We start from the raw sequence: 72,089 nt of genomic DNA on the forward strand, positions 1-72,089 counted from the left end.
AAAGTTTGATTCTGGATGAAACTGTTTATTTCTGATCATTGACACTTATTTTGGAAAATGTGTTTCTAATTGTTTTCTTACCATAATGATTGTTGATAAAGAGCAATGGCAAAAACCTATGTCTTTCTTATTCAGAATATCACACAGAATTTTCCTTACAAACTATTTGACATAAAAAATCCAATGTTATTTTTCAGTGTTCTCTCATAAGGCAAAAGAGGTGTGTCTGGAGAAAAATGAAAATATCCTTGAGTAAACACACTATAATAATACTATTCAAAATATTTTCGTATCTTAGCCTATTAATTCAGGCAATTTTCTCACGACCTCTCATATAATCTATTTATACTGTGTCTGTCTGAACAATATGTGACTGAGAATGGTATTTGTTTTACTGCAACATCATACTGAGAAGCGTTCATTGCCCTCTTTTAAATAAGCATTTTGAATTTCCTGCTTCTTGTAGGAAAAAAAAAAAAGGTTTTTTTCAAATAATGTACAAACTGCATGGATTTGGATGAAAAAACCTCACTTATTGAATTACTTGCTTCAAATAGTGGCATTATTTGTCAAGTAAAGCAAATAAAGATGTGTTAAATAAAGGAAACAAATATTTGAGTAATAAATGTTATGAAAAAAACACACACAATGCATATCTAATAAGCAGATTTGCATTCTAATTTATGAATGCACATGAGCCTTGTGTTTCCTCTTAGGCCCATCCTAGATAAGTGACACAAGATTTGCAACATACTCTGAGTAATCCTGGAATTACATTAGAGCAGCCCAGCTGAAATATTCAGGTAAAGCCCTGTCTGGCAGTGGTCAGTGAGCAGATAGGTTGCTTTCAGTGGCCTTTCTGTGAAACAAAAGTTTGAAAGGAGTCTAGAACTTAACAGTATTATTCTAGCGATCAGTCCACTCTACCTGTCATTTAGAAATTTTGAAAAAGACAGTTTTTAAATTAAGAAACTTTGAATATAGGATTTGCCTTGTAAAAATACAGGTTCCTTTTACTACAAGCTACTGAAGAAATTTCTCAGCATGAGAGAAAGTAGAAAGAAGTATAACCCTGTGGGAGTGTTCAAGTGTACATATTTTTCAAGTCTTGTTGGTGAATAATGGGAAAAGATGTCAGAAAAATATATATGCTAGAGGAGGAAAATTTTAAGTGATTCAGTCTGGCAAGCTATAAGTGTAGCTTGAATTTTAATCTTTCTCCATCTAGCACTCTCTCTCTTTTTCTGTCTATTTTTTTTTTATTTGCCCTGTTAATATATTTAATACGTTTATTTAATCACATGCAATATTATATGAGTGATATATCTTTTTTTTTCACAAGAAGTACTCATTCCCAGGTACCTCTTCTGATTTACAGCATTACGTGCTAGAGCATAAACTTTTCAGATATTCAAGGGATACACATTTTTGGGTACTGGAATGCCTTAGATTTAGTAGCATTTAATACAAAATGTAACTATTTTCCCTTTTCCATATCCACCCTCCAAGAATGGCTTTCACAAGAAAATATTTGGATTTCAGACAGTCTTTTCAGTGCCAGAAAAAAGTCTGCTGTCTCTACATGACTCTGTAGTCCCATTGAACTGCAATTTTAAAGTCTCCTGGCTATTTTTTCATGCCTACAAATCACATCATTTTGTGTCCCAGTGTTCCTTCAGTGACTGGTTCATGTGAAATGGGTTGCTATAAAATTTGCATCCACATTTTTATTGTACCAGTGGAGAGGAAAACCAAGGTCAAATGGAATTCTAAATTGACCATAATTTCTTACCTCAGACTTATGAAAAGATAAAAATGTTTTAGCTTTTTTAAATAAAATTAAACAAACCCCAAGACTTCTCTGAAGCAATATGAAATACTTGCAAATGATCTCTGCATGGGTGAAAAACCCTAAACTAGTCCAATTTTAATGGCTGCTGTAAACCTGGTTATAGTAGTTTGAACATAGCCTTATTTTAAATTTCAATCTGCAATATTTACACCAGACAAACTGAAGAAATCCAACCCTGGAATCTCTGAAGGAAAATAGTAATTTCTGCACACAGATTATTTTTTCACAGTCTCAGGAAGATCTGCTATTACAGACATTTGAAGTAGATGTTTAGTTTAATTCATTTTCTGTGAAATGCAGAACAGTGTTCAGAATTAACATCCAGATTATAGGTATATTTTTATTGTTGATCTCTGCCTTCAAGACACAATGGAGTTTGGCTCCAGTCTGATTAGAACTACTTTTGCTGGGATCTACTCATTTTGATTCTTCCGCCCACCCAATGAGTGCACAAAATAGACAAAAGCAAATGAAACAAAATATTACTACCCCTAGTTTTCGGATAGTTTTACAGAGCTTTGGCATTGAAAAGCCAGGAATTCAAGATAATCACTTTTTACACTGTTTAAACCAGAAAATGTTTCAACCCTTCTCAATTCAGAATACTTAGTTCCCTTTCAGCGAAGCTATTATTTTTGATCTGTGAACTATTTAGTTGGATTCTGAAGTAGAAGAATTATCCAGTAGATGTAGATCTAATTTCATTTCCGATAATCAAGTAGTTAAAGACTGAGTGAAATCTAGGCATTCAAATAGTCCACCACACAATTCTCTAATAAATGATTATAATGCTGGCAAGACAGAGAAATCCTTGACAAGCTCAAGAATATTTTTCATAGAAAGGGAAGCCAAGCTATAAGATATAATAAAGTAATTGGAGATAATTTGTAATTTTCACATTGCTGATCTTTATAGTGCCTTTGTATTGAATACAAAGGTGGAAGTTTGCTCTTTTTCATATATTTGGGAGACAAGTAAGGGAACATAGAAGAGCAAAAATATTTCATAGAATCATAGAATCATGAAATGGTTGGAGTTGGAAGGGAACTTTAAGGATCATCTTGTCTAAACCCCTTGCTCAGGCAGGTCTGCCTAGGCCAGGTCACTCAGCTCAAAATCAGAGCCATTTTTTCAAAAAAGGAGCTATTCATACAAAACCAGGTTTTCCTTTGAGTTTGTTAGGGCTAACAATAAGATGACATTTAATTACTTAGACCAAGAGTCAATCCTTCTGAAAATTCTTACTGTCAATAAAGGAAAAGGAGGCAAGAGGCCTACATGGATGAAAAAAGAACTATTGGAACTACTCAAAGAGAAGAAAGAAATCTATGTGAGGTAGAAAACAGGCCTGATTGCTTGGGAAGAGTATAGGAACATCGCCAGAGTATGGAGGGACAAAACCAGGAAGGCCAGAGCCTTTTTGGAATTAAACCTGGCAAAGGAAGTAAAGGAAAAGAAGAAGGGCTTTTTGAAATATATGAGCAGCAAAAGGAAGTTTAGTGAGATTGTGAACTTGTTGAGGAACAAGGAGGGTGCCCTGGTGACAAAGGATGAAGAGAAGGCAGAACAACTGAATGCCTTCTTTGCCTCAGTCTTCACCACCAAGACTGGCCCTCAGGAAGTCCAGTCCTTGGAGGATAGTAAAATAGTCTGGAGAACAGAAGACTTTTCCTTGGTAGATGAGGATGAGGTTAAGGGGACCTGTTGGGCAAGCTTAATACCCATAAATCTATGGGATCTGATGGGATGCACCCACGAGTGCTGGAGGAGCTGGCTGTTGTTATTGCTAAGCCACTCTAGATCACTTTTAAACAATCATAGAGGACTGGAGAGGTGCCTGAGGACTGGAGGAAGGCCAATGTCACTCCAGTCTTCAAAAATAGCAAGAAGGAGGAGCCAGGAAACTACAGGCCGGTCAGTCTCACCTCCATCTCTGGAAAGGTGATGGAACAACTTATCCTGGATGCCATCTCAAAACACATGAAGGAAAAGATGGTTGTCAGGGGTACTCACCATGGGGAAATCCTGCTTGACCAGCCTGATAGCCTTCTAGGAATGTATAACTGACTTGTTAGGTGAAGGGAGAGCAGTTGATATCTTCTACCTTTACTTCAGGAAGGCTTTTGACATCATCTCCCATTACATCCTCATAGGAAAGATCAGGCAGCATGGATTGGATGAGTGGATGGTGAGATGGACAGAAAACTAGCTGAATGACAGAGCCCAAAGCATGGTGATCAACAGAGCCGAGTCAAGTTGAAGACCTGAGTCCAGTGGAGTTGGACAGGGATCAGTTCTGGGGCCAGTCCTGTTCAACATCTTCATCAACAATCTGGATGAAGGGACAGAGTGTACCCTCAGCAAATTCGCTGATGACACCAAACTAGAAGGACTGGCTGATTCCCCAGAAGGCTGTGCTGCCATTCAGCAGGAACTCAACCAACTTGAGAGTTGGGCAAAGAGGAACCTCATGAGTTTCAACAAGGACAAGTACAGAGTCCTTCATCTGGGAAGGAACAACCCCATGCGCCAGTACAGGCTGGGGGTTGACCTGCTGGAGAGTAGATCTGCAGAAAGAGACCTGGGAGTCTTAGTGGACAGTAAATTAAACTTGAGCCAGCACTGTGCCCTCATGGCCAAGGCCAATGGCATCCTAGGATGCATCAAGAAGAGTGTAGCCAGCAGGTCAAGGGAGGCTCTCCTCTCCCTCTACTCTGCCCTAGTGGGACCTCATCTGGAGTCCTGTGTCCAGTTCTGGGGTCCCCAGCTCAAGAGGGACAGGGAACTTCTGGAGCAAGTCCATTGCAGGGCCACGAAGATGATCAGGGGACTGGAGCTGCAGGAACTGGGGCTGTTCAGCCTGGAGAAGATGAGACTGAGGGAGGACCTCATTGATAACTAACAAGTATTTGAAAGGTATGGAGCAACACTTTTTTTCTGTCGTGTCCAGTGACGGGACTAGGGGTAATGGACAAAAGCTGGAACACAAAAAGTTCCACTTAAGCTGATGGAAAAAAATCTTTACTGTTCAGGTGAGGGAGCCCTGCCACAGGCTCCAGGGAAGGTGTGTAGTTTCCTTGTCTAGACATTTTCAAAACTGCCTTAGATGCATTCCTGTGTGACCTGGTCTAGGTGGACCTGCTAGAGTAGAGTGGCTGGACTAAATGATCTTTAGAGGTCCCTTCCAATCCCTACCATTCTATGATTCTGTGATAAATATGTCCACAGAGATAAAAACACAAGATTTTCTAGTGTAGTAGACAGGACATAAAGGATGATTGTTCGACTCTTCTATGTTCCGGTGTAGCTAATATAAAGTATTAGGTACTTCATTTTAAGATTAATTTAAGAAAATCTGTGGAAGAATAAATTAATCATTAGAAGACTGGGAAAAATGTGTAAAAAGAGAATTGATTAGATGATCAGCAGTTGTTTAGAGAAGTCTTAGAAAGGAAATTACGACACTTTTCAAGTATTCAAAAAGATGCTATGAGGAAGATTGTGATGACTTATTCCACAAGAAGTCTAATGGGTTTAATTTGCAGCAGAGACTGATGTTTGATACTGGGAAAGATTGAGCAACCATCAGTAGAACTGAATAATGGGACCTAGTGCCATGGAGTGGAGCCCTCCTAGATCTGCGTGGGCACAGGAAAGAATAACAGCCACAGGGGGAGAATTTTCATGCTGCACTTTGTCACAAGCTTTTAGTAGAATACCATTACTGAGACAATGTTCTGGAACTTTTGCTTCACAGACATAGCATGTAGTTTATACACTACAAAGTACGGCTGAGTTATCAGCTCAAAAGCATATCAGCATCAATAAAGCATTCATCACATTTGTGTCTACAGTTGTTACAGACCTGCAAAACATGAAACTTGTGTCAAATTGTGTTAGTTTGTCTTAGACAGCATATACTGTTTTTCCTGAAAACTAATGAACACTCTGTTATGCTTGGCAGCCCTGTAAACATTATGTCATATTCACTAAGTAATATATAACTGGTTAATTATTAATGTACATTTAAATAAAAGAGATATGGGATTCCAGCTTACAGTCATTCCTGTTGAAAAATCTTACTGAGTTAAATAAGAATGAAATAAATATGCTTTCATAGAAACATCTCAAAACCCAAGAGAACCAAATGAAGAATGAGATTCCTTCAACAGAATTTTTACATGGAACAGGATGTAGAACAGAACTCTATAGCAAGAATATAATTTTCCATTTATGTTCCATTTGATCGTGTTGGCTGTTTTAAGAACACTGTATAAACTCAATTTTGTTTCCTGTTAAATGCTATTGGACTTTTTAATATATACAATTCAGACAGATTCCTTACCTGGTGATTTTGAGTCTTTTTCTCATCAAAGAGCTGAATGACATTCGGCAGACAAGCAAGACTTACAGACAAGCAAAAGGATATCCTGATTAAGTAATTCTTTATGTTCTAAATAAAAATAAATTTTGATATAAAGCCATTGCTCACAGTGATACAGAATATCCTTGTTTCCAGCTACTGCCTATATTGGATACACTGTTCTCCAAAAACAAAGAGACTAGAAAGAATAAGAAACATGCATTTTTCTGAGCCTTATGTAATCAGGAGTTTATGGGTACTGGAATACCTCTTGCATGTCAGAATAGCTAACACAGAAATCCAAAATTTGGTAAGCAGTAGATCTAAACCAAACCCAAGTTTTCAGACTTAGGATTTAAGCATGGGAAGAGCGCACTGTAGTATAGCTGTTGCGTGTGTCACATCAGTCATGGGAATCATAGAATCATCACAATATAGTTTTACTTAGCATCCAGCACAAGGTTTATCTCTCCGCAGTATCATATCTCCTTTAGAATACAAAATGTCAGATCCCAAAGTGGGCATCACTTTTTAACTGGACAAGATGAAAATACCTACTTTTGTTGAAAAATAGGAATATTCCAAAAAAAGAATTCACTTTTCAGGACAGAACAAGCTGTTCTCAGTCTGGTATGGAAACTAATTCAAGCCACAATAAATATTATACAAGTTTTCATTAAAAAGCAGTAATTTGACTCTCTTTTTCCCTGATGAAAGAGATGTGGTAGTATTTTTAAAAACTTTAGAATTTAAATACATGTATGTGAACTTTCTACTGATCTTTTATTCTAAACAGAAGGTCATATTATGGTTTCAGTTATTAAAAATAAAAAAATCCTGAGATGTGATCTTATAAGAGATGTCAAATATAATGCTCTCAGACAGGTTGAACATTCTTGCAAGATTCAAAAAGCTATTTTTAAAACTTCAAAAACCAATTTACTGTGTCCAGCATGTTTGGCAGTTACATTTTGTACAGTGTATACCTTTTTAGTGTCACCAATTTTGTTCTCCTTTAATCTGAAACATAGTGGAATAAATTATTTGGAAAAGAAACTGTATGAAGAAGCTGCTTGCTTTGGAAAATAGCACTAAACTATCTCAATGAACACACATTCTGAGAGGCTGTGAGGAGATTTGGAGGAAAGGAGGAGGAATTTCAGTAGATGATGGGAGGTGTATAACTGTACTACATTCATATGAAATGGCAATGTAATCATTACAGAGAAGAGTCTGAGCACACTGAGAAATCAGGCTATGTAAAGCGCTGACTAGGTATGAAACAGATTTACCCCCAGAGTGACATGTTTTGTTGCCACTATAGTGGACAGAATGGAGGAATACAATGCAAAACCTTTAAGATGAGGAATGATTCTTCCAATCTGTCCAAATCTCAAGATCCAGTTTGCAGTGGTTTTGGTTTTGTAAAGGAAGAATGGTCTCTAAATAGATTTTTGCTTTCGAGATAGGTATGGTGGTGTCAGAGGCAAGTTTTCCATCTTATTGTAAAAAGCTAACACATTCATTTTGAAATATTCAGTTTACTTTTTACATGTAAGGCAAAAGAATCTGATCCTTAAATATCATTGGTAGATTCAAACTAGTGCAATATACTGAGATTTTCAAAAGTGATTAGTTGGTGCGGATGCCTTGCTGTTTTCTATATCCTCCAATGCGTTATGCTCCTTGAAAATTAGAACTATTACAGATATTTTTGAAAACTGTTAATCACTTTTCCAAACCTTTACTTAGATTTCTAAGTGTTTGGCTTCCTGGTATATTATGATAGACGATGATGAGTCAATAAATTCATTGGCTAAATTTTGAAATGGCATAAATCACAGGATGCTGCAATTTCAAGAAGATGGTTTGATTTATATCTTCTGGGGTGTGTGTTTTAGCACACTCATAAATTCATCTATTACATATGGAGATCTAAAAAAACCCAAAAACCTCCAACCGAAACCCCCAAATTAAGGATAATAAATGCAAACCAATAATATTCATAATCAAAGTATAGTTCAGCTTTTATTCAATTGACATACAATGGACACATATGTTGTCCTCTAAACTAAAACATCTTTTCTGAATTGAATATTGCTCCAGGAACATTGTATGGAACAAAGAAGTAAGTGAAAAACCTGTACAGAAGGAAATAAAGCAATGAATAACAGAGAAAAGGGATAGCCTTCATTTTTTTCTTGATTACCAATAGAGTAAACATTCCACAGTAAACCAACAACTGAAAGAATTGCCATCACATTAGAAGTTTCTTCATGTAAAATGAAACTGTTTTATTTAGAAAACCTCACTGTGTTGTCTATGGAAAATTACTGTTGAGGAACATCTGTGCATTTACTTGGTCAGAGCAATCCTTTGAAGAGCTTATTTGTCAGAATAAAAGTAGAACATGCTTTAATAGTTGCCAAAAGAAAGCCTATAGCTGGTTAATGACAAAATTAAAGACTCTTCAAATGCTTACTGAAATGAAATGGATATTTTGAAGACTGTTCCCTGAACAATACTTGGAAGCATTTAATTGTTGATGGCCCTAATTCCAAGTGTCTTGGAAGAGGAAGAAATCTGATTCTATATTGATTGAAAAAAATTTGAAAACACTTAAAAATCTAAATACTTCTTTTGTTTATTTGTAATATATTCTAAGCTATGTTGTTTGAAAATGAACTTAAAAGCTTTTTATTGTCTTTTAAATGAAATTCCATGTTACCCTTCTTGAAGAGTCTTGTATTCTACTTTTAAATATCTTCAGATCAGGTAAAATGTCAATGCAGCATATAGTGTTCTCATGGTCACTTGTCCATCCTGAATGCTAGATATCATCCATGCTGTTTGGACTCTGCTCCCACATCAATATTTTTGTTATTATATTTTTAAATTTATTTAAATGCAGTGAGTTACTTCAAAGGTTCAAGAGTTATGAAAAGCACATCCTTTTCATTTGAACCTCACAGGGATCACCCTGCTTAGACAGGATTGGTTCTCATGTAACTCATAATGATCCACTTTAAGATTTTCAACAAGTTCATCTCTATAGTAAGGTCACACGATCCAAACAAAGCTGCTAATTTTTGTGATGTCATTGCTTATATCTTCAAAATCACTGTTTTGTATGTCTAGCTGAAGTTAAAAATTGTTTATTTCCTCAGTAGACTGACAACATACAAAAATGAACATTTTAATCCAGACATAAATCCTACTGTAAAGGTCCTTTTTTTTTTTCCTATTCCATTTCTTATTCAGGACTTTCCTCAGTAACACAGTCATTAGCTCCCCCTGAAAAAGTTTACTCTCTGAAGACTAAACTGGAAATCAAAGATGACCTGGCTATTCACATGGCTTTCGTAATCTGGGAATAGTCTGTTGAGAGCTGCACAGGATGTGTCTCATTTTGAATGCTGGTTCATAACCCCTGACTAACAGAGAACAGGAGTATAGTTCCAACATTTTCATGAATTACTGTCATCCTTTTCTAGGACATTGTGTAATCCAGCTGGGATGATGTAGCTTGTTCAGAGAATGATCTGAGGGCCATCAAAATGAGAATTAAGGCTTGAATTTTTCATCTGATCCTTGAAAATGGTTGGATGTCAACCCAAGATACTGCAAAATATTAAAAAAGGCCAAAAACTGATGAAACATCTGCTCACTTGAAGTTTCATGTCCTTTTACCTAAACCAATCCTCTCTCTTTCTAGTTATCACTCTCTCTTGTGTGGTCCACACTCCTTCCCAGGAAAGTCTCTTCCGTGGGGAATTGTAGTCTCCTGGTACCTTTGATAAGGGGAATCTTCTAGCACATTCTTTTCTTCATGTAAGAGACAGCAGGAAACTTCTGACACTCACATAGAAGGCAGGTAGGAACAAAATGTAATACTGTCTGTCACTTAAACACAGCAAATGGGAGCACCTGGGTACTAATACAGAGCTATAAATGGGTACGATAGCAAATGCTTTCGCATAAGTTTTTTTCACCATTAATTAAAGATGAGGAGGTAAAATCAAAGTGCAGTTCTAGGGGCTTTGGTTCATGATCATTTTTACTTTCCTCTCATTCATTGTTCCTAGGATGGCTAGGAGCTGAGAGGATTCATGCAAAATCTAGTTTTACCTATTTGCTACATTTTTGAGGGAAAGAGTTAACAGACACCTCAAAATTTTCATCTGCACTGCAAAAGTGAGAGGAATGGTTAGTATGGGCTCCATCCTCAAGAGTGGAAGTTAAGTTCAGAGCATTTGAAGTCATAGTGAGTAGTGAGGGTACATTGAAATGTGGTTAGCTTCTGCAGCAAGTGGCTAGATCTGGAGACAGTGATCTGATTCAGGAGAGAGCAGAAATGCCAGTGGAAGGGAAAGTCAGTATTGAATACAGGATTGGCCTTTCCAAAGAAAAGAAACTAACATGATCACATGGTGGATACTTCAGCTGAGGACAATTTGAACGTGTTTCCTAAAGCAACCTATAGATCCCACAGATTCCCTTCAGAAGACAGCAGAGAGATAACTGTGAGGGGTTTACACAGTAAATACTCTTGAAGAGTGAGAAAGTGATCTACACTTACAGTGATGTAAGAGACTATTCCTCCAAAGAGAGGGCTCTCTCTTTGGAAGTTTTGTTACCTTTTTTTTCAAACAATTATAAAAAAATACTTTCACAGCCACAAATAAATAATGCTACTGGTAACACATGTCCAAAAAGATCTCTGAAAATGTTAAGAAGTTCATTACTATCGTTCCTGACATCACAGAGCACTGAAGGAAACTTTGACGCTCAGAGTATTCAGAAATTATGTTTCTGTCTCTTTAGTTAACTCCTCAGGCTCTGGCTGGGTCAATATTTACCTGGAGCAGTGTTTATTAAGCTTGGGTCAATATTTACTCACATTTTCAGTAGAAGAGCTCCATTACTACGGTAAAGACCAGTTTGAAAGAAACTGTGATTGGAAGAAATTATTACACATATGGTAGAAGGGAGAGACAAGCAGTAGCATATTAGAGAATCTGCAGGATGCCATGTTAGGGAGCTAGTAAAGCCCAGGCATGAGATCTGAAGAGGAGGTGGAGAGGACTCCCGAGAAGCAGCCAGAGGATTTGGTTGCATTCCTTCCTGATGGGGATTGGCACTTATCTAGCTGGTTCATGAAGACTTTGAAGCAGATTTGCCTGCCTCTCTTGTTTACCACAACAATGCTAAGCAATCTTTGATCATCAAAGCCCAGATCTACTAGAAGGCAATCCTAGTAAGGTGCCTTTTTCTGTAGTGGAAACTTGGAAAGAGGAAGAACAAGAATATCTGGGACACCATGTTCCTGCAGGACAGATCCTGTCCTCCTGCTTCAGTTTCATTATGGTAACATTCTGGATTGCAATAAATGCTTTTTTTTTTTTTTCTTTTTTTTTCTTTTTCTTTTTTTTCCCCAGGTTACCTTAAAAAAGCGCCTTTCTTTCAACCCCCAGGGCAGATTATGTCAGCTCCTCATTCTTCTGAGGAGTCTGTAACCTGTGCTGCCAACTCTAGGCATCTGCTGGATTTGCCTCTCTCCCAGCCCAGCCTTGAGCTTCAGAAGCTCTTCCTCCAGAGTGTTTTCTCCTTACAGGGCAGTTGCTCATCTCCTTTCTGTAGAGACTTCCACTGGGCCCAAGCAGGGCAGTCAATAGCAGGCAGGCATGCAGGTTTCCACTTTTTTCTTCTGCCACTGCCCTTTGAGAGTTCCACGAGAGAAGTTGTGAGCAAAGAAAGCAGATGCTATCCATCAAAGTTTAATAAAAAGATGATTACATAAATGAAATTAACATGTAACTGCCTGTAACTTTCTGGGAATCAGTATTTGGGGCAACATGTAACCCTCTAAATTTGTTAATCTGGAATAATATAATCTTATAGGACCCAAGATTGTTCTAATTACGATTTTTCTTTGTATTAACTAAGCTGTAGTCAAGTAGGTCAGACTGGGAAGGAGAGCTTAAAGATTCTAGGCCTTGTGTGTGGCCATGGGCCTAAAGATTACATAATGACTTAATATTGTTGTTGGATTTTTTATGTTTTTTTCCCACTGTTTATCTTTTGAGTGACATAGCAGGGGGCAAAGTGAGGTCAAAGGAATACTTGTATCAGAAAGCATCCCACATTCTCATAAAAGTACACAAATTACTCAAAAAATATAATAGGATACAGCAACAATACGCAATATCCTAAGTCCTCTCCCATTCCATTGCTCAGTCCTCCATACACTCCATTTTGCATTTCAGGAGGGCTTGAGTGCCTAACACATATCCCTTCTACTTCAGGATATTGACAGTCAGCATAAATGCTTTCATAATTCTTAAGGTGGTAACACCTATTCCCCTCAGGGCTTCTTGAGATGGACTTTATCACAGAAAAAGAAGGAATGTTTCTCTGTGGGGCAGCAGTTGCTCTGCAAACAGACTGGGAATCTCTGTCTACCCAGTCGCCATTCTGTGCTCCCCATTCCCACCTTAATCTCCATGGTTTTGTTTGGTTCTTCCTAATGCCTAAGACAAAAAGGAAGGAGAGGTGGCTCCTCCTGTGCCTCCAAAGAGGCTTATTAAATTTTAACACCTTTCAAACACATAACAGATATCAGAACAAATGTATTACAATTTTACTGGGAAAGAATCTGAATGAGTTTTTTGAAGCAAACTGACAATGAGTTTACCCTGACCTGTTCCTCATCAAAATCTTGCTTTGAAATGTTTTTAAACACCAGATGCAGCTGGTGACCAAGGTTCAAATAACTGACATTACTAAGATGCAGCCAAGATTCAGTGAGCCTCATGGTGACAGTTCTGGACAAAGATAAGGCTTTGTTTTAAGGATGAAAGCTTGGAACACCACTAATCATATGTGGAAAAATGTCACAACAAAAATCATTAGCAGTCTTGATTCCAGTTGAGAGGGAGGGGAAAGGACTCAGCTCAGGGACTAGGGGTGAATAAATGATCCTTAACTTTTAGAGCAAACTATATGAAGAAGCTGTAATGCAAGATGTCTGACTAAATCTTTGTTCTGTGCTGACCAAAACTAGCAGTCATTTGCTCTGCCATGTTTTCTTCCAGTAAAGGAGAACAATTATAAGAGCTGCTTTACTGTCTCTTCTCAAGATTAGGTGAAGAGAATAACTGTAATTTCGAGAGTTTCTTGTGTTCCTAAAATTCAAACTTCTTTTTAACATCATTCCAGATTTTACAGGCTTTAATTTCAGATTTGCACCTGGGCTTAGCCTAGGGGCAGAAATAAAAAGATACAAGTCAAAACACAGAGACACAAGACTCCAATATTTATATAGGACAGCTAACAGCACAGGGAAGCTACACATGTTCACAATGTGTTTGAATTACTAAATAAATAGTAATTATTGTGTTTTCTCTCTTTTTCATTTACTAGACCTTTAAAATTGTGCAGGGACAGAGGAACTGCATTTTAACTTCCACTGATATTTACATCAAACCAGAAACTACTAAAACGAAATATGAATCTGAACAGTGAGTAAGATTCATTTTTCCTTTCATGCTTTAAAAAAATTTCCACAGTGCTTTAAAAAAACACCACAAAAAACGCCTTCACCCCCCAAAACACAAAGCTAATTTTCCCTTTGCTTTGCTGTCCTTGTGAGAAAGCAGTAAAAAAAGGGCAAAGTTTATATAAAGCAGTTCTAACCACAAGTGTTTGAATCATTCTACTAATGAAAACATGATTTTCATATATATAAAAAACATGCTGTAGTTTGAAGAAATACGTAAAGCTTTATTATTAGACACAGTAATTGTAAATTACACTACATACCACTTGGTTTGACAACAACTATAGCATAAGCAAAGGCAGGTTGATATTTGTTTAAATAGTTTTACCTAAAGCTACCCCTTTTTTCTGATATTTATCTCCACTTTGACTAACTCCAAGATAAATTTTATATCATTTCCTTGAATTTCAAATACTGTAAACAAGAGGAACAGCCAAACATTTTTCTCAGTCATAAGTCAGGAAAAAAACCCCAGAGTTAAAATAAAGAAAAGTTTCCTAAATATATGTTGTAAGGATGTAAACAAAATAAGTAAGATGAATTACAGCTAAGCATCTGTCTTATACTGTGAAAGTAGTTTGGGATTCTAAACAGATGAAAAAGAAATAAAGCAAAAGAAAAAGAAAAAGGAGGAAAAGAAAGCAAAAGAGCTGATAAAGTTTCTGGCTACAATACAGGAGACATATCATTACCATATGATCTAAAGTGGGTGTCAGCCTGGATTGTGTTCATTGAGAGAAACCTTACTTTTTAACTGTGCTATGGAATAGAAGCAGGAGGGTTTTCTACCAAGTGACAGTCACTGAGCTGAACTTTCCCCCTCCTCCTTTCCACACCTGCAAAGCCTTTTGCCTGGGTTGAATACTTAGTTTAATTACATCTCAGCTTTGAGAGCTCCTGTTGCAAATCCCTGGATTAAAAGGTATGGTTTTCAGTAATTCTTCTGAACTATGCTGCAGTAATAAAACTTCAGGCAACTCTATGGCAAGAACTAGTTGAATTTTAAGAGAAGCAAGTTAAAAATCTTACTAAAACTTTAATGATGTTAAGTTTTATATCTAGTACTTCTATTTCTTGGGAACATGAGAATGCATTCTCAAGGACTGTGCAGATTTCCTACTGTTTGTTTGACTGTTCTGTCTCTTGTTTTGATTTGTATAAGCACTGCTATCGTCTTTTCTTTTCCCTTACTGTAAACTTTTGCAGCAGTATATTGTCTGTTTGAAATCCAGTTTTTAGAACTGGTGATGTAATGAGTGTAAAAAATGCATGAGTTCTTACGTTTTTGTTTTAAACTGCATCCTGTGATTTCTTTTTCATTCGTGTCTGTTCATATATATTACAAATATTAATGAATGTAGTTTCAAGTACAGAGAAAAAAATGTAGTATTTAGTTAAGCAGTCTTGGTGTATGCCTTTGTAATGTTAGAAAGTGCTGTGTTACAGTGTACAAACAAAGGACGCACTTTTAAAGAATGTTCCTATGAATGAAATAATAGAAAGTAAAATTGCTGGAGTTGAAACTCCTGTTAACAGAGTTTTAATCTCTTTAAAACTTCCACCTCCAATGTTTGCACATCTAAACTTTATTACACAATATGGGTAAAATGTATAATGTAAGGGATTTTTTTCTTGAAACTATACATATAATTTAACTTGTCTTTTGTGGGATTTTGAGAGATTTCTGATGGTAGGTGAACTAGTATTTAAAACTTAAGGTAAACTGACAAGAAGACCACCAATACAGTGGTGACGTGAACTGATGAAGCATATTTCCAGTGGTATTTTAAACTGAAATGTAGCCAAGTCTATGGTATAGTTTCCTCTGTTTGTGGAAAAGTCTTCCTCATTGTAAACACATGATTAAAGCAAATTTAAACAGTTATGTCCTGCAGACATAAATATTGTGTCACTGACCTTTAAGAATTCAGATTTTCTTTCCCACTCTATTTTTTTTGTAAGAGAAATGTAAATATTTCTTACTAGTACGGTTTTGTTTGGTTTTTTTTCCCTCTGCTTATATTCACTTACGCATGCAAACAATAGGAATGGATATATATGCCTGTGCTATGATTATGTACATGAATGAAGATATGCAGTCACATATCTATTCCTGTTTCCTTACTAATATATAGCTTGTGTTTGCTATTTTCTTTGCTATGTCCTCAGATTAGATCCTTGATATCCTTTGTTGTCCTACTTTTTTCCTTTTTACACAGCTCTTACTAATTTTATTGTAGTTTTGATAAAACAGGGATGAAAGGTAAAGGCCTACTACAGGGTTTAACTGAGATAAGTGAAGTAATCAATATTAATGTGAACAAGAAGTAAAGCGTTAAGACACTTCCAAGCTGCCTTTGCATTTTTTTGGTATTTTTTTTAGGAGTAGTGTTTTAACTCCAGCATAAGATCCTGATTGTGCATTCTTGGGATGGAAGGTGCTTTAGCAGTGACTCTGGGGGAGTGAGGGGAATAAAAATAGTTTTAAATACTTATTTTTTTTTTTTTAAATACACAAATGTATAAAAACAGAAGCTTTTTAGAAAGTACTGACTGTCAGTGCCATGCCATGGTTGGTGTGCAGCATTCCCAATGTTTACTGATGTTAATGTTTAATGATGTTAATTTTTTCTGAAAAAAGAAAAAATTGCTGAAGTAATGTTTTATTGATAATTTTTATAAGGCATTTTATTATGATGAATGGTAATGATTGAACAAGTTTTTCTTCCTGTTTTGGACTATTAATAAATTGCATTGTTATTTTGCAAAAAATCATGAATAACAATTATTGTTTCAAAAGCCTTGTTTTAGATTAAACTGTGGTAAGAACTCCTTATTTGTCTGTGTGCACTCTGCATGCATCATGAGGGTGTTGCTAGGAAAGGGGCACAACCTAATGTCAATGGGAAAGCAAGGCAGGAGGTAGCTCAGGAGGATGGCCCATACAGAGACACAGCCTGCCCCTGCTGAATGGCACCAGTTTGCACAGAACTGAGTTGGGCTAACAGGACATACTTAAAATCTCTGACTATCTAGTTGACATTGGGGTTTGCAAAACACCTTAGTGCATGCAGTAGGTACTTTCATGTGCAACTAAGAAACCAACTATATCTCTTAAAGAGGCAGCAGAAACAACTTGTGAAGCCATTTTGAAGTCTTTGGGACATCTGAAAATACAAGATACCTGTCTTTCTGTTAGGTAAATGACAGAAATATAAGCCATGATTTTGAAACACTAGCATATTTTAGAAAGTAGTCTTATCATCCTCTTAAGTCTGAGATCTAAAGGTTTCTTCAGGATTTTGATATTGGCATCTGCAGGTAGAAATTTATAAAGGAAATTAAACCCAGGTACAATATAGATTGTATCTAATTCCAGTCATGTGGGTTTTTTATTTATTTAGCCTTTTTTATAGTAACAACTTCTGTAGCAGTACCTGGATCTGGTATTCTAGAGAGACCTTAGTATACCACTCTTACCCAATATCAGCTTCCTATCTACTTGGTAAGTTCCTTACGTCAGTGGAGAGAGAGGGACAGTCCTCTTCCTCTATCTTGCTTCTATATTTTTTTTATCTTTCCAGGAGTCAATATGGAAATGAGAAATGCTGTACCACAGCTCTAATTGTTAAATAATTTCTGCTAGGAAAAAAATCAATCCCAACTAGCACTCAGACAAGACATTTCAGAAGGTATTGACCTGAAGAAGCAAGTGGGCATTTATGCTTTCATATATTGTTCAAGAGCAACATCTGTATTCAGGACTATGCCATCCATTTTATGAAAAAGGTCCTAAATAAATAGCAAGTTTGCCTTTCTGTCACTTGGCAACTTGAAGACACGTTTCTTCTTTGGTTTTTTGTGGGGTTTTTTTTTTGTGGTTGGATTGTTTTTTAGTCACAGAAAGGTTTGTAAAACCTTTTTTTCCTTATATCAAAAAAATAAAAAGACAATGTCAGAAAATTAGCTGATCTATATAGACTTGATTCAAAACCTACAAACATCTTTTTTCAATTTCTCCTTAGCACACAACAACACACACAGCACAATGTATGGTGTGCTGAAATGCATTTGGGCCTATATCCTGGGAACAGGTATTTAAACAGTTTTCCTCATTGATATCTGTGGTAATACACACTCATATAAAGTTGCTCCTGAGTATGAAAGTCTGCAGAACGAGGCCCTGAAGTCCCATTAGAAAGTATGCTGACGATACTACAAGCATCAATTCAATTGCTTTTGCAGTGCAAAGCAGAGGATTTTCAGGGTTCATTGTTTATGTCATAAAATCCACTAGCCAAAATTTTGGAAAGAAAGCCAAGAATATCCACTATAGCACAACATTGTATTCCATTTTATTGTGCTGTTTAAACTGGGAAAGAAGTATAGCTCACTTAAAGATCTTCCCATCTCTCTCTCTACCCTGTCACTAGATCCTACTCTTTCTCAGTCAGTTTTACTAGGCTATAATTTAAAACACACAGCACACTGGCATTTGAAAAAAAATATTTCTCAAGACATGAAATACCACATTACTGTGAGTTTGGGAACCTGTGGTTCATCCCCAGGGGACAAACTCATTGCTATGAAACAAATGCTAATGAAATCAAATAGACTGTTAAGTTGGCAGAAAACAGACACATGGAAAATGTAGCTTATTGTTTTGACTCTTTTGCATAACAAAGTTGACAGTGCTGCCTGTTCTTAATAAATATTACTTTAAATATGCAAACAGATGTGTTTACTGTTGCCTTTAAACTGCTCTGTAAAAAAAAAAAAAAATGTCTATTGACAAGCAGTTACCAGACTGCTATCACATAACTGTCCTATTTTCACAATTCAGTTTTCATTTATTGAAAGGAACAGTTATGCAATTGGTGGATATGCTGGACCTCCTTCAGCAGGAACTGTGAGGCTATGGGAAACCACTACTTCTGTTGAAAGTCTCCTGCTTTGATCCTTAGGTTTTGCCTGGAGTCGATGAACTAAGCCATGAGGCTGGCTCTTCTCTTTGTCCTCCTGCTGCCAGCATGCTTGGCCAAGCCGTTCCACCAGCAAGGCCTCTTTGATTTTATGCTGGAGGATGAAGGGTCGGCCGATATGCCTCCAACGGATGACCGCGGCATATCTGGGTTTGGACCAGTGTGCCCCTTCCGCTGCCAGTGCCATCTTCGTGTGGTGCAGTGCTCTGACTTAGGTAAGCTCAAGAGTATCTTCATAGGGTATATGCTTATGTTCTAGCCATGTGTTTGCAGCTGAGATGGTGAGGCTGCTGTGCATTGCCACTCCATAACTGGGCTTTTGTCAAAGAAATATGCTACAGCTACTGTTAACTATAATGTTAGTACAGCATGAAGTAGGCCATAAAGTCCTGAAAAGATGGACATTTGTTGTGGCTACAAATAATGTTTGATTTTTTTCATGTACATTTTGTTTGTGTACATACATTTAGTTTGTGTTTTGAAAGACCACAGATTTCTGTTGAGGAGAAAATAACTTTTCCTTCAAATGTATACAAAATAAATTCAGTGATGTCAGATGTGTGGATGGAAACATTTTAAAAGGTTCTAAATAGCATAGTCCAGGCTCCAACACCCTTAATCATACTGTCTAGTACCTTAACATAGAAATCATCTGATTTCCATTGGAATACGTGAGCATGGAATAACTAACCCTGAATCATATTTGCTGGAACCAGCACTTTGGAGGAAAGAGCTTGGAAATATTCCAAAACAATGAACATATTTCTGAGCTCCTTATTAAATATCTTTCTTAGACACTGTTCAAGCTGAAACTATGAGAACTTTTCTTCACAAATTCCCTATGCTCCCTCACATACAATGGCTTCTCTGCATATTCAGACCAACAGGATGTGAAGCTATGACTGCTATCACTATATTTGACTTTCCCATGCAGAAATCTCAAGTAATGAAGTTGACTTCTTTGAGACTGCTCTTGATTTAAGCTAGTGTTGTTCAGCCTAAGTCAGTGTGCAGTGCAGAAAATCAATTAAAGCTGATTTTACTCACGAGGAAATTAGGCAATTTATTCAGTGGACAGGCAAATAACTTCTCTTATGACATTACAGATTTTTTTGTTTTGTTTTAAGTCTTCTGTGAGCTCTTTAAATGTATAGCTGGATGTTTCTATTTTTCTGTGTTACAGCATCTGCTTTGATATTTACTGTAAATCATGGCACAAAATCCATCAGTTAGGACCTGGGCTTCACTGTAATGGGTGTTGCATAATTAATGTAAAAAGAGGGAAACGTTAGTTACATCCCTAGAAACGTCTGTGAATTTACTAAAGCATGCCACATAATTATGCAATAGACATGTTTGGCAAAGATCCAATGAACAATGCAAGCCAAGTTGCACAAATGAGCACAGACTAACCTAGCCATGCATTCATAAAGCTTTCATAGTACTTTTCCTTGTGAAAGGCATTTTCTTTTTTCACCGTTTAGGTACTGGGTAGCAGCAAACGTGGGGTGCATAGTAGGGAAAAGGTTACCCCACGTGTCATGAAGGTCTTCGGTTTTATTGTTGTTACACTGGCTAATACTGATGGAATTTGTTTTGGGAGCTTGTCCCCAGTCTGCTTCAATTCTGCGGAACATAAGCTTTCACTTGGTAAAAAAATATTCATACAGGGACCCTTTGTTGGTGTACTTGTTTGTATGTTGATTCAGTTCTCCACACATGCTTGGTTTCCAAAGGGTTGCACTAGTCCACTGCCTAAAGATGCTTCTTGTTCAGAAGAGTACCATACTGATAACCAGACTTAGAAATGCAACAATTAAAGCCTCAGGTCTGTGTTTCCCAGATAATTTTGAGAGGAGTGATAAGAAAGATGTATTTTGAGCTTGGTTTAAACTCACACGCTGTAGATACTGCTACTAAAAGATTGTGCTTTTCAAGTGCTTGGGCTGATTACATCCAGCCTCCGGGCACAAAGGAAGAGAAATCTCCCTGGGTTCAAAATATGCAGTTCTGAAAAATAAATAACTTTTCCCTGGCAGAGCTCAAGGAAGAAATATTAATTCAGAGTTCCCCAGTCTTGGTGTTATTTCATCCATCCTTGTCACATGCAGCTATTACAGCCTCCCACCGATGGGTAGTGGCCTAAATGGGAGGGTCACCAAGCTGCAGGTTTGGTGGCCACTCCTGCAAGCAGGGACAGGACAGTAGTGTGTGCTGCCAGCTTGCAAGTAAATCTACCCTTCACTCTTCTCCAGTCTTGAATCCATAAGTACATGTCTCAGATAAGGTCAGATTTAACATACTGACTTGAAGAAAGACAGGAGCTAGCCCCAAGAGCCCCAGATTTTGTTGCAAACTCTGGAGGTCCTGTCAGGACAACCTAGTGTGCTCCTGGGCTGTGGGATGAAGGGTACTTGGGGATAGTGTACACATGGGAGCTGTGAAACCAGTGGTGACAGTTCTACATCCCTGCTAACCACCACTCCTGGCCCGCCTCTCCATTCAGCTGCAGGCATTTCCGACTCAACCAAATTAGTTATCTCCTGCCCCCAAAATTATCAAATTTAGTCATCTAGTCCCATGGACACTAATTGAAGAAATACTGCAGGCAACACCAAGTCTCCTCCCAGGGATATATTAAGAGCTTACTAAATGAAGTCCCACAAAGGAAAGTTGAAATCTTTCATTCACTCTGTGGCATGGAAAGAGGGCTCTTTGTGGTCACGAGCTTCTGGGTACAGGTAGCATGTCAGGGCATGGAAGATCCTAATGTGGGCTACTTATGGAAGGGGCTCTTCTTCCTCAGTATTTTTGTTTTTGTACCCAAAGGGGCATTTGCTATTTCTAAATTCTTGCTTTATAAGGAACAAGCCAACCATCTGACACAGAGTTATGTGTGTAAACTACAGGAAAACTATCACATCCAGGGTCCACAGATCAGGTTTTCTTTTTCTTTTGTGAGTGCTGTATGGAAATAAGGAAAAAAAATCCAAATTCAATTAAAAAAAAAAAATTGCCCAGTGTTCCAATTACACTTTTGTCAGCTGAATTTTTGCATTCCTCTGCTTCTAAGCTTCAGTCATATCCTCCTAAGTACATACCTTTAAATTAATTTATTTTGCCTCCAAGCCAAAAGCTGAGTTAGCAGGAAGGAGAAAACTGTCTTCTCACACCCTGAAGAAGAATTCTTTCTGAGCTGTGGTTACTGACAGATCCAGAGCAGAGCCTTGTGTGCCTACCTTATATGGCATGCATTACCTTTGTACAACATACTCAAGGATTTCACCAGGAAGGCCACCTATCTTTAAAAAAGCACTACCTTTTCTGAATCTGCCTCCTGTTGCTGAAAGGTTCACTTTTAATCATGCCTCTGTGTAAAGCTTTGCTATGATATTGCCATATTTTCCACAGAAATCACAAGTATCTTACTTGTTAGCACACACTACAGTTGGGGAGTAGTTGATATAGCTGGTCAGAGGCAACTCTTCGTGTTTTAAAGTAATAAATCCAGAGATGTCCAGCCAGTAGGCCAGGCAAACTTGCCTCGTAAAATCTCTAGCAAGGATTAACTGTTCCATTTTAAAGTCTCATCCTCCCAAAGGGAGTTTCAAGAAAAGGTTCTTCCCAGAGTGCCCTGGTAGGCAGGAGGACACATGTGTGATTACTCAACCCTGCAGCGGATGCAAACTGCTCCCTAAGCACATTCAGAGGTGGTGGTCAGCGCTTTATTTCACCTTCAGATAAGTCAGGATGCAACGAGATTGCCTTCCTTGGAGACTTTGCAGGATGTAGGGAGATGTCTCCAGCCCTCTTGCTGTGAGCATCCATGGAGGTTTTGTGGTCTCCAAAAGGTGTACAAGTAATCAAAGTTCAAGCAGTATTAGAACTTAAATTGGAATTTTACTCACAGCTCAGAAATGCAGGAATTCTCCAGTTGTAAAGTAAAAATATTAAAGCTCAACATGGGTGTTGGAGCATATGTTTGAAAAGCACTTTGAGATCAGTGGATGAAAAGCTCACAGGTGTATAAAGCATTATTCCAGGGAATTGGTAACATGAGGCAGTTTATCTAAACACATACTATGTCTGAACTGTATTAGCTGATGGTTCTTGAGTACCTGAACCATGGTAAATCTGTCAACAGCTAATTTATTTATTGTCAAAAGATGATTTATCTCATTGTATAAAATCTCCTAGAAACATCTAAACACCCATTTTCTGATCATGACTAAATTTGGGAACCTAATCTCTCTGTAAAGGAAATTATATTTCAAACATACTTTGATTTGAGCTTCTGTTGTCAACATAAGATTGTTTTGAAGGGAAATAATATGTACCTCATTGATGATCAGTCACAGTCATTTTATGAGCTCAAAGAAATAGATAAGATTACTTCTATTGTGTACTTAAGTTTAGACTCCTTGAGATTATTTTAATATTTACCAACCTTTCAAAAATATAATTTTCAAAGCTAAATGTTTAGCTCAAAATCTTACAGATTTCCAAAGATATAATGAGAGAAAACATGGATCTTTAAATAACCAGACATTAACTTTGAAATAAAATATAACTTTTAAATTAAAAAGATTTCTTAATTTACATCGTTATTTCCTGAACCTTTAGGACAAGTTATTCCATATTTTATGCTTTTTTTTCTTTTGAACATTAAGGACTTATTCCTTTTATGTCTAATGGAAGATGAGTGTGGTGTTTTAGCCCTGTCTGGATGCCAAGTGCCCACTAAAGCTGCTTTGTTGCTCCCCATCCTAAGCTGGGCAGGGGAGAGAAAATATAACAAAAGACTCATAGGTCAAGATAAGGACAGGGAGACATCACTGAGCAATTACTATCATGGGCAAAAGAGACTCAGCTTGGGGAGAATTAGTTTAATTTATTACCAATCAAGATAGAGTAGGGTAATGAGAAATAAATACTAAATATTAAAACACTTTTCCTCTACCCGTCCTTTCTTCCTGAGTCTCTATCTCCTCCCTCCTGGGAGGAGGTGGCTGGGGACAAGGAATTGGGGGTTATGGTGAGTTCATCACAGATTGTCTCTGCTGCTACTTCCTGTCAGCAGGAGGATTACTCACACTTCCCCTGGTACAATGTGAGGTCCCTCTCATGGGAGAGAGTCCTCCACAAACTTCTCCAACGTGAGTCCTTCCCATGGGCTACAGTTCTTCAGGAATGGACTATTTCAGCATAAGTCACAGGGTCACAGATCCTGACAGAAAACCTGATCCTGTCTTGGCTCCTCTCTGTCCATGGGTTTACTGATCTTGCCAGGAACTTGCTCCAACATGGGCTTCCCATGGGGTCACAGCCTCATTCGGGCATCCACTCACTCCAGCATGGGGTCCTTCCTGGACTACAGATGGGGCCTTGTGGCCTCCATGGCTGCAAGGGCAGGGCCTTGCCATGGGCTGCATCATAGGCTGCAGGGGAATCTCTGCTCTGATGCCTGGAGTACCTTCTACCTCTCCTTCTTCACTGACCTTGGTGTCTGCAGGGTTATTGCTCTCACTCTCCACTTCTGTTGCAGTTTGCACCTGTGCAGCAACTTTCACTCCCTCTCAAATATGTTAACCACAGAGGCATTACCACTATTGCTGATGGGCTCATCCTTGGCCAGTGGTGAGTCTGTCTTGGAGCTGGCTGGTGTTGGCTCCCTCAGACATAGGGGAAGCTTCTAGCAGCTTCTCACAGAAGCCACCTCTGTAGCAATCCTACAAAAATCTTGTCATGCAAGCCCACAACTCTGAGAGTTTCCTGAAGTCTCCCAGCTTCATGGAACCTGATCATTTAACAAAAATATTATCAATAAAAATAGAACAATGAGATGTAGCAAAGTATATTGTCACTTAGAGTAGCCTTTGCATCACAACACCATGCTCGTTTTAAGACTGAACGCCTTTTTAAACAATGTTATTTAACCAAACATACCGTACGTTGCCATCAAACATGAGTCTTTGAGCTTTCCACATGCTAACTGGGTGAATTGCAATAGTCTAACATGTTGGAGATCAGACTGGAGGATTTATATGAAGTAGTACAGGTATTATCTGTAATATAGGAGTGATCTCACTCACAGATGTTAACTTTCAAAGTCCCCTGAGCTTCTTGCACAGCCATGGGGAGAGGCAGCCACCCCATGCAATAGTTCATCCTGTCTAAGGTAGATGACAATGACAGAAGGGGTAAATCACTCTTGGAGAAATAAACTGTCAACACAGGACTTCAATGACTGCTTGAGGTTATACAGCCTACTTTCAGATTAATGAAATTATGTATGATAAAATTAAAGCATCAAAAAATAAACTTTAGTTATCAGCATTTTTTTTTAATAAATTAACCATGGATTGTTAAAATGTTTGTATATATTTTATATATATTCTTCTTCACTACGATTTTTTGGAATGCCTTGGAAGTTGTAGAAAGCATGAATTAAAGCCCTGTATTCAATACATCCTGAAAAATTATTAAGTCAATAACTGAATAGTTAGAAAATACTCTTGAAAAGTTGTTAAGAAAAAAAATATTGCCCTGGATGTACACTGCTTTATGTTAACAAAAAGTCATTAGCTTTTGCCAGTGTAACAGTGAAAGACAGGCCTTGTTGCATTGCAACCTGAATTGCTGATGTTCCAGTTCCAGTTGATAAACATGATTCTAGGTGAAAACTATTCCACTAAATATATCCCTTCTTTATTACCTGTTTACTCCAAGGTAATAGTTACCAACTCTATGTGTTCTCTGTTTGTTTTTTCTTTTTTCTTAGATTTGTTTGCTTGGTTCAGGCTAGCAAATGTTGTTTCAGAAAGCCTAGTATCAGGGGTGGAAATCCTGACTGCCAAGTCCAAGTGATACAAAAAAATGACTGTTTTCTCATTTGCACTGTGACAAGAGTTCATTTCTAAAATTTCCCAACACACAAATAAATAGCTAATAGATAGCTAGTAAAATGTGAGTTGATAATTGTAAACCATAACAGGTGACAGTAAAAAGTACTAAATCACTTCTGACACCTACTAGTGTTATGGACATCTGTAGTATGTGTATTATGCTCTTAACATCTTTATAGGGTGTGTTACTTGGTAAGATATATAGCTATTAAAAAAATGTGTTTTCCCTCATAAAGACTGCAAAAGATTCCCAGTCAAATCTTAGGAAAAACTAAAAACCAAAAGCTTCTTCCTAATGTTCACTGAGAACTCACTGCCAACAGGGTGGAGACCTAGGAATCTGGGTTCTATGTGAAGCCACCAATGATAACAGCAAGGAGCTGCCAGTACTGGCCTCCAGCTACTCATGAAAACTCTGCTCACAGAGTACTAGATCTGTTATGAGATTAAAAGGAAATGGGCCAAAAGAAGATAACCAGGTTACAGAAAAAAAAAAAAAAACCTCAAAATACACATTTATCCTCACCTAAAGTTAAAATCTAAGAATATATACTTAAAAATGCATTTCAAGTTTCTTTAAACTTTATTCTCCTGCTTTACATATCTGTCATGATAAATAATATTGGTGGATGCTGGAATTCTAAATCTCTTTGGTTTTATTACATTTAAAGACTCATTCACACAGAGCATTATTGTCCTTTGCACTATGAAAGCAAAGTAGATAGAGTAAAAATTGCTCATTGGCTTCTCTACAAGGAAAGTGAGGATTGTGCCTGCAAAGTAATTTTTTTGAGTTGGAGAGACTGAGTTGTAGTTTTCAACTTATGGGACCTATGATGGGATTTGAACAGGTCTGTACATATGACCCTGTTGTTAGCAGGGTTACATTTGCTATATAGGCAACTCTACTTCAAAATTCTTAGGCAGACAATAGGGAATGAAGAAGATGAAAAGCAGTATTTAAGGAATTTGTGTGCTCTCTTCATGCATACTCTTAAGTAAGAGGGTACCCAGGATGACATCCCATACCAGCTTTTTATTTCTTTCCTGGGATCTATTTGGAGTTCTTTGGTTTGCTATAAAAATCTTATAAGGAGAAGGCACTTACAGTTTTCATTTCAATAAGAAAAGGAGTACAATAAATACATTTTTAAATAGTAGTGAAAATAAGAAACTTTTTCTGCCCTTCTATTTTCATGACAACTGTAAGGACTTCATGGCAAAATAACAAATGGGAGATTATTTATAGAAATGCTATGGCATTTATAACATATGCAAATGTAAATGGGGTTACTGTCTGGTTCTGTAATACATCATCAGCACAATAAAAATGTGTAATAGGTCATCCCTGAACCAGTTTCTGACTGCAGCTCCTGCACCACTTAAAATGTGAAAGCCTAGGATGACCTTGGTTTCTACTCTGTAATGCATGTTTTCCCTTCTACTGCTCCAATGTGGGCCTCAGAAACTAAACAGACTCTTAATGAATTCATTAGGATGGCATGAAAGAAGAGTGTTGGTAGTGATGCAGTAACCAAACTGTTTCCTGAATATCTCTACCTAAGAGGTGTAGGAGGAAAGGCATAAGTGAGTTAGCTAAACAGAACTAAAAAGCTATGTTATCATTCATAATTATGCCATTTCTTTCCATAAATTCAGTAAGATCTTCAGCTTTGATTTCCATACCTTAGAACTGGAAAGATTATACTCATCCTTTACCCCTGGAAAGGCAATATAGGAAAGGCAAACACTACTAACAAAGTTTGTATAGTAGCAGCAGCTCATAAAAGAAAAGAAAAGGAAGAATATTATGGAGACAAAAAGGGAAATCTTGTTTTTCCAACAAAAGTTGTAAAAGAAATTATTAATAAAGGAGACATTTAGAAGTTATCTCCCAATATTAATTTAAATGCTATTCACTATGTATAGACACAGTCACAACTCCTTCCATTATTTTTTTGAATGAAATTAGGTTGAAAACTATCTTTGATTCATGAAAAGCAGCCATGTTATGGTTAGAAGTACCCAAAATAACCAGGAACATATCTCTGCCCTCAGGTCATAATAAAACTAGGACCATGCAATGACTATGTGGTCAGAACAGGAAGGGATAAGTTTACTTGAAACTAGAGAAGATTCCACATCCCCCTCCCCCTGCCCAAACGACTGTTTATGGCTGCTAAGTTATGTTAGTGCTAATTCTGGTAAATCTCAAAGCAAAGATTGAGGGAGTTTTCCTTAAACTATCATCTGTTGCCTGCTGCTTAAACTGCAAACCATGCAAATGTCATATTATATTACTCCAAAGAATCATTGAGAATGTACTTTAGTAGATAATGTTAACTTTTCTGAGTCATTGAAATACTCTTTTTTGGGCTACTTTAAAATGCTCACCAGAAATTAATGTTTTACCTTAATACATGGGTACTCATTGACAGAACATCTGCATTGCATCCACTTAGACTAAAGCCATTATGCACATAGTACTGGCAGATTCCACGAATCACACAGAACAGTTGCTGTTCTCTGATGGGATGTTTTATGTCTGTAACCATGACAGTAGGAAATGTAGAACTGACAATTCTAGAAATTAAAAAAACTCATAATATTTTAATTTTTTTACTTAATGTCTTAATCTCTGAAGTCTCATGATTATTTCAGAATATTTTTCTGCCTTTCTAAAATATTTCAGTGCTTCTTGAGAAAGCATATACCTACCAGAATTTTGAAATTAACAGTCAGTTAGAGAGAAAATAGAAATATATATTGCTTGCTTGATTTTTAGTTTCAAGAATGTATCATTACTCTTAGATATTAACTTTTGGAGATGAATCTATCTCTACCAAAAGTATGACTACCACTGAAAAATAATTTATAGTATCTGTAGCTTGCATTATCCTTTGGACTTTGAAATATGTGTTGACTATACAGAGTGGGTGGAAATGAAAAAGACCAGTTAAAGCAATGCATTCATTTTTAAACCTTTTCTAGGGTCTTTATAATTACTAGTATTATCATAATGGAGAATTATATATTTGATCATAATGTGTGAATTTGTTTCTGTTTTTTTATGTTCCCTGCTCTGTTCTGGGAAGCAATATTGCAAATGTTTGGAAATAAAAACAGTATGGTACTATATCAGTAGGTCTGCCTTTGTGGGACACCACTTCAGGAGGGGATGGAGTTAATTTTTCTGTTATGAGAAGGGTCAGAGGTATAAAAATAATAATAATCAGAGATGATAAAAATAAGTCCAAAATGGATCTTAATGGAAAATGAGTCTGATAGAACAAAAAAGTGACCACCTTTAAGAAGTGGTATTTTAGAAATCTCATGCATTTTAATGCACACTGCTTTATCTTAGAATCTTGCTGATTCCATAGCAAGCAAGAGAAAGGGGGAGAACAAACTTGTATTTTGAAAGTGGGAGAGAGAAGGGGGCTGTGGATACTCCTCTGTAGAGAAAAACAACTGTGTCTTGTTTTATGGATAGCAGGATGCAGCATTGAAATTAACTCTCATTCACAAATCCCACGCAATGGAGAACAAATTTCCAGTAAATACTGAAGCACATAGTCTGGGAAAGCATCAGTGAACTTTTCTAAGTCAAAGCATTCAAAGCTGTGTTAAGCTCCTTGCCATCCTTCCAGAAAGCGGTCCTCGAGTCCTGTTATTTTCCATGACTAAGTATCCTGACCTCATAAGTATACTGTTTGCCTCGTTTGCCCCAGACTCCACTCAGATCATTGCTAAGGGCATTCACCCACAGGAGGGTTGCTGCCTGTCAGTGGGATGTGGCAGAATTGGGCTTGAAGCAGGGAAGAGCAGACAGCAACGTGCATAGGCAGCTGCTGGAGAGGCTGCCTCCTCTGAGAGAGCCGTGGCTGATGATCACGATTGGGAATTACATGTATCTCAGCCAAAATTCCTCAGCTGGCAGCAGCTGTTTGTGGAAACTGAAGGAGTCTTGAGATCCCCATTTTATGGCCCCTATGATAATAGTTGTGAGTGTTGCAATGTAATAGCACATGTATCTGAGCTACAACATTCAGATGTCTATCTGCTTTTGGCTCCTTCTCTCTAGCTGGGGAACGAAAGGTTTATTCAGAGCAATAAGTCCCATTGCTGCTTGTTGTAAAAGGGAAAGGTGGAGTTAAAAAAACCCCAAAACCAAATACCCCAAATAAACAACAACAACAAAAAAAATCAAACCACAGCTCTGTTGCTTTCTTAAAGTTGTTTATAATTGTCACTGTTCACATATTTGTTATTTTGACTATATGATCTCAGTGTTTCAAGGATGCAATTCTCAGGGAAGTGTTCTCATTTCTAGGCTACAGACTCAGACTCCCTTTTGCTTAGTCTCCCTCTCTGGCCCCATAAAACTTGCATTCCTTTTCTGCATCGCCGTATGGCTTCAGCAGAAGTGTGGCTCCATGCCAAGTTGCAGAGTAACTTGTGGGTCTCACTTCTGAGAAACTGGAGCAGTGGACCAAAACCCCTTTATAGTGACGAGTGTTCAAAAGCCACCATTCTCCTTTTGTGGGTTAACAATTCTACAGCTGCTCACTCGCAGCTTCTGTAGCCAGTGGGTTATTCTCTCAGCTGCAAAAGTAATAAAGCCCATCTTGCACACCAAAACCCCTTATGTCTCAGTCCACACACTGTTCCTAAATCGTTGCTACATCTCCTACACCTGTTTGGCTGGCCAAAGACAGCAGATGCTAGTTGAGCTGGTACAGTACTATACAGGAGATGGCTAGCCACTGATTGCTGGTCTCTCAGGGACTGAATAAGGGCTGAATCATACCAGCCTTGGCTCTACTTTTGCCTGATTTCTGATCTCATAAAATCTCCAGCCTCATCAGCCTTCTGCCCTCTCCAGGAAGTGAGGCAATCACAGTAAAACAGCCAGAGACTGTAATTTGCTTAAGAGATTATGAGGAAAAACTACACCCCATAAAGACAGAATGCCCACAGAGACATGCCTGACTTGTGCAAAGTTACTTTCTTCTCCATTCCCTCACTAAGGAAGGATTCCTGGTCCTGTTAAACTCTCCCCACCAACCATCTTCTAGATGACTGTAAACGAGCTTTTTAGTGCTTCCAAAAGTGAGTGTGGGTCCTTGTTTGCATGCAAGAAAATCATTCCTGATCTAGTTCTGATGAGTTTTCAAGAATAGATTTTGATTATGTTTGTCAGTAAAAAAAAAAAAAAATCGGTGTGTAGTGAGTAGAGTAAGAAAAAAGTTAGGAAAATGTCTGCCAGGGATGATAAAAGTTCAGCTGGTCCTGACTTACAAAAGGAAACATTTCAAGGTAACTTACACACTTCTTTTTTTCATTTTATAGTTCTCAGGCATATTGTCTTTACATGTTTTCATTTTTACATACATCTACAGTGGTGGGAATAGTTAAGTGCTGCAGCATAAAAGAAAATTTTTACTTATGGAAGTCTTCAGAGAATAATACAGATCTGACCTGAGCTGCAGGAGCTGATCGCTGTTCAGGTTCTATAAGGAAGTCATGATTTCCCCCAAAGAAATATATTCATGCAAATCTAAATGATCCTGATCATTAAGTATACACTAACTGGTTTATATATCCAGAAACTTTAGGCTCTTAATTTCATTGTAAGCAATGGTGAAGCTATACCATTTCTACTTATTTGTCAATAAATAGAATTTTTTAAAAATGTATTTACCAACTCAAATAATAACTGACCTAGTTTTACTCCACTAAAATAAAGACATATGTGTTTTCATTTTAACGTACAGCGGGAAAGGCAGAAGAATCAAAATCTTCAATTAGTTATAAATCTTGGGAACCAGAGGTCTGAAATATTTCCAGGGAACTGAATACCAAACTGTGTAGCACTGATTATTCACATAAAAATTCAGACTGCTATGAGAGATTTTTTATATGGCTGTTTAAGAAACAAGCTTTAATGTAAAAACAAAAATCACATAAGACCTGGAATACTTTTGTAAACTCTTCTTAAAATGGTTGAGACGTGACTCAGTTGACATTTTCCAACATCAGTTCCCCTTTCAGTCGGTATTACGTAAATTTCACTGGAAAGCATTTGTAAGTGGATATGCAGTCATACTGTACAGCATGGCTTCAGTAGTATATGGGTAACATTTGAATTTCTCAGAAATTAGTAGCAAGAACAGCCCATAGCTCCTCTCTCAGCTTCTCAATCTCTCAGACGAAGGAATCAAAAAATCCTCCTGGGAAATATTAATTCTATCCCAGGAGCCAAGAGTCTTTTCAGCTTCTATCAGGATTACAATTTTCTTGATTTGGTTCAAGTTCTGTTATGCTGTCATGTTAGTTCAGGCTCCTCCATTAATCTGAACTGGCTGTCTAGTGACCTGTCCTGACCAGAAAGGTGTGAAAGCTTGCTCTCCAGGCAGGGAATCTCCAGTACAGGGACTAGTTTGCACTACACCATCATCCAACATATATCTATCTGGAGATCCGTCTACTTTTATAGTCCTGGACCTACAAGCTGAAGCACAGCCAATGTAGATGTGACAAATGGTGAAACACTTGGATCCAATCCACACCTCAAACACTGCTGCTGATTTTACAGTGTCCACATCCACCCATTTATAAACATTCCACTGGAGAGCTCTAGCTGATGTAGCTTTCAGCTGAAGGGTGTAATGAACTGCTGAATGATAACACAATGTCTCTCCAGCACCCGGGGTGTATTGTGTACTATTCTATGCTTTGCTCTCCTAAACTCAGATAAGTCAAGAAAAATATCAAATATAATGTCCATAGCTCTGTTCTGAAACATTTCGTAAGACAACTCCAGGCAATGCATAACAATATACATGTAAGAGGTGATAAAAAAGGTTTAACTCTTTAAGGGATGACAATATTGCCCATGCAGACCTAATTATCGTATCATACATGCTTTTAGTTTCTAGTACAATATAATATTTTTTTACAAATCATGTTTCACAAGTGAATATCTGATTATTAAATCTATCATTATAATATGAAACATTTAAAGTTTAACTTCATTGCTCTGAGAAATTATCAGTTCTACTCTATTCAAGTATGACACTTGAGCTCTAAGAGGCTGACAGGTAAAGCTTGAAATGTTGGAAGTTTACAGTTTAGTCTGTGGCAAATTATTCCTTCAGTGGCCATACTTACAGAGTATGTTCCAAGGACATCACATAAAGGACAGCTGAATAATATTCATGTACCTTAGTTTCTGCCATGAGCACTTATTTACAGCTACTAGTCTACTAATATAAATCTATTGGCAAGCAGAATGTAATAACATTGCAAATACATTGAATACAAATAATTAAACTTTTAAAAATATTTCTATGTAAAAAAATATGTAGAAGTTGCTAGACTGTAAGAACTTCTTATAACAACATTATGGTCTTGAAAAAACAGTGGTTTTTGGGAAAGAATTTTTAGTTGCTGACATCATTCCTGTCTGTTGAGGACAGAAACTGTCCAAAGACAACCAGCATACAAATTACACAGTATCACATTTTTATATATTTGGAACTTTGTTCCTACAGTTCTAAAAGTAATGAAGGTTTTGCAACTGTATCCAGTAACAATGAAGTTCACATCTGAATGAGGAGATGTTACTTTAGTAATATAATGAGTCTTAATCTATATCATATATTCATACACTGAACATCAGTAAGATAAACAGGATGAGATATGAGCTTTGTCTCTTGTCATTTTGTGTACAGTAGAATCTTTTACTAATTTATCCCAGGCGAGATGATTGTGTTTTTTACAACTTTTAGATGCTGTCGTGATGAAAACACATCCATGTTTATCTATGTGGTACTCACTTTTAATAAATATCAGATCCTAATATTTTAATTATGATTCACAAACCAAATTTTGTAGTAGTAGGACAAAAGAATATGTTCTATACAGGCTAATATTTTAGATTCAAAAGTAAGATTAAAAAAAAGCAAACACTTTTCAAAGGTTGAAGTCTCCTGCGCCCATATATCAATAATTAAAAAAGCAATCTTGTTTCCAGAATTTGCTAAGCAGCTAACACCAGTAATAGGTAACAGTGGAATTTCTCATATGCTCAACATTTTGGAAGATTCAAACCTGGCACCTAATGACAGATTGGATGCTTCCTCTGCATGCAGATATTTCTAAGAATGTTGCCAAATCTATAACAAATTCTTAGTGCTTCACTAATTGTAAGAAAAAGTTCCAGTACACATCACAGTGACCTCTCTAGAGTTTATGGTAAGACTTTATGATAATAACTATAGAATAGTTACGTGGGTTAAAAGGCTTAAATATAGTGCCAAACATATACTTCTTTTCATGGTTTGCCATAATCCTTCAAAATACAAGCCAACTACTTTTTTACTCTCTCTCTATATATATTTGTTTCTTCTCAAAAAAGATTGAAAGAGAAGGGATTCTGATTAACATTGGATTTTGACAAAGAATTCTATATTTCAGCTGTGAAAACACATTTGTGATGAATGTTACATATCACAGCATTACAGAAGTGTTGAGTTTGGAGGTCACCTCTTCTGATTGTCTGGTCTATGCTCTTCCTAAAGCAAAGTCAACTAGATCAGATTGCTTAGGAGTGTATCTAGTCAAATTTGGATATCTTCAAGGGTGGAGACTCCATAACCTTTGTGGGCAAAGCATATATATCTCTGGGAAAGCATATCTCATTGTGTTAGCAGTGCAGTGCTTGATTTTAAAATATCTAATTGTAAAAAGATAATATATATATAGGTATATATCCTTCATCTGAGAGCAATATCAGGCAGTTTGCCATCATACTTGGGAGACGCTGGTAACACTTGCAGAGAGATTTTTTTCCAGTGGAGTTTAAATATAGCTTCAGAAATATTTGTTAGAAACTTTACTGGTAAAAAGACTGTTTTATCCAGAAAAGTCCACTTCTGTTAAATGCCCACACAGAGACTTTATTAGTGTCTATAATTTTTTTCTACCACCCATTCATTTAGAATTTCATATTCTGTTAAATTAAAAAAAAAAACAGAAACAAAAACAAAAAAACCCACCACAGCCATCACAAAAACTGCTTAGGAAAGAACATTTTAATTTTGTGATAAATCAGAATGACTATAAAGGATTTGCTCTACTCCAAGTCACAGTATGAAAGGAAAGCTGGGTAAAGCAAGTGTTATTTAACACTAAATAATTTCATTTCCATGACTTCATCGGACTTACATATCAGCTATTCAAAAAATAGTCCCAAAGAGAGTCTTTAATTTAAACTGTCTGATGTTCTTTTGGCAGTTGTAGTGAAACCAAGAGATTTGTTCTCCAGAAAACTTGGACATAATGTCAGATGAAAGAAAAAGGGAGAGGTGAATTGTTTTTTTTTTTTTTTAAGGTGGACTTTACTGGAATTTGTTCAGTTACTGTCAAATAAACTATTTTATCTTGAAATTATTATAATTAACTATCGTACTTCTTTCAAAAACTCCTGCTACCTTTTAAATAGCAGGAAATATTCTATGTTCACAAAAGCTAAATCATAGTGAAATTAACAAATACTATGCCTATTCCTGAAAGCAATTTTTATTCACACAATTCAATGGAATTAAACATGTTAGAAATAGTTCTCCCAAACTCAATCTTTTGCTTAAGCTTATAACTCAAATATATTCTCAGGAAAAGTCATAATAAAAGTGTGAAGAAATACATTTTGATTTGACCTAACAAAATAAAACTTTCTTTGACTAGCTGGAGACAGAAATGCTTTGAGATAAGTCTTCATAAGCTTCTTCAGGAAATGAGTTCTAGAAATGGTGTTTTCTAAAAGTTAAATATTGCTAAGAAAAGTACTGATGTTTATTCAGTTTCTTTCAAAGTCAATTGTTTATTCTTTTCATTGTCCCTAGGTCTGGAAAAAGTGCCAAGAGACCTTCCTTCTGACACAACTCTGCTGGACTTACAGAACAACAAAATCACTGAAATTAAAGAAGGAGATTTCAAGAACTTGAAGAATCTTCATGTGAGTATATAAAGAAACAAGCATTTGCCCCCTCCCCCCCCCCCCCCAAAAAAAAAATAGGGAGTAGAAAAAGTGGTTTTGGGCTGGTACTTAGGCTTTTAAGGAAAACTAATGAAATACTCTGTGATCTTCCTCCACTAAGCAAGCTCTCTTCTCATTCCACAGACATTTCTCATATCTTTTCAGCTCTTCTTACCTATCTCCTGTCCATTCAATGTCTTAATCTTCTTCATAACTTCTCTCACATTTTTATTTAAGTTTTCAATCCCTTTGGCCCAGTCACTTGGCTATTTCTACTTAAAAAGCAGATCCATCTCAACCCTGCCATCACACTATTCCTTCCACTCCTACATCTGAGCTCACAGAGATCTGTATATATCATGCTCATCAACAGTTTTTCTGTATTATAGTTCAAGAATCTTTTCAAATTAATCTTCTGTCCTCTGTACTACAGCTAAATTGTAGTTTTGCAATAACTTTCTTCTAGAAAAATTCTTCTTCATCCTCCTTTAACTACCACAGCTAACACTGTGGTTTTCCTATTTGCTGAAATATTTTCCTTCCCTGGTTTCTGCAGCTGCAATTTTTTTCTGATTCACCTCTTCTTTTCCAAGTTTCCATCAGACAACTACCTGTCTCTTTTTCCAAATTCTTGTTTCTCTATCTGAGGTCCTACTCCCTTATTTCTATAGGTTGAATAATAATAATAAAAAAGTGTGTCATAAACCTTTATCTCTTTAATTACTGCTTAAATTTTTGTTTTAATGTAATATCAAGAGGTAGTGTCCATAATGGAGGGAGCTGTGTGTATAAATCATGACAAGGTTCAGGTCATCTAATTTTAGAATAGATATCTATACTTGATCTAGTTACATGGATGACCTCTGCAGTCAACAAAGAGAAGGAGGTGCTTCTACATCACATTTAATCCAATTTGATTTAGAATGAGTTGACTTATGTCTGGAAATACTTTTGTTCCAATTCCTTGCTTGACTGCTGAACAGATTTGACATCCTAATGACTAACCACTTGTTTTGATGTTCTTCCACCTTGAAGCAAAATAGTGTATTTTCAGTGACTGTCTGCAAGATGCTTAAAAAGAGAAAATTCTTGTCAGTGAAATGAATCTTTTCACAATCTTTCTTCATGACACTGAATGAAATGAGTAACAGCATGATATTAGAGATGAAAAGCACTGCCCCCTGTGATTTCTACCTACATGGCACTCAGTTCACTCAGTTAAACATTCTGCTTTGAATTAAGCTGTTATGAACTATGTCGTGTCATTGAGCTTAACTCTATGGATTATTATTTTTTCTTTATTTTGTTCCAGTAGATTTTAATAATGAATTAGATGACTTTTCAGGGAAGAGATTATTTGTTTGCCTTACTCCTAAAAGTACCCAGTTCATTCTTAGTTCATAACAGACATTTTAACAAATAACCTGCAAAACCATGCAGTTGTCCTGGATTTACCCAAGACCAAAAAAGCATCCTCTCATCTCCTACCCAAATAAAATTTTGTCACATAATACATTCATATAACCAGATAACATCTTTATTCTAACAGGCATCATTCTTTCTCGTGTCTAGTGTCTGAGAATGACCTTCATTCTCCACTTTGCAATTAAATATTCTACAGTCATAGTGAAAGGAGAATAGTGGTTTTGGATAAATATAACTCAAAAGCTTTGTTGTTAATAGAGCTCCATTGCTTTAAGGACATATATGGGGGTGTGTGACATATATATGTGTATGATTTAGATATATCATGTATATGCTTTTTAGTCGTATTCTCTGATAAACATGGCTTGTGTTAGCATTACACTTGACAATGTGAGGTTTAAAAGATTCAAGTCTTTTTATACTTTACTAAACCTTATACTCTACTAAAACAGTAAGATTTACATAAATTATCTGTATTGTTGTTCCAGAATCTAAAATTATCAGCAAGTGCAGTTAAACTCTTGCATGAATTGATCACTTAGGGGAACAATTCCTTAAATCATAGTTTTTATAGGTCTTGAAAAAAATGAACAGTATATTCAGTTTATTCTTTTTGAATATTCCTTTTACTTTTCTTCCTAATTCCTACAGACATCAACAGCCATAGATGTAATAGTTTTAAAAAGGATTTTCTTGAACAAGTTGAGTAGAACCTGAAGTTCAACTTATACTAAAAAACAAATGAAGTAAGAAGAAAAGATTTACCTATCCCTTGCATATGGTTCCTCTTGCAGCACAAATTTAACTGCTTATACTCTGAGTGTGCAAGACATAGAAATAGATATGAAAGAGAAATTACAACCCACAATAATATTCCATGTAGCAGAAAATTTTCTTGAGTAGGTAAAAGAGCAGTTAACATTTGCAGCTGTGAAAATATGTCAATCAATTAGAAAAAGATGCAACTAAGGAAAGATTTCTCTGCGATTAACAGATGCCTGCTAAAAAACACCAGAGTCAACAGTTTAGGTGCACTTGATATTTATGTAGTTTTAAATTTATCCAAGGAAAAATGACTAAACTACTGACGTTGTACTATAAAAACTCAGTGAGACTTCAGCTATTTAAAAATGACAGAGAAGTTACATTTTTTTACCAGAGGACTTGGAAAATAGGGAAAAAATTAAGACAGGCTTTTTTTTAAAGGTATAATACTGAGGTTTGTGGTTTCAGAAAACTGTCTGTTACTAAGTAAAAAACTTGCTTATGATTTAAACCTGTGGCAAAACAATCAGCAAGGCACTATTAAAAAAGCCAGGAAAAAAATCTATGAAACTATCAGAATTTTCCAGGCAGACTGACACTTCTGGATAGAGTACAGTACTTTGACCCCATGGACACAGTAAAGAATCCAAAATACTACATGAGTAAGCCCTCATGCAGAGTCAAGGAGGAGTCTACAAAAATAGGACACAGAATTGCATGCTGTGTGGCAAAGCTAAAGGAAACCAGCATAACACCTGACACTTGGAAAAAAGAGGTAAAAGAAACTAGTGTTTATTAGATCACTGTAAGAACAGCACAAACAACATTAAATGTAGATGCAAATAAACTATAATCCTATTTGTAGCAATATCAAGTGGAAAAGTAATGTATTCCATTAGAAAAGTTTCAGGCACACAATTTTTTTTAATCACAAAAAGGCTCCTTATGGAAGAATACGAGCCCAGATTAACTGAAGAAAAGACTCAGAATGTCTTCCAGCTATACAGAAAAGTGCCTAAGAGATTAAAAAAAATAATGACAGAACACAGTCTTCTGATGACTCATCACATCTTCAGTGTCCTTTTCCTAGGCATAATTAAACAGCAGGTAAATAAACATAATGCTTTGAAAATCTCTGAGGAATGAAGAATCAGTAACCATTGGCATACTGTAAAAATCAAAGATAGGTAACTGTCTGGTTTCTGCCTCTGAACTCTATTCTCACTATCAATGGCAGACATTCTTAACAAGAGTGAGAGATAACATTAAAAAAATTCCATTTTCCACTTGATGCAGCTGTAGGTTTTCTAATAAATATTTTAAGGAAAAAGAAAAAATCTGAAAGGCATCAGTCCCTTAGAGAGTTGTCATTTCCTCCGACTGCTTTACTTTACATTTAACACACAATGAGATTTTCCACTGAAACAAGTGTGCAACATGCTGTATGCATACAAAATATTTTTAATATGCAGGGGTTAAAGATCTTTTCATGAGAAAAACATCAGAAGAAAACACTTTGAGGTCCTTAAAATTCTAGAATGAGTATTGAGCTAATGACAAAGGAAATTTTTATAGAATATAACAATAAAATAAACAAGTAAAATGTGATAAAATGAATGACCAAAATCGTTGCTTTGTTAGACAAAGGCAGGGTTAAATAATTCTCTAGGATTTCATAGCATCACAGTTATTTTTTGTTGGAGCAGGAAAATGTACAGTCAGTTGCTTCCTGTTCATCTGTGCAAGTCACGTTACACAAAGCTTACCAGTGAGAGCTTGGACACCTTGCAAACTAGAACTGCAGCAGGTTCCTTGACTTTTTGGGATTATTCAACAAGATACTATGGATGTGATCAAACTGCTATCCACAGTCATCTTTCATTTATACTGACAGGCTGTCATTTCAATGCCTTGCCATCTCTTTCCCTCATAGTTCATTCCTCACTTCCTTATTGTTTCTATGTTATCCTTTTCCACTTGCCTTTCTTACCTTTGTCCACTTGCTTCAAGTTTGGTAGGGTTACTACCAAACCTTTTCAAAGAATTAAAGTGACTACAAATAACAAATAATTACACCTTTGTGGTTTTTTATATCTTTATAATTTTTCCTGACTTAACTATAGCTCATGAGCCCTGAAGGGGCATAATGTCTGGAATTTGGTTCAGAGACCTCCTTGGATTCAGGGGCTCTTGGTTCCTTCAAGTTATACCAAGGTTTATTATTTTTTAAAAATTAATTTTGAAATGAACACTTATTTTGTAGTATTTTGTCTCCTGGTATAACACAATTACAGTCAAGTTCTGTTTTATGGTTTTGTTTGTTCTTTGTTGTTTAGTTTTGGTGAGTTTTTTCCTAACTGTACATCGACTCCTAATCATTTATTAGAAAATCCTGACTATATGTCCAGGTTATGTGTATGACTCAACAGTTAAAACCATAAGGCAAACAAAAAGAACAAAATTTAGTATTATTTTTATTTGGATGCCTGACTCCTGAGCTTGCATTTCTTAAGGCATTACTGTTCCTAGTAGAACTGTAATAAAAAACAGGTAATAATGTAATACATAACCCAGGAAATTAAAGAAATTCCTTTGGGCCAGTGGTTTGATTTTTCAATTTAAACCCTGAAGGATGCATGCATCATTAAAGATTTGATGTTAGGTAAGAGTACCATCCCCAGCTGGCAAAACAGATGCATCCCTATTATGGCTGACAACAATTTGCTGATCATTTTATTGTTCAGTTCTGATTTTGGCAAGAATCTTGCTTCTAAGTGTTCTAAACTAAGAGAAAGTGAAGTAGGGATGAAAAACTCTTAGAAACCCCCCTGAGATTCTCACATAATGAAATTACACACAAAAGAAACCCAAAACCAAACCCTGGCACCCCACTCCAAGACAGGGCAAAAATTCTAAGCTTTGATAATCCCAAGAACAACCCTGTGCAAGTTCCTGCATGACTGCCACATGATTTCTCTGCAGTTTGTCAGGATATATTTTGACAAAAGCCTGCCAACAAGTGTTTCAAAATTTTCTTGAATTGTGAATTCTCCTTTTTATTTTAGGAATAAATATTTGAGGTAGAAACCAAGCCATAGGGAGCTAAATGGATAGACTTCTCCTGATTGTAAAAGAGCCAGCACCTATTCCTGTCATATAATGTTTTTTATTTTTCTTTCTGACTACATTAATATCAGAGGTATACTCAGTAAAAAAAGTAAGGCATCTTTGAAGCAAAGCTTGCATTTTTTCTTCCTCCCTGAGCACTTTTTAAACTGCTTGTCATGATAAAGTGTTTTGTAGGTATTAATCCAATGCAATATTATAAGAGAATCAATGTTTACTATGCAAAGTTTTCATGTTATACATGACAAGGGAAAAAAATCTTTATCTCAGGAAAATGAGAATGGAAGCTAATTTTTCTCTCATAGGAATTTGCCATGGACCTTCTAAGCCTGACTAGGTGATGTCTTTAATACTTAATGTATTTGTGCCTCTTTATTTTCTTATAAATATCTTTGCTTGCATACCAGGTCATGCTGAAAGCTCTATGTTTATGTACTCAACTTTTATATTGTGAATATATTGTGAATTGGTGATATGCTTCAACTTGTTGGTTTTTTTTTTGGGGGGGGGGAGGGTGAGGCAGTGGGTGGGCAATTTATTTAAAAGAAATATCTCTTTCCTCTCACTAAAAATGGAAGAGTGGTAGAAGATCAATTTTGACCGAAAGTATCAGTTCCTATGTCTCTGTTCTAGACTCTCAGATTTCTGGCAAATTATTTCATACTAGCAGCATTGCAAGTGTTATCTGTGGCCAAGGGCTCTAGCATTTTCAGTGCTTTCAGGTTGACCTTTATTTTTAGCTCAGAGTGTTTCTTGCCCTGTAGAAAATTTTTAACTGGATGAATATAATGCCCCATCATGCCATCTGGGTTTTATTCAGGATAGAAAGTCCATGTGGTATGTTTTTGCCTAACATCCTTTCCTCAATAGCACTGCCTGCAGATGTTTTCCCTAGGTTTTTCTCCTCTAGTTCCTGTTTTCACTGACCTCTAAATTCCCCTGAGATTTTAATTTTATTTTGTTTTGTTTTGTTTTAACTTTTGTTACGTGCAAACCATACGGGGCATATTCTGAAGAAAGTAAACAGATTTCTCCAAGGCTAATAACTTAGTTCTTTAAGTGTTGCATATAAAAGAGTCATTGTGAAGTGGGAAAGGAACCCAGGGGTATGTCTTGCCAGGTGCTATGCTGGTGTGTTATCCTCATCATTTGCTGTTGCTCTGGGAGACAGTTTATTTTTCCTTCTTTACAGCTGCACGACTGTGTAGAAAAATAAGGCAGGTTTAAAATACCAGGAGTAGGGACTTACAGAGCAGGATGTAAGTGGGAATGATATTCTAGTACAAAAAAAATTGAAAACCACAGGCTTGTGACACCTTTCCACCTTATGCTGACATACATACTTTCCCACTGTGAAATCAGTATTTTTAAGCATACTTTTGACACTTAGATAAGTGGCAAATTGAATATTTGAATAAAACAACAGTTCTGTGCCTTTCCCCAAGATAACATGACACTGGCAAAACAGAGCAGATTAATCCTAGATACCCAGATAATTTCAGGTTTTGGTGAGGCCTATTTCTTCTGCTCTGAAGAGCTGTAACAGTCCTCTTAACATCAGCTACTCAAAGAATATTTACATTGCTGTGCCAAGCTGAGTATATATCTATTTCCAGCAAGATATATTTCACATCAAATCATCAGCTTTGATAAGGCAACAATTTTTTTAAAAGTAGGTATAAAAAAGAAAAAAAAATAAGATCGATTTTAGCTGAAATAGATGAACAAACAGCATAAAGCAGGATGCAGGATAAAAAGTGGTGATGAGTCTAAACTCATTGAATGTTGACTTAGAGATATATGTAAAGAAATTCGTGGTAAAATTAGGAAAAATAACTAGACAGTAATTTGCAGTGGCACATTCACTTATTCAGCTATTATTGTAAAAACAATAAAAGAGATTCATCTGCATAAATCAAGCTATTTGTCTTATAATAACTTCATTGTTTACCGTGTCCTAATATTGTGTAGGTAGTTGTATTACACTATGGACAGAATCTATATCTACATCACCGTTCTGGTAATGATGACTCAGGAAACCACATTCTGTGTGTCCCCCAAGTTTTCTAATAGCAGTTCTTATAGCTCAGGCTCAAACAAAAAAAGAGTCAAAGCCATGGATTCCACTGCCAATATATTTATTTTGAGAGAGCCTTATTGTTAGGGAAATGCTCTGCTGAACTGTGAGTGACCTTTTCTACCTCCTTTTGCAAATATGTTATTCCTAGCTAGCATACAAAATTAAAACCAGATATACTCAGCTTTATGTGTACTCAGTGAAACTATGTACAGAACACTGCTTGCTTTGCTCAGAATGATCTGCAAGAGGGGTCCATTAGTTAAAAAATTACCTATCAAATAGCATTTTAAACTATCTTCTCACTTATCTTTCAGTTTTCATAATGCACACATGCTGTCATGGATGCTGATGCACTTCTTGGCATTGTCTTAATACTTAACTGATTGCAGAAAGACTTGAATGCTCAATTTTCCTCGAAGGGACAGACCAATGTGTAACCTGGAAATGCATTGAATCTTAACCATGTTATATGCAATATAAAAATGTGTGGTTTAGCAGCAAAAGTTGTCTTCTGTCTCTGAAAATAGCATATTGGAGTTAGTGAACAAATATGCTTGATAGCTATTCTCTAATAATAAATATTAAGTAGATATTATATCTATATTTATACAGCGCATTCTACCTGCTTCAGAAACATATAGCACTCTAAGTTGGATAAGTAGATAGCAAATAGATGAAATGATAAGATTCAGCTAGATCTGAAATCCTTTCCATTTGCTGCATTACTGTTCTCATAGTAATGAGACTTTCTTCTCCCTTTTTATGTCACGATTAGTTAATGAATAAGACAGTTAGTATCAAAGTAAAATTTCAGAGGCACAAGGAGACCACCTATTACAGGTAACAAAGCTTTGATGAAAGCCTTTCTTCCCTGACTGTAAAAAGATGTAATTTGCTTAGAGGTAACCTGAGTCTAGATATCACAACTTTGAGAACTAGATTAGGCATCTACATAGGAGACAGAATGAAAACGGTCTATGATACTTAACTGCAGGATGTAGCATATGACAGTTCGAATTTCTCTCCTTATACACCAAGTTACACTTGCCAAAAAAAAGTAGCTTATGTCTCTGCAAAAATGAAGTTATTATCTAATAAGTAAACTATATAAGACTAAGAGGAAAGAGGTGATGATATCCATATTTTTATTAAGCTGAGCTGTGCCTTCACTATATTACATCATGGAATGTTTTGTTCATGAAAAATTGGTTAGGATGGTTGTGTGATGATAGATAAGGTATAATAGTGTCCCCTGAATAAACAAAATCAGACAAAAATAATTGATATTTTTATGTGAATGTCTTGTTCTTCAAGGTTTTCAAATACAAGTCTTGTACTTTTGAGTATAAACTACAAATGTTAGCAGAAGCTACAGATATTCTGCAGTGAAATAAAACTTGTATTTATTATGTAGGCCTCATTTATCTTTCAGTGTTTCAGAAGTTCTTCATCTATTTGTTTAAATACCTGATTGCATTTTCTTCAACTCATTAAATCAGTCTTCAAAAGACTAGACAAAAAGAATATTTTTAAAATATTTCATTCCTAAAATAATTTTCCTCTTCTTCATTATTACTCCATAGGCATTGATCCTCGTTAACAACAAAATCAGCAAAATAAGCCCGTTAGCTTTTGCTCCTCTGAAGAAACTGGAAAGGCTTTACCTGTCCAAGAACAATCTCAAGGAACTCCCAGAAAACATGCCGAAGTCTCTTCAGGAGATAAGGGCCCATGAGAACGATATCTCCAAGTTGAGGAAAGCTGTCTTTAATGGACTGAATCAAGTGATTGTCTTAGGTATGATCATAAGAAATTATAAAAAAGTTGACTCAATGTTTAGTCAAGATGTTATTTTTAGTTCAAACAGTGATTTTATTCAGAAAGCCAAGAAACACTCAAATAAATTGTACCTCAAAATTAGTTTTGACCTGAAGGATACAGGTCCTACACTGCAGCATAGCTCACTACCATGTTTTGTTGGCAGAACTAGGCACCAATCCAATCAAGAGCTCAGGCATTGAAAACGGAGCTTTTCAGGGGATGAAGAGGCTCTCCTACATCCGTATTGCAGACACCAACATTACCAGTATCCCAAAAGGTAAGAAATTCAATTAGTATTTCAGAGATATATTAGTATTTGCAGATATAATACAATGACTTCTAGACATCTGGGAAAAAAAAAAAAATCTTTATTCCAGACTTTTGGATCAATTTTTAGAGTACTGCTTCATTTTTTGGTCAGTCAACTTTTATTGGTTTAGAGCATTTTGGTTTTCTATTATGAAAAGCTCCACAAGTGATGCACTGTCAAAGTAAGCCATCTTATATTATTTTACTTTTCTTGTCCCATAGCTGAAATATAAAGTGGAAGAATGTTTTTATCCTCCAACCCTGGTTGGTGATCCTGATCAACATTACACAGATGTAAACTCAAGTAGAATTAGGTGAAGTTCTACAATCATGAAATGAGCCTTCCACAAGTCTGTGGGATTTAAGCTAAAAATATCATTCCTATACAAAACAGAAACATTTACTATTTTAAAAAGTAATTAATTATACTGCTACAAAATAAGAACAACAGAACCTAGTAAAAACAAAATTAAACAAAACAAAACAAACCGGAATTATTTCAATCCAGAGGAAATTATATTCAAATTATTCATACTTCAGCCAGCAGATTGTTTTGAAAAAGTTGAAAACTTTTTTGAAAGTTAATACTAGTTGTTATTTCTTTCTTCCCATGTTTCCTGTTTTGGATGTTCCTTTGAGGGACCTCAGATAGTTAAAATATTTAATTCCAAGTTTTCTTTCCCTGATAAACAGAATTTTCAAATTAGCATGTGTTCTACATAAAATACCATTAAAATTATTTTACTTCACCTTTATTATCTAATTTTCTGCTGCTGTGATTTTTTAATTATCTGAGTATCAAATATTTGTAGCTTTACATATATGAATAGTCTGGCTAAAATGAAAGCCCTTTATCTTTCAATATTATATACGTTCCGTTTACAAAATCACGTTGGCTAGAATTCATAATTGAGAGTAATTTCATTTAACTATTTTTTTAAGACTTAACTACTCTATGATGGTCTATGATGAAATAAGACCTTGGTCTTATTTTATGCCAAGTAAATTGCTATTAACTGTTTTCAGTTTGACTGATTATGAAAGTTCCTTGTTTCATTCAGTGAAATGTTCTTGGCCATGTCTAGTAAAAATCTTTTTGTTACTCTAAAAGACTCCCAGTACAACACAAGTCTTTTAAGAAATATAATGTAGTTTTATAAAAAAGTAATCTGATGTTGTTGTCTCTTTCAGGCCTTCCCCCATCCCTTACCGAACTTCACCTCGATGGCAACAAAATCAGCAAAATTGATGCTGATGGTCTGTCCGGACTCACCAACTTGGCAAAGTAAGAATTCATTTCTTCTTCTCATGTAAAATATTTGTTGGAATTGTAACCAAAACACACAGAATTAGGAAACGTTATTCTGGACTTCATGAATTTTATCATCATTGAAGCAGCACATAACTTAGCAGAAGCCTCTAAGAGAGACTTAAGAGAACTAAACACTTTGACATTTTTTTTCCTAACAACACTTTCCAGCTGTCTCCAGATATTATGAGTGATATACACCCAGGTAACTGTTTCTTTGATTTTTTTTTTTTTTTTAATTGTATAATGCTACATTCATATTATTTCCAATTTTGGTTTATGCAGTTTTCTTGGGACATTGCTTTGCTCATGCAATTTGCCTTGGAAACTGAAGGAAAAAAACATGTTGGAACCAAAGGTGCTTGTAACAGTGTTTCCTTTGTTTCTCAAGAAAGACAAATCTGCAATGAGTCTAGGAACATGACAAGAAACCAATCGTATAACGTAAATGAAAAAATTGCAGCTTTTACAGAATGATTGTACCTTACTGTTCCATGAACATGTTGTTGTATAAGGTTTTTGAACAAGGAAAATGTAAGGAAAAATCCCAGATAGTAGTTATAGACACACATAATTCTTTGTGAAATAGTCGATATTATATAACTTGTTAAAATAGTAAAATGAGCCTTTAGTACAAGGTAGCTTAATACTATGATACTTTAAAACTTTTGTGTGAAAATAGAAGTGCAATTGGTCTAAAAGACAGTCAGGTTACTGAATCATCATCTTAATCATTGTGCTTGTAATAATTATAGCAGAAAACAGGAATCAAAGAGAGGTTACTGAGCAATAGGAGTTAAGTTATTCACTATTTATAGTAGCTTAGTAATTTAATTCAATCATACATATAGTAACTTAATATTTATTTTGAATCAATCCATTCCAAGTGATAAATCTTAGAACAATTTTCTAGAGCTTGCGATATAAGACATTTATATTCATATTTGATCACAAACTCATCCCTGCTCAAAACAGTCTGCTCCTGGATTTTAATGAAAAAATAATAATATCATAATTATGAGTTACAGGACTATGAATCAGTTATTGTTTATGAGAGAGGCTTAGTATTAACTGTCCCATCCTTCAAAGAAATTATTAAAAAAACTTCCAAAGCCAAAACAATATCATAACTACTCAGGGAGCAATTTGCTTTACTGGAGGAGGAAAGTGAGAGATGTGCCAGCTGCCTTGTAGGTGTCTGTTTTTTCATATTCACTCTTGCAAAACACTATAGGCAACATCACATGGACAATATTGTTGACAGTCCATCCTAAGATTTAAAGCTTTATACAGCAAATGCTGATGAACTACTAAAAATATCTAGCCTTGAGCTGCTGGTATTGTGGCTGTACTGCACAGGGAAACACAATACTGTGTTGATCGTGATGTGGGAATATTGAACTGCTTAGAACAGGTGCCAAATTTTAAACCGTTCCTCTTCTACAAAGTTAAAAAGTAAGGTAGAATATAGACTGGTGAAAAAAGGAACACACTGGACATAACAGAACAGATAGATGAAGAAAGGAGCTGTGGAAGAGCTCCGGAATAGCATACAGGATAGAGAGTAGTGTGCCCCTTACACCTCAAATAAACTAGCAATAAATAGCTTTTATTTACAAATTTAAGTATTCAGCAACATCAGTTAAGGATCAGACAACTCTCCTGGATCATGTCAACTCATGCTTAACAGTCTAATAGCAGTCTAAAGCACGGTTAGATTTTGAGAAACACGTTATTTTTCTGTGTTAGGGTGTTTTGAACTGTAAAACATTCCAGGCAAAAGTTTGCTGTGGATCTGCTGCTCATTGTCTTTAGAATTCTTGAGTTCTAGTAGACTACTAATATTTGCCCTTTTTGTTTGTTGTTGGGATTTTTTCCTTGTAAAATTACTCTTAAGTCTTTCAAAAGTCTTTGTATAGTGTTACAGTGGGAAAAAGAAATCTCATGAGTTTTAACTGAACAAAGACTTTGCTGATTACATTGATGAATGAGCTCCACAGGAAGATATACACATTCCACAGCTGATGTTACCAATGTCTATATCTTACAAAAGTTTACTGAAAAGTTCTTTCTCCATTCAGTGGAAATTGTGTCAAGCCCAGAATAACCATGTTGAGCAGCATGAAGTTTGTTTAAAAAATAGTAGAAATGGGCCAGCAGGGACGTTGATGATAAAAGCGTGTGAAAAAAATATTAGAGAATGTCTCCAATTTTTGGATCATTTTTTTTTTTTAATGCTCTTCAATGATTTTATAACACTGCTAGTAGATCAGCTAAAACACTGGAAAAATGTTATCTGTTCACTAATATAAAAGGAAGTCATATGTTAATATATTAAATAAGAGTAGATTTTCAAATTCTTCCTTTTTTATTTTTTCTTCTTTTTCCCATGGGAAAAAGAAGACAAATGACTATATTCTTTCCTAACACTCTTAATCAGACTGTATTTTGCAAGCTAATATTGACTTAGTTTGTAAACATAGCCCTCAGTGGCTGACAGTTTGTTTGGAACACATTTAGATGAGATATAATTCCATATAATTTCACTGCTTGTCAGAGTTAGATCCACTTTTCTACAGACTGTTCTAATTTTGCTCTTTCCGTAAGATACTTTCTTGGCATAAACTAACATAGAGTTGGATCTTGTCCACCTCTATGATATGTAAAGGGTTGCTTTTTCTTCAACAGACCAATATGAAAGTCATAGAATCATAGAATCATAGACCAGTAGGGCTTGGAAGGGACCTTTAGAGATCATCTAGTCCAACTCCCCTGCAGAAGCAGGTTCACCTAGATCAGGTCACATAGGAACATGTCCGGGTGGGTCTTGAAGACCTACAAAGAAGGAGACTCCACAACCCCTCTGGGCAGCCTGTGCCACTGCTCCATCATCCTCACAGTCAAATAGCTTTTTCTTATATTTAAGTGGAACTTTTTCTTCATCCCATTACTCCTTGTCCTGTTGCTATCTACTATAGGAAAAAGTGATGTCCCAACCTCCTGACATCCACCATTTAGATATTTGTAAATGTTAAGATCTCCCCTCAGTCTCCTCTTTTCTAGACTAAACAGCCCCAGTTCCCACAGCCTTTCCTTGTATGAAAGATGTTCCATTCCCCTGGTCGTCTTGAAGGCCCTGCACTGGACTCTCTCCGGCACTTCCCTGTCCCTCTTGAGCTGAGGAGCCCAGAACTGGACATAGTACTTCACATGAGGCCTCACCAAGGCAGAGTAGAGGGGGAGCAGAACCTCCCTTGACCTGCTGACCAAACTCTTCTTGATGCATCCCAGGATGCCATTGGCCTTCTTGGCCACGAGGGCACATTGCTGGCTCATGTTGAGCTTATTATCAATCTGCTTTTATTATTTTTTTTTATGCTGGTCTCCTTAGATATTATACTTGTGCTTGTAGACCTTCATATATAACCAAGATTTATTTAGATATTTGACAACCAAGAATTTATAGCCTTCTGTCAAAATGTGGAGGTTTTTTTCCCAATCCTTTTAAAGACATGCACGATGAGCACATATCTGTAGGATCAAATCCTCCAAGGTTCTGTAAATCTTGATGTACTCTAGTCAAAAGGAATTTTGTTCTAATAATTTTTCAAATGGAAATTCTTCCTGACCAAAATCTAGCAAAGATATGGGGTACTGCGAATTGAGTTAAATACATTTTTGTTGATGTCTGTAGGTGATCTCATGAAACTCTCATTTGTCATTTATTAGTTTGATAACATTGCAATGTTTTAATGAATATGACGTGACTATTTCTATTATGTGTATTTCTAAAAGAAGAACTATAAAACATGCTTCCATTCTTGAGATAGCATTATGTCTTGAAACATCTCTACCATAAAGATCAAACAAGACTTTTCAGTTCTGTGATGTTATACTGGGTCCAGATTCTATCTTTTGAAGCTGACACAAACCACAAAGAATTACAGGTAGTAGTTTATTGTGAATAAGACTTCTTTTTAAAGTACTTATTCATAGAGAATTGTTTTATCACAAGGCTTTTGATAACCTATATGAAAGTCTTTAATTGATTCAATAAATCTCATTTTTTCCCCAAAGTTAAAAATAATTGTTTAAAAAAATATAAATTAAACTAGATAAGGTAGCTTTAAGCTTTACAGAAATAATCTGCTCAACAGTCATGATGACAACTCCTGCAGAGTTACCAGTCAATTCCTCACTGCATTATAGACACTGTAACTTATGAAAGTCTCTTGAAAGTATTCTATAGTTTGTTAAATGGAAATCAAAATAGTATTAACACAGAAATAAACAGATAGGAACAGATTTTCCAAATTGAGAGTTAATTTTGTTGGTAAACTCAGAATGTCAATGTATAAAGCAAGGATGAAGATTTTATGATGAAAACTCTGGACTGGAACATAGGAGAAATGTCTTATGTCCCATTTCTGTGTCCTACTGAACAGATCATTCAATGTGAATCAGCTCCTATTTCCCGTTTGTGACATGGCTCTAATTATTTCAGTATCTTAGAAGGATGTGATGATAATTTAACCTTAACAGTTCTGATCACCCTAGGTTATGTAGTTTGACAAAGAAAGTTACAATCAGTGCTCCTAAAGTCGTACAAGAAACCCTTATTCAGCTTTTAAAGAAAGACTGGTGCCTAAGGAAGTACAGAGTACATAACTATAGTGTGATTAATTGTAGCTCATGAAAGTATGTAGTACTATGGGAACAAGTTAAATGATACCATGATAATTATGATAGTTCACATCCGCTGTTAAACTTATTTAAATAAAACCTAAACTGATTATCTGATGACTCTGTAACTCATGCATAATTCTGAAAATTAGCCTGGTCTACTCTGCAACAGTAGTGTAGAAAAGTAAACAACTCAAGAAAGATGATTATTTGGGGAAGTTAAAATATTTTTTGTTTGTTTTTAGATTGGGTCTCAGCTTCAACAGTATTTCTTCAGTTGAAAATGGCTCCCTTAACAATGTACCTCATCTGAGAGAACTCCATTTGAACAACAATGAACTTGTTAGAGTACCTAGTGGACTGGGTGAACACAAATATATTCAGGTAATGTTTATCATACTGCCTCAGAGAGCAAGTTAAAAAGTTTCCAAATGGTATTTGTGTGGTTACTCAGTCTTGACCAGAAACACACACAGTATGTGTGCAAAAGCTATCTTGATGTAAGTTTCATACACTGCTGAATAGGCATGGAAAAGTTGCATACAACAGGGATATTCTTTTTGTTATTTTTGTGTGGATGTGTCTATGAAGGTGTATAGCTTACTGTAATTATCTGAGGATGTGTATTCATTTTCCCTATGTATCTGAGGGGATATATGGGATTATTTGTGTACTTCGATTTCCTCTTTACTCAAAAAATGCTTTCAAAGATCAAATACTTTTGTTGATTTCTTTTGAATTCAACTCAGTGACATTTTTCAGCCTTTCTAGAGAATCTTCCCGTTGGTATCTCAAAAAGCTGTGCCTCCAGCAGAGCAAAGAGTTGCAATATGCATTTCACATAAGCAGTATTTTTAATGTCTGTGTGGCTGGGTAGTTGGAAATATGGCCTCTTGACTAAAATTTGACAGGAAAAAAGCTCTCAAAGAATGAAGGCTCCCAAATGTAAATCGCCACTTGCATGTAGTTTGGGAAAATTCATCAGGAATGGTGACTTTGAAACAAAGTAGTATTGGTCAGCTATTTTAATTCATCATTAGTGATTACCTTGGCTCTGAGTCCTGTACAGTTGCACTCATAAGAGTGACAGTATTAGAGCTGGAGGGAAAACTATTATCACCAAACACATTATTTACATATGGCACATGCTTCTGAATCACATAATTGTATTAATAGTTCCACATCTTTGACTCCTACTTTGAGTACAATATCATCAAATGATAGTAATGTTATTGAATTGCCTTGCACTATTCCTACTCTTCTTGGAGAAATTATTTCTAATTTAGTATACTCTAGGTAGTTCAAAAGATGAGCAGAATTAAACATTCATTTGGAAAAAAAGATAGTTACTCTGTGTAATATTGCACAATACATACCAAGCATTTGACATTATATCTTTTATCTTACTTGCCATAGCAGATGTGCTTCTCATTTCCATACTTCTATGCTTTTCAGGTGGTCTATCTTCATAACAACAAAATTGCTTCAGTTGGTATCAACGACTTTTGCCCTCTTGGCTACAACACCAAAAAGGCTAGCTATTCTGGCGTGAGTCTCTTCAGCAACCCCGTGCAGTACTGGGAAATCCAGCCCTCTGCTTTCCGATGTATCCATGAACGATCTGCAGTACAGATTGGAAATTACAAATAGATGTCTAAAGATGGGGTTCGGTTGTGTTTCACCTAAAGTATCCGTTGTAGTGGGCCTGTTACAAGAAAAAAATGTTACTAGCAATTAAAGCCAAATACCAGAAACTTCATTTTAAAGTGAAGATGATCCATTGATGTAGAATAAATGAATCATTACAGATGTACAAGTTCAAGCATAACATCAAAAAGAATTGCCAACTGTGCTTTAAACTGACTTATTTCAGCCTTCTTTTCCAGCTTTCTGTGGTATTTTTCAGTTTACTGAATGCTACACTTTTTCAGATTCCACTGTATATGAGATTCGGAGTAAATATTTGTCAAGCAATGATATATTAAAAAAAAAAAAAAGAAACCAAAACCAAAAGATTGAGGTTATTTTTATAGCCACACACACACATAAAAGTAGAGGGAAAGAAGACTCTCAAATCATCTTGAGACTTGAGAGGGTGAGAGTTATCTCTTTTAAATTTATTTCAAGCCCTGGAGGTTTAAAAATATCCACTATTACACTAAGATAATGCTAAATGTATCTATTTAGGAGAAGCAAATAAAGTTGTTGCTAATGTCATTATTTTGGGGAAAAATAAAAAAAAATCATATTGTAAACATAGTTCTTAAAAGTTTGCCATTCTTCTAGAGCAATGCTATTCAGCATTAGCCCAACATAATCCTATTGAACAAAAAAAAGAGTAGTCTGCAGTACAAAAGTTGTAATGTTTATCTGAAACTAAATGACTAAATTTCTCTACGGCAAATCCTTCTCACCGTAGTCACAAGATCTGTTTTAATGACTTCAGTGAGACTGCCTTGCAGAGTATGGTTATTAGGATTTAGCAATTGGTATCAATTCATGTATATATCTAAACCAAAAACAATAGCAGTTCACTGTTCAATTGTTCTGCATTGTACATTTGCCAGTATCCTTTTCTGTTTTTATTTTTTAAACAGTGTTTTTAATTCTCTAGTAGAGATATGCAGGCTTTCCATCTGATGAATTTGTGGAATTTAGATGATAAGCAAAACCTCATATGTAGCAAAATATGAAGTGAAATAGTTGCAAGGCCTATCTGGACGTTGATGAGACATCAGTTATAGAAGTATCTTTTTAGATTGATTTGAAACATTGGGATTCTTTTTGCAAATTTGATTTGCAAATTGGGATTCTTCAGCCCATACCAGTGGGTAGCAAGTACATCAAATGTAGGCTGCACATTTCTACTGTCAATCTACAAAGCTAAACATATACTCAATAAAAATGTCACCTTAAAAGAATCTTCTGCAGCCTCTTAATACTCCAAGGTCAATCTCTCTAATTTGTAAAACTTATATGTCATTTATATTAAAGAATAATGTAATACAGGCAAACTCTAAAGTGTTTGTCTTTATTTTCTGTTTTAATGGCATAACACAACGTGTCAGGACTTGACGGTTGTCTCAAAACCTGAACATATTTCGCACAATGATAGTTAAAGTAAGAGCAAGGTTGTGTACCTCAGGAAACTTTTTCATGCCTAATTTTCATAGGTATTTTTTCTAGAAAATGAATCTTGATAGCTGCCATTTATTCAAGTAATAACAATTGGAAACAATTATGAATCACTGAGGACATTACTCAGCAAAAGCATTTTTGCACACTTGTTAGCTGTCTTCTTCATTTAGTAGCTAATGATTTCCTGCATTTGCATGTATTTTTTATCTTCAATTTCTCATTTTTTGAGTGTTATTTTAAAGGAAAACTAACAGTACATGATATCTTTCTGTCACTGGAGGGAAAACCCTGCAGAAAGTCATCAGATTTTTTTCTTTTGGGTCTTGGTTGGATATCGGCTCTTATTCAGAGAGAAACTTCATGCAGAAAGTTAAATGCTGTCATTTCAGTAGAGAGCAAAGGCACTGTCTTAACTTCAACAGCTTCATAGGACTTGGATGTACACAGTACAAAGTTCAAATCACCAGATACAGGCACAATTTGGAAGAAAAGGTTTATACAATAAATACTGACAGCTTCTAACATTAAACTTCATGTAAACACAGATATATAAATTTCCCATTTCTCCCTCCATGGCTTTAAAATCTCTCCATGATGAGTATTTTCTATATCTGAGCCCGGTCCGCCTCTGTAATATATATGGTATATTCCATAGAAAGTTTGCTGTTTTCAATGCTAAACAAAAATTATTCTTCATAAAATACATTCCCTGCTAACATCCAAGGGCCGCAAGAATAACAGAACTTTCCTGATTCCCAGTCCTGAACAATAATATACAATAAGCAAATCTTATGAGACCTTAGCAAGATCATGACAAATTTGAAAAGTAACCACACTGTTGATTTTCCACAAATTGTGACAAGACCTTGACTGACAGTACTATACCCACCCATGGCATCTGCAGAGACTTCAAAGCAACAGGAAACCCTATGCTTTTAAAACTGCTTTTCACATAAATACAGAACAGATGGCCATTCCACTTTGAAACAAAAGAAAACAAAATGAAATGCAAAAGGAATTAAGGGAAGAGGAAGGGAAGGAAGAGAAGGAAGGAAGGAAGGAAAGAAGGAAGGAAGGAAGGAAGGAAGGAAGGAAGGAAGGAAGGAAGGAAGGAAGGAAGGAAGGAAGGAAGGAAGGAAGGAAAGAAGGAAGGAAGGAGCTATCTTGTCTAGAAAAGAGGAGACTGAGGAGAGATCTTATTGATATTTACAAATATCTAAATGATGGGTGTTAGGAGGTTGGGACATCCCTTTTTTCTATTGCATCTAGCGACAGGACAAGGGGTAATGGGATGAAGCTGGAACACAAAAAGTTCCACTTAAATATAAGAAAATGTATTTCACTGTGAGGGTGACGGAGCCCTGGCACAGGCTGCCCAGAGGGATTGTGGAGTTTCCTTCCTTGGAGGTCTTCAAGACCTGCCTGGACATGTTCCTATGTGAGCTGATCTAGGTGAACCTGCTTCTGCCAGGGGATTAGATGATCTCTAAAGGTCCCTTCCAACCCCTACCATTCTATGATCTAGGAAGGAAGAAAGGAAGGAAAAACAAATAAACAAACAAATAAATAAACAAATAAAGCCAAACTACAAACTTTTGAGAGAAAAAATATGAAAGGTAAAGTAGAAAGATTTTAAGGCCAACAATGCATCTCTTGATAAAATAATAAGATGGAAAAGAGTTACAACCATAGGACCGAATCATAGAATGAACGTAATCTTTTCTATCCTGGTCTAGTCTAAGGCTTTTTTTTCCTTCCTGCATCCCTGGGCCACAGAAGTGTCCACCGAAATAAGGATATGAACATCTCTGGGATCTGAGAAGAGACTATCCTAGGAAGCGTGGAACAAAACAGATCCTAATAATTGGTAAATTTAAGCTGCTGGATACTAGAAATATGAGAATAAAACACCATAATGACAGACCTTCAGCTGCAAGAATGATAGAAGAATTAAACTGACTGACATATGGAGGCTTCTTATTTCTTCAATTGAATACTCAATTAGAAAAATTAAAACTAAAATAATAGCAATCATTTGTCTTTTTAAAGAACAAATATTCTCATAATATTTTTTTAATTCTATCTTTTTTGTGGTAAAAAAGACGGAATAATAAAATTAAAGACAATAATGTTTTTTCTGCCATCTTAAATTAATATTCCCTATGATAAATACTTAGCAACATGCCTGAATAAATATTTGGATTTACCTTTTTCTTATTTAAAAACCTTTTCAGAATGATGCCCAATATTTTCTGGTACTTTTACATACCTAATTGTATCAATTTTTCTCCTAGTTGTGAATCTTATTAAAGTGTTAATTAAAATCCCTATAGGAAGTTTTTATCTAAAGACAATAGTCCTTTCTGTTTTCTACTGAAATGACTAAATAAGTTGGGAATGAAAATGATGTCTTGAAGAAGCAATGTTTCTGTAAGATTTTGCTGCAGTTTGATGACAATTCTTTTGCTTTTGTAGTATCCTTCTCACTTTTTCTTTTTTTTTCTATTTTTTTGACTAATGATATGCCTCAGATTTAGGCTTTCCAAAAGTACATAATTTTTGTTATCAAAACCAAATATTGGTAAAGTACTTATTTTTCAAATATTGACAACAAATCAATTAGCCTTTGCATATATACTTTTCTGTTAAGGACAGAAGGAAGCTGGCTAGTATTTCCTGAAGTGCATCAGGTAATGTATAGTCATCGCATGTTTGACTGCTTATCAAAGAAATGAGATAAAATCTAATTTCTGAGAAAGGATCACCTCTTAAATCCCTGGCATCAACATGTTGTGCTGATTTCCAGGCCTATAGGGGTTTTTTTAGTTCTCTCTACAAACTGCTTCTCAGATCCGCTAAACACAATGTCTATCAACAGCTCTTTGGTCCATAACCTGTTGGGTTTTTTGTTTCTTTGTTTGTTTGTTTAACTACTAGGGAGTAATTCTGTTCTATTCTCTCTGCTCACAGTTGTGATTTTTTTTAAACAGTATTATTTGCATCACAATTGTAAATATTAATTATCAGAAATCTGAGAGATTGCTTTTATTAAATGCAAGAATCAATTTCATGCATCATACCATTTCATATCATATGCAAAATAACCTGAAAAAAGTACAACAGACTTTCTGATGGCATCACTGCTCCGAGGTGCCATCTAGTGTCACTGAGAGACAGTGACAAAGTTGCTAATTGTGAAAACCAGGAGGAAAGATGTTTATGAGGCTTTATGAATAGAAGCTACACAATTTTGCATACTTACTCCTCTCTTTTGCTTTTCTACTCTTTTTTAATTTTTGTGATTTTCTTAAGTCAGAATACATAGTTGTGAAACTCGTAATCTTTTCATACATCCACAGACAAATATTCCTGCTTTGAACATGGATGTAGTTTAGCTCATCCTTTCTCAATGTACACATTGCTGTGAGGCCAGTTTTGTTACAGGAACTGGCATAAATTGTCTGTATTTTTTTTTCTTCTAAAGAGGAAGCTCTATTTTTCATGGTCATTACCAAGCAGCTGCTAGGTGGTTGAGGTTTTTTTCCATTACAGATTTTAATCCAGTTGATGTTAATTTAGTTGGATGTAGTTTATTCAATAAAAAGAAAAAGAACAAGAACTCAAAGAACATGTTAGTGATAACTTTAAAGAGCACTGAAGGGGCAACACGGGCTCTGAGATGTTCATTATTAAGTGAATAATCTTCAATGATGGAACTAACAATAACTGATAAGTTTTAGCATAAAATATTACCCTTACAGTGCTCCAGAAGTTCCAGCAGCAGTACAACAAATTATCTGTGTATCTCTCTCTTGAAGAAAAACTATATTAGTATTTGAATTAAATTTAACACAAAGCTCAAACAGACAGATTGTTGAGTGGGTACATTTAACATCACACTAAGCAACCTTTGGTCTTCTGCCCTGCTTCTGGCTCTGGAAGATCAGGGCTGTTGATGTACCATAAAAGCCTGAGGATTACTCTGGATGCAGGCACTACAGAGGACTACTTACCCTGCCTGTTCAACTCCACACTTTCTGAGATACAAAGTTGTGGTTTCTTAAAAACTGTTTTGCCAGGCTGTTGTTTTACTCAGTGTATACATTATGCTATTTGAAAGCTTTTGAGTTTACTTCTATGTGGGTGTTTTAAGTTAGCAGATGAGAAGAATGTTAATGCTCTGTTACTGCCTGCTTCAACTGAGACAAATCTGTGTGAGAATGGACAATGCTATGAAAAAATGGTACTGTTTTAATCATATATATATGCACACATCTTTTCAGATTATAACATAATATTGGAAAAAGAAAAAAGAAATAAAGGCAGCTAATAACAAAATTAGAGAATCTGCAACATGATGAGAAGCAATGATGGTCATGTTTCTGAATCCACATGTAGGGGTATAGCAAGAAGCATAGTGAAAAAGTTTCTGGAAAATAATAGACATTGTGAACATTGCATCTGCAAACATTTATCCACATGAATATTTACAATGTTTTCTATCAGAGTAACTGAAAGCTACAGATGGACATTCAATTTTGAAGGGAAATGAAACAAAATATGACATCCGCTGTCTAAATACAAAAGATTTTTAAACCAACAAACAAAACACTGTCTAAGTCATCTCCAAACAGAAAAGTTGCATTCAAAGAATTGTCCCAGGTCCTGTCTTTGGCTCACAGACAGATGGAGAGAAGACAAATGGTTAAAAATTATGGTTTCTGGTGATAAATATCATGCTATTTTATTTATATGCAAAAATATTAATCAGTTTTTGTTGCTCCTAGCAGTTGGCAGAATGGGCAGTATAATATGTACTGCTTTATTCTCTATAAATTGTTACTATTGACAAAACTGTTCTAACATGAAATCAAGCAAGATTCCAGTTATTTTTCCACAGCTCTTTATGTTATTGACTCAACGGTATTGAAATATGTAATTTATGATAATCATACGCCTTTTATTGTTTTCAAATAATATATTAATCAACATTTTAGATTCAAATGAAAAAGGCTTAAGGATTTTGCTACTATTTTTGCATATTTGAAGTCTGGATTTGTTATGTTATTGCTTCCAGATGAAGACTTAATTGAGATGAATTAGGCTAGTGCTTTTCCACATAGTAACTTTTTGAAAGTGTTCAAATCCAAACATGAAGGCATGGAAAATAGGGATCATGTGTCTGCTACTAAATGCATGTTAGAAGGCCTTTTCAACACAAAAATTCAGAACTAATTAAGCTAATCATTTAGTATTCTGCTGATTAATCCTTTTATTTTTAAATTTCAAAGTATTAAATCTTTGTAGGAATGAAAAGATTACAAAGAATAAACTAAATTCCCGGAATCAAAAGATTATAAAAAATAAACTAAATTCCAAAGTAGAGGAAAAAATAAGGTTTCAAAATGCATAACATAATCTTGACATGAAAGATAAAATCGTTCTAAATATTGTTTTGCTATGTCACAAACAGACAATTCAAATGTTTCAAAAGGCTTATTCACTTTTGAGAATAGCCCTTCAGAGGGTTACACATCATCCTAATATGGAGGGAGAAAGTGAATATATTGCAATGAAATCTTGAAACAAACCACTCTCTTTGAAGTGTTGACTAATAGAGAGCAATTGAGAGATCCTAAACCATCATGCCATCCCCAAAATTAAACAAAAATATTTTAAAAATTAAACAAAAATATTAACCCTTTGTGTATTTTTTATTTTCTATCCCTTATTGCTCATTCCCAGCATCAAGTTCTTTAAAGACATGTCATTCGTTTTTTATATATTGTAGGAGCCAATGCATATGTATTTTACAGGGAGGTAAAGAAGATTGTGTGAATTTCTTTTCAGCAGATGCAGATAATTGGATTATTAGGGAAAAAGTTATGTAGTTAGGTTTCTCATTGCTGTCAAAGGATTAAATCACTGTTAAATGGTAATATTTTCTTTGAACTTCTTTGTCAGAATTTTGACCCACAGGATTATTATATTTCCTACATCTTAGGCAGCAGGAATGTGCTCACACTATGGAAAAAATAAAACTGCACAATGACTTTAGATTTTTCTGCAAAGCTGAAAAAGACAGTAGGAATGGGATTTGGAGAAGATAAATTTGTCAAAGCTCTTGCTTACAGAGGAGGAAGCTGGGGACACCTCCTACCACCCTCCACCCTCCCTCACAGTTCAAATGAGACAGAGGAGACAAAAGATCATTCTAGACATTTGTCTACCTCACAAACAGCTTCTGGGCTGGTATGAGAGCATGAGTGGTAGTACATGAGCATATGTGAACCTCACAAAGATTACAGCTTGGGTGATGAATGAATTACAATCAGCCCTGCAGAAAAAGATCTCGGGTTACTAGTGGATGTAAAATTGGGTATGGGCCAGCAATGTGCACTTGTAACCCAGAAAGGCAATCAATCACATCCTGGGCTGTGTAAAAAGAAATCTGGCCAACAGGTCAAGGAGAGTGATTTTCCCTCTCTACTCAGCTCTTGCAAGATCCCACCTGCAATACTACATTCGGCTCTGGGGTCCTCAGAACAAGAAAGACATTGGATGGACCTGTTGGAGGGAGCTCAGAGGAAGACCATGAGAATGGTCAGAGGGCTAAGACATATCTCCCGTGAAGAAAGGCTGAGCACGTTAGGATTGCTCAGCCTGGAAAAAGAAGGCTCCAGGGAGACCTTATTGCAACCTCTCAATTCAAGACTTAAAAGAAAGACTGAGATAGACTTGGTTTACCAGAGAGGACATTTTAGTGGCAGAACAAAGGGCAGTGGTTTTACACTTAAAGAAGACAGGTTCAGATTAAACATAAGGAAGAAATTCTTTATGTGAGGTTAGTGCAACACAGTAACAGATTTCTGTCATGGTTTGACACAAAACTGTTTCTGGTAAGGGGGAAGGAGCTGTAAAGATAAAGTCGTGGATGCTCCATCATTGGAAATGATTAAGACCAAGTTGGACAGGGCTTTGAGCAACATGATCTTGGGAAAGATGTCCCTCTCATAGCAGAGAGGTTGGACTACATGATTTTAAAAAGTCCCTTCTAACCCAAACAGTTCTGTGAAACCATATGCAGTACCAGGGCCTGAAGTACACCAGGAGGATCTTGCTGTCATGATCATCATTTTCCAGAGCCTTTGTGTACCTAGATATTTTCCACCCATTGTTCCAGGAGCTACATTTAAAATCAAGTCCTTGTCCTTTCTCTGAGGTTATTGTAGACTTTCAACAAGAAAGAATAGTTGTGCAAGGGAAAGCAAACTGGAAGCCAGTAGTTACACAAGGTACAGCAGCAATCTCATGAACAAGATGCACAGTCCCACAGTACCTACTGAAGAAAAGCAAAGCTGGTTTGGTGACTGTAACTAGAGTTGGGCAACCATTCAGTGATAGATGTCTACCGAGGAGCTAAGTCCAAGATCAACCTTAGATAGCATCAATAAGATAATGCCAGATACAAAACTAGGCATAGCAAATGTGCAACAGAGCTAAGGCTGAGTATTCAGTTTAAATACATCTGCTGGGTCAATGAATGAGGCATCATGGCTGGAGAGTGTGGATGGGGTTGGTCAGGACAATCAGAGCCTGCTAATGTGCTTGGCTCCCAGAATGTGTTGTGTTGTCACATATAGAGTTTGCAGAAGTCCCCAGTCAAACCAACAGCCTTATTACCTACTTGAAATGCAGGATGTAAATTAATTCTTCCTTGAGGACATTCTTGGCTCTAGGCTTAATGGACACTCCAGACATAGACAAGGTGACCTTTACGAGAATGGAGTAAAATGCTCAATGTCACCTGAGCAAATTGGGAGCCAAAATGTCATTTTCCAGCACCTTGGAAGGCAAATTTCTGAAAATATTTTGACATGTGAGTATGTGACAAATCATTAGTGATGGCTTTCAGGAGAGGGATATCATGCTTATGGGCAAAGCAAACACATTTTTTCATTCACCATGCTTTGAATCAAAATGTCATGGAGCATAGGCTGCACATCTATTCCCTACTTACTTGAAAGAATGATTCTCATATGGATTCACTAGAAAGTCACCAGTCTGAGACAACAGAAATCTCTGATGATTCCGGATGTAGGGCACATGAGGAAGCAGGGTCACATCTCAGGACCCGTCTTGCTCATTCATCAACATTTTCATGCCTCAAAAACCCCTCTTGCTAAGTTATAGAAAGGAGAAAGAATAAACCTTAGTAAGACTTAGGAGAGAGTAAGGAGAAAAGTAAGAAAGCCTCACCAAAACCCTTTAACAGAATGTGTGAGTCATTCTAAAGTGATTTCTTTGTTTATATTGTTTCCTGACACCAGGTTTATACTGTTTTCTGACTCTCACAGTTCTTCAATTACTGTACTACAAGTTCCACAATAAATGTAAAGATTTAAATGCTAAAACACAACATAAAATCCTTCCATACATGAACAATGTTATTACAAATGTGTGGCACTCAGCAGTGGAGACAAGAAGATCTCATTCTGCTTTCATGAGATTGGAATAGGAGCAATGTCTTTTGCCATACCACAACTGGCTAACCATATTTCCAAGTAATCTATGACACAGGAACACGACCTAAATTATAGTGTTGTTCACTGGTACTGCTGTAGCTGAGATTGTGTCAGCAGTTCTATGAGAAACCAACATTTCCACTTAAAAATTGTTACTCTGTTAAAGTTTGACATCAGATCTTATTACTGGAACATATTTGTTTCTCTTTTGAAAATTAAAGATAATCCACCTATCTTCATCAAAACTACAGTGTAGTGACATATGCCTGTGCACTCACACAAATCTTGAGAAAATGTTGAAAACAATGAAAAATTAGTTGACAGAATTCAAATTGTGAATCAGCTAATGTCAGCACATCTCAGGATCTGAATGTCTGTTTTCTTACTGATAGCCTAGGCTAGATTCCAGAGTCTGAAGCTGCACTTGTATTATTTAATGAAATCATGCCATTTTCCATCTCTGGACCAACTAACATCACTTAGCCCCATGTCTATTCTTATGCTGTCTTACACCACGAAGAGTAGTGAAAAGTGTCTTCACTTAAAGTCTCTGTTCAGAGTTGTGTTCAGAGTGACATCCGAAACTCTAGCTAGGAATTTTTCAATTCAGACTTGAGTCATGAAAATGCCCATTCTAATAAAATAATACTATAGAAAATGTGTTGCCAATGAGAGAGACTCTATGTGATTTACTAGTGTAGGTAGATTCTAAAGGGAAGGTAAGTCATCCCTTTTCTTATAGACCATAAATTTAAACATAGTGATATTAATATTTTACAATGATCTACCTAAGTATTGACTATGCTATTACCTTCTTGCGGAGTGCTTTCCTATTTTTAGTTCTCAGTCAGTTGTAATATTTTCTTCAGCCTTTCATAGTAAAGTTTATGTCTTTTATATCTTTGAACAGCTGATAACATAAGAGTTCTGCTCTGACTGATAGTTTGGAGGAGTCGTAATATTGCAATGTTTTATTTTCCACACCTGCAATACAAAAGAAATTACAACCAGCATTTGAAAAGAGAATGGAAGAATTTCCATGTATGCTAGCTTCATATTACTCTTCCTAAAAGGTGCAGCATGTTCTGTTTATTAGTATGAAGAATCTATATAAGCAAAGTAATTTTAAACATTAAGAAAACATGAAAAAGACTACTATGAAGCTAAAAGGATAGATGTTGATTTCATTTTTTCCCCCAAATCAGTTTACCATTTAGCAGACATGCATGTGTGTAAATACACAGATGATAATTATCCAAATATCATTGCCAAAATACCTACTGAAGTCCAAAAAATACAAAGTGATGAAGAAAACAATGTCAGGCTAAGCAGACAGAGAACTGAAATCTCTGGGAGGTGAATAAGAACAATTTGAAAGTGGTGCAGTTTTAATCAACACAGAATGTGGGAAATATTGGTACAGCTTGTCCCTTCTTGGGTTGAGTGGAGAGCAAATTAGATCTTAATCATTCTTCTGCAATCCAAAGTAAGCCCATGAAAACTTGTGATGCAAAATCTCTTAACTTGTTTCTGTCCTTTCCAATGTCTATAAGTTATAAAATTATATATATGAAATCTATTTTAAAACTTTACTTGACTAAAAAAACTGCTTAGTAAGAGCTCAGCTGATGATCAAATTGAAGCCTTTTAAATTGTAATTTGACCTTAAAAAAACCCTTATTTTGGCTTTTTTATTATTGTATTTTTTAGACATGATAAGAAAATGGAAAATATCTGTGGGGGAATAAACCAAGACTATCTCCAGGCTTGTACATCTCATTTTACTTGGCTTTATTGCTATGATATTCTTTGCAGCCATTGTGCTTAATACTCAAGTGTCATGGAGCTGCTTTTTGCTTGGTAACAGGATGAGGGAACTGTAGTGCTGATCTCAGTAAGCAGTTCTCGAAACATCCCTCAGGTCTGCGTTGGACTCACCTCCAGCCTGGTCAGGCCAATCTGGCTCCTCTGCCATCATTATTTAAGAAGGGAAATCTGAGCCAGAAAAGGAGATGGAGGAGTGGTACAAGATGGAGGCAACCATGCAGACTCAACAGTGAGGGACCGAAAGTGGCAATTGAGACCTCACTGTCCCTAGGGGATTCCAAAGGCCCTGGGTACTTACGACTGAGAATGATCTTAGAGGGACCAAAACCATGACATCAGGTAAGACAAGTCTACAGAGAAAATTATGGAAAAAACACTGTTCAGACAGTTTATACATAAGGATATTACCTCACCTAGGAGACTGGACTGGAGTTTCAAGGGCACAATTTGGGTACCAAAACCGAAGTGTTTAACGACATTCTAAATTGCTTAGGTGTACCCAGATCTATGCCACTACTTCAGGACAGGACAGAACCCCTCAAGAGGTTTTGTAGCAGCCAGTCTTATTTGGATGTGCTGTATAGTCCAGGGCATGTCAGATAGTATTAGATGCCTTTGTATCACCAACTGACAACTGCCTAAAAGTAGATGCCTCGTTATTAGGTATTATGGAGTACTATGCTTTTTCATTAGCTGCCACTTGAAAGGGAACCTTTAAGTCCTTTCTCATGACTCATACAGATAAGTTGGATACCTTAGAGCATCTCAAATGATACTAGATGCCTCCATTTAGATCACTGACTATGGTGTCTGCGTTGAATCACTTCCTAGGCTCCATAACTCTATTTATTATATCTCCATTGATGATGAGGAATGCTTGGACTCCTAGCACACATGTAGACACCTATGTTTGCTGTCTCTCAGCATCAAAGTGTGAGATACAGCATCTGAAACCATTTATGGGTGTTCTGCATCTCACAGAAAAATGGAGGTAATCTTAATGAGATGGAGTAACTTATGAAAGAAATAGCTTTTCTAATGGGAAATTTTGTTTTATGAGATGTTGTTAGCAGTCCCTTGCAGCCCATAATAAAGTGTCAGTAGAATTTCCCAACACTGTGCAATTCCTAAGACAAAAGATATTACATACAACATGAAGTGAATCCACTCTGGACCTCCTTATGATGGATGAATAAAGAGAAATTAATCACTGGATTGGAATCTGGTGGTTTCCAAAGCTGACCATTTAATTTGGTCAAAAGCATTTCCAGTCAGTATTTCAGACAAGCTCAGTGTCTCCAAACAGGAAAAGGATGAGAAAATTTGTCTGGGAGGAAAAAATTAAAAGAAAAATAAGAATAACTACACTAAAAAAGAATTTAAGAGATTGTCCTCAAATACCTTTCCCCAGTGATCTAACAACCAAAAAAGGCCAGTTTTAGCCATGTTTCCTCATTTCAGCAGAAATGTGAAATGCAATTAGAAGTGAAAAAAAGATAAAAAAGTATGAAACATGAAGAATGAGGAATAACTAAAGTGACTTCCTGATAATAGCCTTTCTGTACATATTCGTGGTAAAGCAAAAATAAAACTGAGTTGCACTGAAGGTATCAAGGACAGATTTGCAGATATGGCTGAAGATAGGTGGAAGAAGCTGAAGTTTATGATAAGGAAATTAGATTCTAGTAATGTTATAGAACCACAATTTAGCAGACATAATATGCTAGGTAGAAATTAAATATGTAAAAAAAACCCCAAACCAAACCCAAAACACTAAATATTGTTTTTCTGCATTTGGAGAGAAGCAGACTTTCATCAGACTGTTGTGCTTTTATCACGAGGACTGTGGTGTTCTCTCTAAAGGGAAAAAGTATTATTTGTTAGTGATACTTTTACAATGGATTATTATAATAATTCATATGTACATGTGTTAGGAAGCCATGTACAAGATCTTTGGTTCATTTACAATCCATTTTCATGAGCCTGGAATACCAGAACACCAATGCATCATTACTGTTCATAGGCTACAAATAGGTATATACTATACCTCAAAGCTATTGACTTGACATTAATCCCAGGAAAAATAATGTAAAATAATGTAAAAATCTGACACAACATTCAGTGACAACTGATGTCAGAATAGATACTAATAAATATCTGATGATATAATAGATATTATTTAGTGAGCCTTTACTTGCTCGTGAGGTTGTAAACTTGATGGATAACAGAGTCTTCTGAAGTGGCAGTGGATTTTTCCAAGGTGTTTTGTCTTGAAAATGACAAGCAATACTTAAAAAAACCTGCACAATAAGTGTCTCCAAAACTGTCCCATCTTCATGGCAAAATAATTTAACACCAAATGAATATGTTCCAGTAGAGGGTCACATCAATTGGCAGAAGCCCAAATGCTGTGTTCTGGTTATCTAAACACCACGTTCAAGCTAAGAAGTGTGTGTCTGTACACCACACTGCTACTTTCCACCTACAGTTATAGAATATCTTGAGTTGGAAGAGATTCGTAAGGACCATTGATTCCAACTCCTTGTGGAAACACATAAAACTAAACCATATAGCACCTTACTGTATTAACTGAGGCAGTGTTACAAAGTGTTACAACAGGAACTTGATGGGAGATTGTGTCTCACCGCTGTCTCTTAGAACAGATTGTCTCAGCAGCTGCTGCCCACTGCAGTTACGTGCGCAAACTGAAGCAGATTCTCCAGGACCTGAACACACACTTTGTTAGCTGAAAGCAAATGTTCCTGTATCAGTTGGCAATCCGATTAAGCTCTTAAGCCTAAAGTTTGTGCTTCAAGGAGAAACAAAAGACTAATGTACTGAGTGGAGATGCCTTGTGTTTGTGTGAACTAAGACTCTCCTTCCTACAAGCCTGGGAACCAGCACTCTACTTCTGGAGACTACCTGCAAGTGCATATTAGCAGACAGAAGGATGGAAACCATGATAAATAGGCCTTACTCGTGGCAGTCTAAATTTTGTTGGTTCGTACCCCAAGATAGAACCTTCTGCCCACAGAAAGGAAAGTGCCGAGCATCCGTTCAAACCTGCCAGCTCCTGAAACCAGTTCTGTTATCTGAAACCAGACAGAAAGATAGAAAAACTCCCAAAATAGAAAACCTCCAAAATTTTCATGTCTTCCATCGTGGTGCCTGGAGTATAAGTAGGCAAAGTTGTTTTGTTGAGTGCAGCTTAACAGTAACAAGATGAAGTTTAGTGGTTCGTGCTACACAGTGGGTCAGGGTAGATGATGCAACATTCCTTATGACCTTAAATAGTAGTGATATGAAAGCAGACAGACGTTGCTAATGCTTAGATTAGGGTAAGATATTTAGAACCCAAAAATTTTTAATAGAGATCTCTATTCATACAGCCTTAGTATATACAAACAAAAGACTGTGAACTAGCCAAATCTGCCAAGTCCATGTCTGTCTTTTCCTATAAATGGTCTGCATTGTTTAAAACACACAGATACTACTATAGTTTTTACCTGTAACCACAACTTTCCCACAAATTGAACAATTCCTTGAAATCCTCTTACTTTCTTTATATAACTTTAATTGATTCATGTGCAAGTGCCACCTGACTTTATTTTACATACAGATCAACACATTTTAAATGCTGTAACACAAAGTACAGTGTGTGTATGTATATATATATATATATATATATGAATCTTTTTAAATACATCATCTTGCATTCATCTCTGCAGTTCTTAACATAAAAGAGGTTTCACCAAGCTTTGAATCAACTCAAAGGGATTTTGACACTGACAATTTGGATGACATTAAGTGCAGTATAGTATAAAAATGGTCTGAAAAACAATGGAGAGGAGGCTAACAGTAGTAGAATATAGATGCTAATAGACTTTGAAGCAAAACAGTGAGCAACTTTTCAGAACAAAATTGAAGATTTATGCTCAACTAAAATGTCTGTTGTGGTCTGCTAATAGGTTGTACCACTTTTGTAAATTTCCAAATCTGTTATGTCCTTTTTAGGGGAAAGGAAAAAAAGAATTTGGATAACTACAAATTTTGTAATACTCATAGTATGTGCTCTAACACTTTCCATTTAACATGTAAGTGCAGTGTAGAGGCTGAACAAATAAATTTTCAATTTAGAGGAATGGAAGTTTTCAGACAAAAAAATAATAAGCACCTACAGTCTTCAAAACCTGGAACAGAATTGTTTTTAATGGAACTCATTTAATATGAGTCAGTCTTAAGCAATGTTTTCAAAATGCTTCAGAACTTTGTAAAAACATTTTGCTAATAAAAACATTTAGCTAATTATTACTGGAGATTTGAGTCACAATATATTTGTTTATTTGCTATGTATAGGCTAATAGACTATATTTTCACTACTTAGAGATATGAAAAACATCATGCATAAAGACTACACCATCTCTTTATAATTAAGTGACTTGCTGTATGATGCCCATGGAATGGTCTTTTTCTTTAATGGAGATTTCTTTACCTTCCACTGCAGGTACTCAATTCAAATGAAGTAGCCTTTGTTTCATCTTGAGAGTAATATTTAATTTAAAACATAAGTTTTTAGTGCAAAAACTCACTACTCAATTTATGTGTCAACCTGAAAAGTTCCACAAGCAATTTTTCTATGCTCCTATGACCCTATCCTACTCTTAAGTTTAGGAACTCGAATCTCTTGGTTCTTAAACATTTATGTACCACATATGTACACAGGTTTAAGGCTAAAAGGAAGCAAGTAGTTTAGGATGAGTATTATTATCTATTAATATTTAGTAACTTGAGTCTTTTGGGAAAAGGGGATTAAAAGCAAACAGACTGAGAGGAGTTTCCAATTATGCTAAAGTGTGTAGAAGCTATAAAGAAGATAGTTTTACAGGAGAGAAAGGATATCATTGATGAGTGAAAATACAAAGTAGTGACACTGTAATCTGACAACCTAGTCTGAAGTCTAGCTCTCACCCACTGGAAAGTGATATGCTAACAGAGAGCTCTGCTTTCAAGTTCTTTCAGTGCAACCTCCCAGACTTCTTGGCTATCTATAGACATGAAAATATGAATTAACAAAAAAGAAGATCTGAACCAATTAAAAGGAATATTTCTGTTCATGTATCAGAAGCCAAGGAAAATTGGATGACAATAAGTTTTGATCACATTCCCTATCAAGGAAATAATAAAAAATAAGGAATAAGAAGAAGATGAATTTTGGGGAAAAGAAACAGATGGCTTAATTAGGAGCACAGTTACTGTGAAGGTGTGTTCTGGTTATGTTCCTTTTCATTACTATTGCAATTATTAATATAATTATAATATTTAATTAATGTCATTATTATATTTTATTTTATTGCATTCAGAAAACTGTTTTTATATAAACCGTCAAGTTTTACTTTTTTTCCTTATTCTGTTCTCCATCACACTAGGCAGGAGGAAGTGAGATGGTATCTGTGTGATGCTTAGTTGTTGGTTGAGATTAAATCATAACAGGGTGAAGTATCAGTATGTCCTGACATTACTAGTTATGAAGCATACTCATAACTGGTTTTCAACTTAGATATCATAGGTGAATTTACACATAATTTTGTTTATTCCTTTGAAATTAGCTAGAATATATTCACATGTAATGTAATACCTTCTGTGATCTATTAAAAAAAAAACCCTAAAACCACAAAACACAGACAGAAAAGAGAAACTACATACCTACTTCCCCATACTGCAAAAGAAGTCATACTTCCATTTATTGGATTTTAGTCCCTACCCTCCCAAACGAATTTCTGAGGTGAGTGCTTCAGAACAGTAAGATTAGGAAAAACTATAAAACACTGCTGAAGGTGTTAAATAACAGAGTAGAGAGATGTTGAAAATCTCATTAAAGAAAATGGAAAACCTTTTGGTTCATATCTTAGCCTTGGTAGGTATGTACTTCTTCATCTTGGCTGTGCAATTCATGTAACTAATGTGAAACAATCAACAAGACAGAAAACATATGAATGAGTCTCAGATGAACTTTGAGTGATTCAAGCTTTTATCATATGTTAATTGTGAAATATCATCACATTTGTTTAATACGATTTTTCTCCAAGTTTTAAAGACATGCATATATTGTTTACCATTTAAGAGAATGAGAGAAAAGCATGTATACTGGATGTACAGAAACTAATCTAAAAAACAACTGGTGCATAAATATAACTGTACCAAAAGCACATTGAGCCTACACTATCCTGTATTTATTGTCAATGTACAATTCTATTTTAGTGCAAATGTAAAATTAAATTTATTGTAGGAAGTTCAAAATACATATTCATTTATTTATTTATGACATTGAACTTGTCTTTCAAAACAAACCTTTATTCAGAGAAAACTCAACTGTTGTCTTTCCAGTGAATTTTGAAATTCTATTATGTGTGTTGTACCTTCTTCCACAGAGCAAACCTCAGCATTCCCCTAAAGGGCATCTCTTTTTGTATTAAAAATCTTTTCTTTATTGCAGTTGATCTTTTGCTGAATGTTGCAGCTTGCTAGCCCATTTGCAGTCAAAGCTACAGTTTAGGTTTTCCTTGGTCAGCTGAAACTGGTGAAGTAATTTTCAGATAAGTATCATACTGTGCGTGAAAAGCTCCATCTGGTCTCTGTCCACTTGCAGAACAACAGCTTTGTCCACTTCTGCATTTCTGGTTTTGATACCACACATGCTTCTTTACCTACCTAGCTTAAGTCACTAACATCATCCCACCGCTTCATATTCACTTACTTGTGTCATTTAAATAATAGTGTAGTTACAGTCTGTCATTAGTCTGTTTCCTAATTTGTAAATGGTTCTTCTACAGCAAGGGAAGAAGTGTGATGTCAGAATTCCCAGTGGGCTTCACTGGCATTTGGCACCGTCTAGAGCAAGTTTGTTCACTAATTGTATTACTGCAGAAGCACAAAGGTCTGTAATCATTTGGCATATTTTCTTCTCTTTATGAAAGACACTGAATTGTGTCAGGCCTTTTCTGTCTTCCAGTAACCTGTGTGGGCAAGGATGCCCACATACATCAGAAGCTGATTTTGGGAGAAATTTGCATCCAGACACTTCTTCTTCAAGAAGCCACCAGAGTTCTACAGACTAGCCACATCCCGTACCATGGTTTTTCACAAAAATAGACAGTTGGCAACACACAAAACCTCTTTATCTGTACCCAAAACAATTACAGTCAAATACAATTAAACACACAAGTTATTTTAAAGTGGCTTGTGCATTCTCTCTATATGCACATTTCACTTTTGTCCCCATTCAACTTTATAAGGAAGAGCTTGCATCCTATAAAAACTGAATATATCCACCATTTAGAGATAAGGGAAGACTTATGGAAAAACTGAGATCCACTTTAAAC

General features: G+C 35.9%; 1 protein-coding gene across 1 annotated transcript; it reads left to right on the top strand.

The window, feature by feature from the left end:
* The first annotated feature begins 14,509 nt into the window (after positions 1-14,509).
* Positions 14,510-54,234, top strand: DCN (decorin). The gene is made up of 8 exons (XM_062015828.1): positions 14,510-14,695; positions 18,738-18,970; positions 35,569-35,681; positions 44,682-44,895; positions 45,083-45,196; positions 46,420-46,513; positions 51,466-51,604; positions 52,676-54,234. Exons 2-8 carry the CDS (start codon positions 18,766-18,768, stop codon positions 52,868-52,870), a joined length of 1,074 nt encoding a protein of 357 aa, XP_061871812.1. The 5' UTR covers positions 14,510-14,695; positions 18,738-18,765; the 3' UTR covers positions 52,871-54,234.
* The last annotated feature ends 17,855 nt before the right edge of the window (positions 54,235-72,089 follow it).

This window comes from Colius striatus, chromosome 1, assembly GCF_028858725.1.
Source record: "Colius striatus isolate bColStr4 chromosome 1, bColStr4.1.hap1, whole genome shotgun sequence".
NCBI lineage: Eukaryota > Metazoa > Chordata > Aves > Coliiformes > Coliidae > Colius > Colius striatus.

Coding starts and splice junctions, on each gene's coding strand:
- DCN (XM_062015828.1), top strand. CDS start 18,766: ATGAGGCTGGCTCTTCTCTTTGTCCTCCTGCTGCCAGCATGCTTGGCC. Junction 45,197..46,419: donor CATTACCAGTATCCCAAAAG/GTAAGAAATTCA, acceptor TGTCTCTTTCAG/GCCTTCCCCCATCCCTTACC. Junction 51,605..52,675: donor GTGAACACAAATATATTCAG/GTAATGTTTATC, acceptor TATGCTTTTCAG/GTGGTCTATCTTCATAACAA.